Source organism: Coregonus clupeaformis, chromosome 35, assembly GCF_020615455.1.
Source record: "Coregonus clupeaformis isolate EN_2021a chromosome 35, ASM2061545v1, whole genome shotgun sequence".
Lineage (NCBI taxonomy): Eukaryota > Metazoa > Chordata > Actinopteri > Salmoniformes > Salmonidae > Coregonus > Coregonus clupeaformis.
This window is the reverse complement of record NC_059226.1, coordinates 42848026-42920114: the sequence shown is the minus strand read 5'-3', so window position 1 is coordinate 42920114 and position 72089 is coordinate 42848026.

Below are 72089 nucleotides of genomic sequence, written 5' to 3'. Positions count from 1 at the left end.
CTGGCTCCGGAGTGGAGCAGCTGACCGGAGCTGGATCAGGCACCGGTGGAGCGGACTGCTCTGGCTCCGGAGTGGAGCTGCTGACCGGAGCTGGACTTGATCCCGGTGGAGCGGATTGCTCTGGCTCCAGAGTGGAGCAGCTGACCGGAGCTGGATTAGGCACCGGTGGAACGGACTGCTCTGGCTCCTGAGTGGAGCCGCTGAATGGGCACGGGCCGTGCCGGACTGGACACACGCACCACTAGTCTGGTGCGAGGAGCAGGCACGGGCCGGACCGGACTAGGCACACGCACCACTGGCTTGGTGCGAGGAGCAGGAACGGGCCGGGCCAGACTGGCGACGCGCACCACTGGCTTGGTGCGGAGAGCAGGCACGGGCCGTACCGGACTGGCGACGCGCACCACTGGTTTGGTGCGAGGAGCAGGAACAGGCCGGGCCGGACTGGGACCACGTACCACTGGCTTGGTGCGAGGAGCAGGAACAGGCCGGGCCGGACTGGCGACGCGCACCACTGGCTTGGTGCGAGGAGCAGGACTGGGTTCCTTTATTGACCCCCGCTCCTTCTGCTGTCTAACCAGCTCCTCTCGCCGTGCCTCTACTTCCTCCTTCTCCCTACGCGCCTCCTGCAGTGCCTCCTCCTGAATGGCTCTCTCCCGCTCTATACTATCTAACAGCCCCCGTAATATGGTGGCCTCCTCTCTTACCCGGCACTCCTCCTCCTGTAAGGGCTCCTCCGGGAGCCCCCACGAGTTAGGGAACAGAAACTTGTCATCGTCGTCATCCTCCGACTCCTCAGTATAATACTGTTCCCACTCCTCTTCCCATGGTCGTAGGGACCCAATCTGGAAACCAACCGGGTGCAGTGGTCGGGGCTCTTCTCTCTCGCTCCCCGACCACCCCTTTAGCCCCCACAAAATGTTTTATTGGGGCTGCTTCTCAGGCTTCCTCCTCAGCCGGCTTCCGTGTTGCCGTTGCTCCTCTCCTGCCTGGGCTTCCTTCTTCGCCCAGGGTCCTTCTCTCGCAAATATCTCCTCCCATGACCAAATCTTCCCCACCTGTGTCCAGGGTGTACGGTCCTCCTGGGCACGCTGCCTGGTCCGTGTTTGGTGGGATCTTCTGTCACGTTCGTTGAAGGACGGGTCAGACCAAGGCGCAGCGTGAAATGCGACAAAACAACAAACCAAACGAAACGTGAAGTCCTCAGGCTAACAACAATACAAGCCTCCAACACGGAACAAGATCCCACAACTAAACAGTGCCAATCGGCTGCCTAAGCATGATCCCCAATCAGAGACAACGAGCGACAGCTGCCTCTGATTGGGAACCACAACATAGATCTATACATACTAGAAACACCACATAGAACATACACAACAACGAATATACACACCCTGACTCAACATATACGAGTCCCCTGAGTCAGGGCGTGACAGACTGGTGCTGTATGATTTTCTAGATATCAAAGTAAAAACATGTTAACTACTGTACATAGTATCAAAACTGTCTATTCACATTTGAGATGAATTCAAACTGAACATTGTAAGACTAGGCTACCCCTGAGATGGTCAAACTGAACTTTGTAAGACTACTCCTGTAGTCTATAAATCAATTTCTTAATTTCATTATGTCAATCGATATTTTTATTTATTTATTTTGTTAGAACAACTTTATTGATCCCCTCACGGTGCGCTATTATTGATGTTCCGATCCCTCACAGGAAATATACACTCTCTACTCTACACTTGGACATACTCTATACTCTAAATGCCTGAAGAATTCTACACTTTGCTTCTCATCATTTTAAAGAGCTCATAATCGTTTATTTTAAGTAATATCCTTAGCCTACTTGGTGTCAATTAAAGGAGAATTACTTTCATAAAAAAATAAATGTGGTGTTATTGTACTTCTTAACCACGGAGTTAGTCACGGCTGTCACATTTTCATATCCAGGTAATATATTCAAGAAGCAATGCTGGAGTCCAATCTTCCCTTCTTTCAAATGTAATAGAACATCTAAATGAATAGTTAAATTGATGCATTGGCATGGAGGCCCACACACTGCCAAATGAGGAAAAACCTAATTCACTTACTTGCGCTATCATTAATCTGACTATATAATACCCAAGTCACTCTCTTGGTGTAAACAATGTGTTCTTCTGAGCCAACATACCAGCTAAAATAAGGGTCGAATAAATATAATGAAACATCTATGTAACAACAAGGAGTATTGAGAGTAGACAAGTGGGTAACAATTTACTTGATAAAGGCTGCAAGTATACTGCTTGGTAGCTTGTTATAAGCATGTATGAGCCAGTATAATATATTATCATAAGGCCTATAATATGTTTCTCTAGCTCTATGTATAAGCATTTCAGCCGGCTCAAAATGGCTGTTATTCTGTCCAGATCGTTAAGAGATGATCATAAGACAACACAAAAGTGTCATACGTTTATGTCATTTAGCAGATGCTCTTATCCAGAGCAACTAATCAAATCAAATCAAATTGTATTTGCCACATGCGCCGAAAACAACAGGTGTAGACCTTACAGTGAAATGCTTACTTACAAGCCCTTAACCAACAATGCGGTTTTAAGAAAATAAAAAAAGAAATAGATAAGTAAAACATTTAAATAGCAAATAATTAAAGAGCAGCAGTCAAATAAAATAACAGTAGGGAGGCTATATACAGGGGGTACCGGAACAGAGTCAATGTGCGGGGGCACCGGTTAGTCGAGGTAATTGAGGTAATATGTACATGTGGGTAGAGTTAAAGTGACTATGCATAGATAATAAACAGAGTAGCAGCAGCGTAAAAGAGGGGGTGGGGGTGGGGTGGGGGGGCAAATAGTCCGGGTAGCCATGATTGGCTGTTCAGGAGTCTTATGGCTTGCGGGTAGAAGCTGTTAAGAAGCCTTTTGGACCTAGACTTGGCGCTCCGGTACCGCTTGCCGTGCGGTAGCAGAGAGAACAGTCTATGACTAGGGTGGCTGGAGTCTGACAATTATCCAGAGCAACTAGAGCTAACTGCCTTGCTCAAGAGCACATTGACAGAGTTCTCACTTAGTCGGCTCGGGTTCACCTAGTTGTTATTGGCCCAGTACTCTTAACCGCTAGGCTACCTGCCGCTACATTCTCATGACAAGTCTTACAATGTCTAACAATGCTTTATAACTGCACCCAATTGTATTATGCATGCAGGCTTTGAATAAAGTGTTACCTACAAGTGCTTTTGGCAAGCGATAGGAAACGTCCGTGTGAAAAGTGTGAGAACTGAAGTACTTCTTCTCCACATTGATCATATGAAGGCGGTGAGGGCAAACGGCTGCCGAACTGACCTCCAACATTTTGATCTCTCATTGCAAAGACGGAGTCGATTTTCAGCACTTCCCCTTGAGTTATGGGCTGTGACGGCAGCTAATCCATGGGCCTGACGCTGTCATCTCTAGTGGAGGCCCAGACACTGGAGTCTGCCGTAATTTATGGCGCCATTGCATTATGTGTGTGTTCCCTGGTGATGGATGAAGCACGGACTGTGACGAATGGAAGTCCATCAGTTAATTAATTTAGCCCGGGTGACGACGTCCTCCAATCAGAAGAGGACTGCCAAGGACCTGGTACTAGTGATCCTGCTGCACCATGGAAACCATCTGTTCTAATATATATACACTGCTCCAAAAAAATAAAGGGAACACTTAAACAACACAGTCAATCACACTTCTGTGAAATCAAACTGTCCACTTAGGAAGCAACACTGATTGACAATACATTTCACATGCTGTTGTGCAAATGGAATAGACAACAGGTGGAAATTATAGGCAATTAGCAAGACACCCCCCAATAAAGGACTGGTTTTGCAGGTGGTGACCACAGACCACTTCTCAGTTTTGGTCACTTTTGAATGCTGGCGGTGCTTTCAATCTAGTGGTAGCATGAGACGGAGTCTACAACCCACACACAAGTGGCTCAGGTAGTGCAGCTCATCCAGGATGGCACATCAATGCGAGCTGTGGCAAGAAGGTTTGCTGTGTCTGTCAGCGTAGTGTCCAGAGCATGGAGGCGCTACCAGGAGACAGGCCAGTACATCAGGAGACGTGGAGGAGGCCGTAGGAGGGCAACAACCCAGCAGCAGGACTGCTACCTCCGCCTTTGTGCAAGGAGGAGCAGGAGGAGCACTGCCAGAGCCCTGCAAAATGACCTCCAGCAGGCCACAAATGTGCATGTGTCTGCTCAAAAGGTCAGAAACAGACTCCATGAGGGTGGTATGAGTAACCCGACGTCCACAGGTGGGGGTTGTGCTTACAGCCCAACACCGTGCAGGACATTTGGCATTTGCCAGAGAACACCAATATTGGCAAATTCGCCACTGGCGCCCTGTGCTCTTCACAGATGAAAGCAGGTTCACACTGAGCACATGTGACAGACGTGACAGAGTCTGGAGACGCCGTGGAGAACGTTCTGCTGCCTGCAACATCCTCCAGCATGACCGGTTTGGCGGTGGGTCAGTCATGGTGTGGGGTGGCATTTCTTTGGGGGGCCAGAGGTGCTCGCCAGAGGTAGCCTGGCTGCCATTAGGTACCGAGATGAGATCCTCAGACCCCTTGTGAGACCATATGCTGGTGCGGTTGGCCCTGGGTTCCTCCTAATGCAAGACAATGCTAGACCTCATGTGGCTGGAGTGTGTCAGCAGTTCCTGCAAGAGGAAGGCATTGATGCTATGGACTGGCCCGCCCGTTCCCCAGACCTGAATCCATTTGAGCACATCTAGGACATCATGTCTCGCTCCATCCACCAACGCCATGTTGCACCACAGACTGTCCAGGAGTTGGCGGATGCTTTAGTCCGGGTCTGGGAGGAGATCCCTCAGGAGACCATCCGCCACCTCATCAGGAGCATGCCCAGGCGTTGTAGGGAGGTCATACAGGCACGTGGAGGCCACACACACTACTGAGCCTCATTTTGACTTGTTTTAAGGACATTACATCAAAGTTGGATCAGCCTGTAGTGTGGTTTTCCACTTTAATTTTGAGGGTGACTCCAAATCCAGACCTCCATGGGTTGATACATTTGATTTCCATTGATAATTTTTGTGTGATTTTGTTGTCAGCACATTCAACTATGTAAAGAAAAAAGCATTTAATAAGATTATTTCATTCATTCAGATCTAGGATGTGTTATTTTAGTGTTCCCTTTATTTTTTTGAGCAGTGTATATAGTAAAGGAAACCATCTGTTCCAATATATATATATAGTAAAGGTAACCATCTGCTCTAATATATATAGTGAAGGAAACCATCTCTTCTAATATACAGTACCAGTCAATAATTGTCAAATAGCCACCCTTAGCCTGGATGACAGCTTTGCACACTCTTGGCATTCTCTCAACCAACTTCACCTGGAATGCTTTTCCAACAGTCTTGAAGGAGTTCCCACTTATGCTGAGCACTTGTGGGCTGCTTTTCCTTCACTCTGCTGATCGACTCATCCCAAACCATCTCAATTGGGTTGAGGTTGGGGGATTGTGGAGGCCAGGTCATCTGATGCAGCACTCTATCACTCTCCTTCTTGTTAAAATAGCCCTTACCTAAAGCCCAAACCATATGGGATGGGGTATCGCTGTAGAATGCTGTGGTAGCCATGCTGGTTAAGTGTGCCTTGAATTCTAAATAAATCAGTGTCAACAGCAAAGCGGAGATCATATGTTCACCCACACCGCGTCTCACAAAGTCACAGCGGTTGGAACCAAAAATCTCCAATTTGGACTCCAGACAAATTTCCACTGGTCTAATGTTCATTGCTCGTGTTTCTTGGTCCAAGCAAGTCTCTTCTTCTTATTGGTCACCCTAGTCATAAAGACTTAAAGTCACCCTAGTCATAGACTGTTCTCTCTGCTACCGCACGGCAAGCGGTACCGGAGTGCCAAGTCTAGGTCCAAAAGACTTCTCAACAGCTTCTACCCCCAAGCCATAAGACTCCTGAACAGCTAATCATGGCTACCCGGACTATTTGCACTGCCCCCCCACCCCATACTTTTTACGCTGCTGCTACTCTGTTAAGTATTTATGCATAGTCACTTTAACTCTACCCACATGTACATATTACCTCAACTACCTCAACTAGCCGGTGCCCCCGCACATTGACTATGCAACGGTACCCCCCTGTATATATAGCCTCCCCTACTGTCACTTTATTCTATTGTATATATAGCCTCCCTACTGTCACTTTATTTTTACTTCTGCTCTTTTTTTCTCAACACTTTTTTGTTGTTGTTTTATTCTTACTTTTTTCTTTAAAATAAATGCACTGTTGGTTAAGGGCTGTAAGTAAGCATTTCACTGTAATGTCTGCACCTGTTGTATTCGGCGCATGTGACCAATAAAATTTGATTTGATTTGATTTGATTTGATTTGGTGTCCTTTAGTAGTGGTTTCTTTGCAGCAATTCGACCATGAAGGCCTGATTCACACAGTCCCCTCTGAACAGTTGATGTTGAGATGTGTCTGTGACTTGAACTCTGTGAAGCATTTATTTGGGCTGCAATTTCTGAGGCTGGTAACTCTAATGAACTTATCCTCTGCAGCAGAGGTAACTCTGGGTCTTCCATTCCTGTGGTGGTCCTCATGAGAGCCAGTTTCATCATAGTGCTTGATGGTTTTGCGACAGCACTTGAAGAAACTTTAAAAGTTCTTGGAATTTTCCATATTGACTGTCCATGTCTTAAAGTAATGATGGACTGTCATTTCTCTTTGCTTATTTGAACTGTTCTTGCCATACTTTGGACTTGGTCTTTACCAAATAGGGCTATCTTCCCCCTACCTTGTCACAACACAACTGATTGGCTCAAATGCATTACGAAGGAAAGAAATTCCACAAATTAACTTTTAAGAAGGCACACCTGTTAATTGAAATGCATTCCAGGTGACTACCTCATGAAGCTGGTTGAGAGAATGCCAAGAGTGTGCAAAGCTGTCACTATTTGAAGAATTTCAAATATAAAATATATTTTGATTTGTTTAACACTTTTTTGGTTACTACATGATTCCATATGTGTTATTTCAGAGTTTTGATGTCTTCACTATTATTCTACAATGTAGAAAATAGTAAAAATAAAGAAAAACCCTTGAATGAGTAGATGTTCTGAAACTTTTGACCGGTAGTGTATATATATATATAGTAAAGGTAATAATCTGTTCTAATATATATAGTAAAGGAAACCATCTGTTCTAATATATATAGTAAAGGAAACCATCTGTTCTAATATATATAGTAAAGGAAACCATCTGTTCTAATATATATAGTAAAGGTAATAATCTGTTCTAATATATATAGTAAAGGAAACCATCTGTTCTAATATATATAGTAAAGGAAACCATCTGTTCTAATATATATAGTAAAGGTAATAATCTGTTCTAATATATATAGTAAAGGAAACCATCTGTTCTAATATATATAGTAAAGGAAACCATCTGTTCTAATATATATAGTAAAGGTAATAATCTGTTCTAATATATATAGTAAAGGAAACCATCTGTTCTAATATATATAGTAAACACAGTATTGTACATTTAGTAGCAAATAGCAGCGTTTTTACCTCTTATAGTGTTCAGTGGATAGATTACATGTACACTGGCTAAAATGCATTAGATGTACCAGTTCACTTTCAGTTTTGTTTGCTGGCACTGGCAGTGGTTATTCCCTCAACATTATTTGGCAATCATTTTTATATAGTAAACTGATAAATGTACAGTTCACGTCCCTTTACAAGGGCTTAATAGCAATGCCAACACATGAGCCGCCAGTTGTACAACTGTAAGTATGCATATGTTGTAGGCTACAGTGAGCTTTATTTGGGAGCATTTCCTGTGCAGAAGCAGAGATAAGAAAAGGTTGATCTGCCAATGACATCAGAGATGAATCAGAATCCCTATACTACATTTGTGACATATTTTTTGTTTGCGATGGCGCAATACTGTTGCCATGGATTTGTATACATTATCTGTGTTCTATGGAGGGTAGTCACCCCCTCTACTGGTCAAGGAGAAAAAGTAACATCCCCCCCCATCCAAAATATACAGATGAATTAGAATAATCACGTTAATAATGTTTTTCTGTGATGAAAGGTGAAAAGCTTCATTTGGGCTCAGTATTTAGCCTGTGGTTTATTAGTAACTCAGTTTTCTATGTCTATAGCTTCCCATCACTCCAAAAGCCTGGTTATGCTTTCTGGATTCACCCTCTCTCTTATCTGGAGTCCCCTCATCTTTATGTGAGTTTAATTAAGCGCAAACATGAGACGTCTGTCTGCAGCTAAACTGTAATTATCATCCGTTTTACGCCAAAAGGGCGTTCGGCGTAATTACCATTCACTGCAGTCTTCAAGAAAAGAAAGGAGCATACACCGATTCGTCTTCGATGTACAGAGGGAGGAAAACTGAGCAGGCATCGGTACATGCAAAACTAACGTTAAGTTATGGCGAAGGAAAATGTTTTGTTGACATCTGAACTAGAGCCCCAATATGTATTACAGTGTTAATCTACAGACAGAACGTGTCACAGGCTCAGGTATGATGGCACTTTACTTGAAGAGCCCCAGTTGACTCTACACATCCCATAATAAGCAGAACGGTGTCATTCTAGGGAATTAAAGTACCTGCCTGACACTGTAAAATACTCTGATCAGTTCTTTGACAGCGTTTTATTTCACAGCTATCATCTGCTATAGCTTCACTACTCAGATATGACGTTAGACCGTATGGTATAGTAACAGCTAGAGATATTTAGCGTTCATTGGTCTTTCTACCATATTAGATGTTCATGTTCACAAACTCGCCAAATGTGTGTCCTAATCGTACAGTTTTTCCTGCTCATTTTCAGCATCCGCTAATTAATAGGGACAAATACATCACGTCAAATAAAAGAGGTGCCTAATTAGTGAACATGCATTCATGGCAACAATAAATCTTGACATCTTATTAATTTTGTTTCCAATCTGTATTTGCCACAGAAATGTTGTTTACAACCATTTAAAAAAACATACAAGGCACACAATATCACAGTGTCTACTGATGTCCATCACTAATGTAACAAAGGGACCATCCTAAATCCTGCATGACCCAACAATGATTTAATTTTCAATCGCATTTGTGATTTACACAAGCACCTCTGTTGTTCTCCCATAATACTGTTGGTGGTTTTCATGGCCCTGATCAACCAAACCCTGTTACACAATGCTTCTTAATCCTGGTCCTGAGGACCCAAATGGGCCCACGTTGTAGTTTTAGCCCTAGCACTACACACCTGATTCAAATCATCAACGTTTGATGATAAGCTGATCACTTGAATCAGCTGTTTAGTGATAGGGGAAAAAACTAAAATGTGCGCACCTTTGGGTCCCCGGGACCAGGATTAAGAAACATTGTGAATGTAACTGGGTTGAAATGGCAGTTGAAATGCATAGTGTGTTCTGTTGTAATGTAGCGTGTGTGAAAACCAGGGGACCCATTGACTCAGGAGGGACAGAGCCTCTGTCATTAGTATCAACACTAACAATCATGGCAGTAGGCTCCAGGGTGCAATATTTAGCCGTTACACCACTGAGGGTCACACGTTATTGAAGCTGCTCCCTGAGTTTAATAGAACATAAAAAAAATAGAACATAATTGATATATGACTGATGTATCTTCACTCCTGCAACCTTCAGTGAAAATGAAACACCATGATTCAACATGTCATTTAATCCCTCATGACAACGTGACACTGCTACAAGAAAATGGAGAGGGAAAATAAGGATGCCGTAGTTACTGCTACTGTTAGTTATCTCACTCGGTTAGTTATCTCACTCTGTTAGTTATCTCACTCGGTTAGTTATCTCACTCTGTTAGTTATCTCACTCTGTTAGTTATCTCACTCGGTTAGTTATCTCACTCTGTTAGTTATCTCACTCTGTTATCTCACTTGGTTAGTTATCTCACTCTGTTAGTTATCTCACTCTGTTATCTCACTCTGTTAGTTATCTCACTCGGTTAGTTATCTCACTCTGTTAGTTATCTCACTCTGTTAGTTATCTCACTCTGTTTGTTATCCCACTCTGTTAGTTATCTCACTCTGTTAGTTATCTCACTCTGTTAGTTATCTCACTCTGTTAGTTATCTCACTCGGTTAGTTATCTCACTCTGTTAGTTATCTCACTCTGTTATCTCACTCTGTTAGTTATCTCACTCGGTTAGTTATCTCACTCGGTTAGTTATCTCACTCTGTTAGTTATCTCACTCTGTTATCTCACTCGGTTAGTTATCTCACTCGGTTAGTTATCTCACTCTGTTATCTCACTCGGTTAGTTATCTCACTCTGTTAGTTATCTCACTCTGTTAGTTATCTCACTCTGTTAGTTATCTCACTCGGTTAGTTATCCCACTCTGTTATCTAACTCTGTTTGTTATCCCACTCTGTTATCTCACTCTGTTTGTTATCCCACTCTGTTATCTCACTCTGTTAGTTATCTCACTCGGTTAGTTATCTCACTCTGTTTGTTATCCCACTCTGTTATCTCACTCTGTTAGTTATCTCACTCTGTTAGTTATCTCACTCGGTTAGTTATCTCACTCGGTTAGTTATGTCACTCGGTTAGTTATCTCACTCGGTTAGTTATCTCACTCTGTTATACACAGTGGGTATACAAACATTAAGAACACCTGCTGTTTCCATGACATAGACTGTCCAGGTGAATCCAGGTTAAAGCGATGATCCCTTATTGATGTCACTTGTTAAATCCACTTTAATTATTGCAGATGAAGGTGAGGAGACAGGTTAAATAAGTATTTTTAAGCCTTGAGACAATTGAGACATGGTTGTGTATGTGTGCCATTCAGAGGTTGAACGGGCAAGACAAAATATTTATGTGCCTTTGAACGGGATATGGTAGTAGGTGCCAGGTGCACCTGTTTGTGCCAAGAAATGCAACTCTGCTGGGTTTTTCACGCTCAACAATTTCCCCGTGTGTTTCAAAAATGGTTCGTCACCCAAAGGACATCCAGCCAACTTGACACAACTGTGGGAAGCACTGGAGTCAACATGGGCCAGCATCCCTGTGGAACAGTTTCGACACCTTATAGAGGCCATGGCCCTGACAAATTGAGGCTGTTCTGAGGTCAAAGTGAGGGAAGGGGAGCTAATCAATATTAAGAAGGTGTTCCTGATGTCTGGTAAACTCAGTGTCCAGTATATGATTATTTCATTTTGCTGCCGCAAATCCAGTGTCTTATAAGCCCATGTGGGCTGGGCAGCCTTGAAGACAATAAAATAAATCAAATCAATCATATTTCTGTAATCTTGGCCTTGAACAGCGTCTTTTCTTGTTAGTTCACAAATCCGATTCTTAAACGGGTTTTTATGGTGACAACACCACATTCCTCTTCCCGAGCAAATGTTCCACATTTAGGTGATATTATTTCCTACACACCAGGTGTTGCTGAGGTATATATGGGTCGTGTAAGAGAGGCTGCAACTGCAATCTGTGGAGGCCGGGACACCTGCTGTTCCGCCAATGATTACTACAGAGCGCCGGCGTTACAGCCGTTTGAGAATGTCAGGTGTGAATATCATGTCGTTTATATTGCAATTTGTCTCTCCAATCGCCTCGTCTTCTTTTGTTAGGAGGAGAACTACAGTGAATTTTCCACCACAGTAAGTTGTCACCTGCGCCAAATGCAGGTGTAGACCTTACAGTGAAATGCTTACTTACAAGCCCTTAACCAACAATGCAGTTTTAAGAAAAATAAGTAAAAAATAGACAAGTAGTATTATTTTTTTAAAACTAATAATTAAAGAGCAGCAGTAAAATAACAGTAGGGAGGCTATATACAGGGGCTACCGGTACCGAGTCAATGTGCGGGGGCACATGTTAGTCGAGGTAATTGTATTTGTCACTAACAGTTAAATGCTTACTTACAGGCCTTTCCCAACAATGCAGAGAGAGGGTACCAGTACTGAGTCCATGATAACTTGGCTATATACACAGGATACCAGTACTGAGTCCATGATAACTTGGCTATATACACAGGGTACCAGTACTGAGTCCATGATAACTTGGCTATATACACAGGGTACCAGTACTGAGTCCATGATAACTTGGCTATATACACAGCGTACCAGTACTGAGTCCATGATAACTTGGCTATATACACAGGGTACCAGTACTGAGTCCATGATAACTTGGCTATATACACAGGGTACCAGTACTGAGTCCATGATAACTTGGCTATATACACAGGGTACCAGTACTGAGTCAATGATAACTTGGCTATATAAACACAGGGTACCAGCAGTGAGTCCATGTGCAGGGGTACGAGGTAATAAATTGGATATACTCATAGGGTACCAGTACTGAGTCCATGTGCAGGGGTACGATGTAATTGAGGTAGATACAGTGGGGAGAACAAGTATTTGATACACTGCCGATTTTGCAGGTTTTCCTACTTACAAAGCATGTAGAGGTCTGTAATTGTTATCCTAGGTACACTTCAACTGTGAGAGACGGAATCTAAAACAAAAATCCAGAAAATCACATTGTATGATTTTTAAGTAATTAATTTGCATTTTATTGCATGACATAAGTATTTGATCACCTACCAACCAGTAAGAATTCCGGCTCTCACAGACCTGTTAGTTTTTCTTTAAGAAGCCCTCCTGTTCTCCACTCATTACCTGTATTAGCTGCACCTGTTTGAACTCGTTACCTGTATAAAAGACACCTGTCCACACACTCAATCAAACAGACTCCAACCTCTCCACAATGGCCAAGACCAGAGAGCTGTGTAAGGACATCAGGGATAAAATTGTAGACCTGCACAAGGCTGGGATGGGCTACAGGACAATAGGCAAGCAGCTTGGTGAGAAGGCAACAACTGTTGGCGCAATTATTAGAAAATGGAAGAAGTTCAAGATGACGGTCAATCACCCTCGGTCTGGGGCTCCATGCAAGATCTCACCTCGTGGGGCATCAATGATCATGAGGAAGGTGAGGGATCAGCCCAGAACTACATGGCAGGACCTGGTCAATGACCTGAAGAGAGCTGGGACCACAGTCTCAAAGAAAACCATTAGTAACACACTACGCCATCATGGATTAAAATCCTGCAGCGCACGCAAGGTCCCCCTGCTCAAGCCAGCGCATGTCCAGGCCCGTCTGAAGTTTGCCAATGACCATCTGGATGATCCAGAGGAGGAAGGGGAGAAGGTCATGTGGTCTGATGAGACAAAAATAGAGCTTTTTGGTCTAAACTCCACTCGCCGTGTTTGGAGGAAGAAGAAGGATGAGTACAACCCCAAGAACACCATCCCAACCGTGAAGCATGGAGGTGGAAACATCATTCTTTGGGGATGCTTTTCTGCAAAGGGGACAGGACGACTGCACCGTATTGAGGGGAGGATGGATGGGGCCATGTATCACGAGATCTTGGCCAACAACCTCCTTCCCTCAGTAAGAACATTGAAGATGGGTCGTGGCTGGGTCTTCCAGCATGACAACGACTCAAAACACACAGCCAGGGCAACTAAGGAGTGGCTCTGTAAGAAGCATCTCAAGGTCCTGGAGTGGCCTGGCCAGTCTCCAGACCTGAACCCAATAGAAAATCTTTGGAGGGAGCTGAAAGTCCGTATTGCCCAGCGACAGCCCCGAAACCTGAAGGATCTGGAGAAGGTCTGTATGGAGGAGTGGGCCAAAATCCCTGCTGCAGTGTGTGCAAACCTGGTCAAGACCTACAGGAAACGTATGATCTCTGTAATTGCAAACAAAGGTTTCTGTACCAAATATTAAGTTCTGCTTTTCTGATGTATCAAATACTTATGTCATGCAATAAAATGCAAATGAATTACTTAAAAATCATACAATGTGATTTTCTGAATTTTTGTTTTAGATTCTGTCTCTCACAGTTGAAGTGTACCTATGATAAAAATTACAGACCTCTACATGCTTTGTAAGTAGGAAAACCTGCAAAATCGGCAGTGTATCAAATACTTGTTCTCCCCACTGCGCCTTGGTCTGACCCGTCCTTCAACGAACGTGACACAGTCAAAAGTTTGACACACCTACTCATTCAAGGGTTTTTCTTTATTTTTACTATTTTCTACATTGTAGAATAATAGTGAAGACATCAAAACTATGAAATAACACATATGGAATCATGTAGTAACCAAAAAAGTGTTAAACAAATCAAAATATATTTTATATTTGAGATTCTTCAAATAGCCACCAGCTTTGCACACTCTTAGCATTCTCTCAACCAGCTTCACCTGGAATGCTTTTCCAACAGTTTTGAAGGAGTTCCCACATATGCTTAGCACTTGTTGGCTGCTTTTCCTTCACTCTGCCGTCCAACTCATCCCAAACCATCTCAATTGGGTTGAGGTCAGGGGATTGTAGAGGCCAGGTCATCTGATGCAGCACTCCGTCACTCTCCTTCTTGGTAAAATAGCCCTTACACAGCCTGGAGGTGTGTTGGGTTATTGTCCTGATGAAAGACAAATGATATTCGCACTAAGCCAAAACCAGATGGGATGGCGTATTGCTGCAGAATGCTGTGGTAGCCATGCTGGTTAAGTGTGCCTTGAATTCTAAATAAATCACAGACAGTGTCACTAGCAAAGCACCCCACCCTCCATGCTTTATGGTGGGAACTCACTCTCTTCCCCACGGGCGGTTGGAACCAAAAATCTCCAATTTGGACTCCAGACCAAAGGAACAATTTCCACCGGTCTAATGTCCATTGCTCATGTTTCTTGGCCCAAGCAGCTCTCTTCTTCTTATTGGTGTCCTTTAGTAGTGATTTCTTTGCAGCAATTCGACCATGAAGGCCTGATTCACACAGTCCCCTCTGAACAGTTGATGTTGAGATGTGTCTGTGACTTGAACTCTGTGAAGCATTTATTTGGGCTGCAATTTCTGAGGCTGGTAACTCTAATGAACTTATCCTCTGCAGCAGAGGTAATGCTGGGTCTTCCATTCCTGTGGCAGTCTTCATGAGAGCCAGTTTCATCATAGCACTTGAGGGTTTTTGCGACTGCGCTTGAAGAAACTTTCAAAGTTCCTGAAATGTTCCGTATTGACTGACCTTCATGTCTTAAAGTAATGATGGACTGTCGTTTCTCTTTTGTTATTTGAGCTGGACTTGGTCTTTTACCAAATGGGCTATCTTCTGTATACCCCCACTGATTGGCTCAAACGGATTAAGAAGGAAAGACATTTCACAAATTAACTTTTACGAAGGCACACCTGTTAATTGAAATGCATTCCAGGTGACTACCTCATGAAGCTGGTTGAGAGAATGCCAAGCGTGTGCAAAGCTGTCATCAAGGCAAAGGGTGGCTATTTGAAGAATCTCAAATATCAAAATGTATTTTTTTGGTTACTACATGATTCCATATGTGTTATTTCATAGTTTTGATGTGTTCACAATTATTCTACAACGTAAAAAATTGTAAAAATAAAGAAAAACCCTGAGTAGGTGTGTCCAAACTTTTGACTGGTAGTGTAGTTAGGGATAAAGGGTAGGCTACATATTCTACTTCCCTAACCAGGGTTTAATCAGGTTATGCTCATGTTCTACTTCCCTAACCAGGGTTTAATCAGGGTGTGCTACATGTTCTACTTCCATAACCAGGGTTTAATCAGGGTATGTTATGTGTTCTACTTCCCTAACCAGGGTTTAATCAGGGTATGCTGCATGTTCTACTTCCCTAACCAGGGTTTAATCAGGGTATGCTCATGTTCTACTTCCCTAACCAGGGTTTAATCAGGGTATGCTCATGTTCTACTTCCCTAACCAGGGTTTAATCAGGGAATGCTACATGTTATACTTCCCTAACCAGGGTTTAATCAGGGTATGCTACATGTTCTACTTCCCTAACCAGGGTTTAATCAGGGTATGCTACATGTTCTACTTCCCTAACCAGGGTTTAATCAGGGTATGCTACATGTTCTACTTCCCTAACCAGGGTTTAATCAGGGTATGCTACATGTTCTACTTCCCTAACCAGGGTTTAATCAGGGTATGTTATGTGTTTTACTTCCCTAACCAGGGTTTAATCAGGGTATGCTACATGTTATACTTCCCTTAACAGGGTTTAATCAGGGTATGCTACATGTTCTACTTCCCTAACCAGGGTTTAATCAGGGTATGCTACATGTTCTACTTCCCTAACCAGGGTTTAATCAGGGTATGCTACATGTTCTACTTCCCTAACCAGGGTTTAATCAGGGTATGCTACATGTTATACTTCCCTAACCAGGGTTTAATCAGGGTGTGCTACATGTTCTACTTCCCTAACCAGGGTTTAATCAGGGTATGCTACATGTTCTACTTCCCTAACCAGGGTTTAATCAGGGTATGCTACATGTTCTACTTCCCTAACCAGGGTTTAAACAGGGTGTGCTACATGTTCTACTTCCCTAACCAGGGTTTAATCAGGGTATGCTACATGTTCTACTTCCCTAACCAGGGTTTAATCAGGGTATGCTCATGTTATACTTCCCTAACCAGGGTTTCAACCTCATCATTAAACTCAAAGACTGATATAGATGGACAGAAATGCCAAAGAGAGCAATAGATTACCACAGAGGTATAGATATTGACCTAAAGAAAACAAGTCATCTATCATTTAAGATTATCATGGATTATGATCACCTTAGTGTAGGTGAACAGTTGGACATCTATTGATAACTGAAAAAGGATTACTGATAAAGGAGTATATGATTGATGGTTTAGGAAGGGTTGATGAACAGTAGATGAACACAATGGAGTATTTTGTTAAGGCAAACACATAGGAACCGGAGTGTAGATGGATTGCCATGAAATTGGAACAATGTTTAATGGGGAACAAATCAAAATCAAATCAAATCAAATGTTATTTGTCACACGCTTTGTAAACAACAGGTGTAGACTAACAGTGAAATGCTTATTTATGGGCCCTTCCCAACAAAGCAGGAACGATGATCCTGTCATGTTTCATACATATTTCATACAACCTGAATGAAAACAAAGGCATTTATTTCCAGAGTTGTGAAAACAGGATATGAATTTATTTGACAGGTTTTTCCCTTTTCCCAGATGTTAGCAGTGTGCTTTGGCTTTCAAACGAGGATCTAATTATCAAGGCAAGAGATTATATAATGTTTCACCCCGGGCGTCTGATCGGGAAGCGTGCACCAGTCCAGGGAGCGCAGGCAGTTGTGTACACAACAAAAGAGCATGGAGATGTCAAGGAGATGTAGTGAGAGAGAGTGAATCATCCAAGGTATCCAGCTATGCTCTCTCACTACAGAATGCCACCCTATTCAAGGATGCTCTCCGTATCAGTTATTTTAGAGGGATACAAACAAATATTTTTTTTCTCAATTTTCTAAATAACAGATGTCATGTTCATGAAATACTGTTTAGGTCTATGGTCCTACCATGAAGGGATTTTGAATACATCCTTTAAAAATAACACAAACCTTGAAGCACTGCGCTATGGCAATGAACTGCACTGTGCCATATTGCACAAGACATAAAGGAAAGCAATGAACTGCACTGTGCCATATTGCACAAGACATAAAGGAAAGCAATGAACTGCACTGTGCCATATTGCACAAGACATAAAGGAAAGCAATGAACTGCACTGTGCCATATTGCACAAGACATAAAGGAAAGCAATGAACTGCACTGTGCCATATTGCACAAGACATAAAGGAAAGCAATGAACTGCACTGTGCCATATTGCACAAGACATAAAGGAAAGCAATGAACTGCACTGTGCCATATTGCACAAGACATAAAGGAAAGCAATGAACTGCACTGTGCCATATTGCACAAGACATAAAGGAAAGCAATGAACTGCACTGTGCCATATTGCACAAGACATAAAGGAAATTGGTCACACTGATAGGTACAATGACAGCTGTGTTATATTAGTGACAGTAGCCTTCCGTTTCCTGACAGGTTTCAGCCCAGAATGGCAATGAAGTGCAGTGACATCCAATTTGAAACGGGGAACATGCAAATACATCTTCCTCCAGACATTTCCCACAGGATAAAATGGATGTCCCCGACTGACACCCAATGACTGCTCTGTCACCGGAACATTCCTCGCCATTCATAGCTCAGGGGATTGACAGGGGGGGGTTGACACATGGCAGGGCTCTGATTTATAGACAGCCCTGGCCGGAGACATGCATCACTCCAATTCTGTCCCGTCATATTTAGATGGAGTTGGAGCTGTCTTGAAGTCCTTTCATTCATCAGCTGGGAAAACAATGTGGACGTCAGGTGAGGAGGAGAGTCAACGAAACACCACTGTCACCGCCCCTTTTGGACTGAACCAGTTGAGGGTTATGTCTTTTGTGCTCCAAAAGGCATCTGCAACATTTGGCCGTTTATTTTTGGAGAGCGCTTGATGATCTCTGAGGAGTCATTTGTTTTTTTCACATCAAGAAACTAGTTGTCTACTCTCCTGATGAAACAACACTATCTACAAGACTTGAATTATGTTTTAGCCAAACTCATGTGTCTAACCTGAAGATGTGTCACTTTTTCAAACTTTGCAATAAGTGTGACCGTTAATTTTTAATTTAGCAGACACTCTTATCCAGAGCAACTAGGGTTAAGTGCCTTGCTCAAGGGCACATCGAAAGATTTTCACCTAGTCGGCTCGGGGATTAGAACCAGCAACCTTTCGGTTACTGGCACAAAGCTCTTAACCACTAAGCTACCTGCCGCCACAGTCATTTGGCACATTGGTGTTCATTTGCTGTAAGGAATGTAGGATGCATTATGGGTTATGGGTAACTTGCCAGGTTATTTTTGTTTGAGCTTCTGTCATACAAACTAGGCAGTTAAACAAGAAGTGGCCATTTTTTAAAAACCAGTTGGACACCGCAGCTCGCCATTACTCCATGTAACGCTTTGTCATGCTCTTTACTTAATGTCTGCTTATAGGAACATTTTGAGACATCCCACTAGATGAGTATGTTCTTCTAGCACAGTTTGTGGCTGTTTTAAGAAGAACAACCTATAGCCCTGAGTGGTTGAATCTGTGACAGTGCTAAAATATGTTGATCTGTGGAATCCTAATGGTGCTCTTGTCAGTATTCAGGCCTCTTTCTCAAAATAACCAGTTTTAGCTGCTCTGGATGGCTATGCCCCCTCAGACAGGGGTGGAATGTTGGGAATGGCTGACTTCCAGAAGGCTAATGGCATAAACTCCCAGCCAGGAAATGTGATTTCATGGTGAGTGTGAAATGAGGGGAATGAGATTCAGCTTCAGTGACTTACTGAGGTCCCTGTCTCTCAGAAGACCACAGTGACTTACTGAGGTACCTGTCTCTCAGAAGACCACAGTGACTTACTGAGGTCCCTGTATCTCAGAAGACCACAGTGACTTACTGAGGTCCCTGTCTCTCAGAAGACCACAGTGACTTACTGAGGTACCTGTCTCTCAGAAGACCACAGTGACTTACTGAAGTCCCTGTCTATCAGAAGACCACAGTGACTTACTGAGGTCCCTGTCTATCAGAAGACCACAGTGACTTACTGAGGTCCCTGTCTCTCAGAAGACAACGGTGACATACTGAGGTCCTTGTCTCTCAGAAGACCACAGTGACTTACTGAGGTACACTATATATACAAAAGCATGTGGACACCCCTTCAAATTAGTGGATTCGGCTATTTCAGCTACACCCATTGCAGACAGGTGTATAAAATCGAGCACACAGCCATGCAGTCTCCATAGACAAACATTGGCAGTAGAATGGCCTTAATGAAGAGCTCAGTGACCGTCAATGTGGCACCGTCATAGGATGCCACCTTGCCAACAAGTCAGTTCATAAATCTTCTGCCCTGTTAGAGCTGCCCTGGTCAACTGTAAGTGCTGTTATTGTGAAGTGGAAACGTCTAGGAGTAACAACGACTCAGCCGCGAAGTGGTAGGCCACACAAGCTTACAGAACGGTACCGCCGAGGGCTGAAGCGCGTAGCGCGTAAATATCGTCTATTCTCAGTTGCAACACTCACTTTCGAGTTTCATATTGCCTCTGGAAGCAACGTCAGCACAATAACTGTTCATCGGGAGCTTCATGAAATGGGTTTCCATGGGCGAGCAGCCACACACAAGCCTAAGATCACCATGCGCAATGCCAAGCGTCGGCTGGAGTGGTGTAAAGCTCGCCGCCATTGGACTCTGGAGCAGTGGAAATGTGTTCTCTGGAGTGATGAATCACGCTTCACCATCTAGCGAATCTGGGTTTGGCGAAGGCCAGGAGAAGGATACCTGCCCCAATGAATAGTGCCAACTGTAAAGTTTGGTGGAGGAAGAATAATGGTCTGGGGCAGTTTTTCATGGTTTGGACTAGAACCCTTAGTTTCAGTGAAGGGAAATCTTCACGCTACAGCATACAATGACATTCTAGATGATTCTTTGCTTCCAACTTTGTGGCAACAGTTTGGGGAAGGCCCTTTCCTGTTTCAGCATGACAATGTCCCCGTGTACAAAGTGAGGTCCATACAGAAATGGTTTGTTGAGATTGGTGTGGAAGAACTTGACTGGCCTGCACAGAGCCCTGACCTCAACCCCATTGAACACCTTTGGGATGAATTGGAACGCCGACTGCGAGCCAGGCATAATCGCCCAACATCAGTGCTCTTGTGGCTGAATGGAAGTCCCTGCAGCAATGTTCCAACATCTAGTGGAAAGCCTTCCCAGAAGAGTGGAGGCTATTATAGCAGCAAAGGGGGGGACCAACTCCATATTAATGCCCATGATTTTGGAATGAGATGTTTGACGACCAAGTGTCCACATACTTTTGGTCATTTAGTGTATGTAACTTTCAAAATACAGAAATCATCCCTGTAGGATGCATTTTGCATCATATGACGCAAAACGCAGCACCATGTCATGACTTCCTCCTCTCCTTTGTTTTGTCTTGTTTATTACACACACCTGGTTCATATCCCCTCATCGGTACCTGCATAAGTGTTCCCTCTGCCCCCTTGTCTTTGTGTGTGATTATTTATTGTGAGGATAGTGAATCTCGGTGGAGCTCCTTGTATTTTGTATCGCCGGGTTATTTTCCCCCGTGTTGCCTTGTTGGTTCCAGTGTGCCTGTTTTGCGCACTGGACTGTTTTGACGCTTTACTGCGTAACTCTGTAGTCCGGAATAAATCCTGTTATTCTGTGATTTACCCTCCTGCGCCTGACTCCTTCAAATCACCCATCACACACCATAAGATGCATCATATGGGGATGATTTCTGTATTTTGAAAGTTACATATCTTGACAACTTGATTGCTGACATGCAAAACATTTTGGGACTATGTCAACAATGGACTAACGAAACTAACACCAAAATATCATTTTTGGGTGGAGTTTCCTTTAATCCTGGTTGACTTGTCAACAACTATCTGCAAGTTATGAGCAGTCATCAGTTAACACACCAAGTAGGCTCCTGGGAAGAAAGGCAGCACTTAAAGTATAAATAAATAAAACATGAACACATGCCCCATTCTCTTCCATTGATTGTAGACTACATTGACTAGTTTCAGGGTGAAGGAACAAGTTGTAAAATCCTGAACTGCTCTTTAAGACACATTTTTTTAGCCTCTTCTATGACTAAATATAGTCTTCTTTCATGGTAGGAAAATAACAAGGTTGTGTTCCTCTGCTCAGATGTTGCTGACGCATGCCAGATCTTACAATGCCTGGATAAGTATTTTACCTATCAGCAAACCACGTCATACTGTCTGTAATAGCAATCACAGTCAGTGGCATGGCACGCAACCATTGGTTTATGCATGCAATGTCTGAGCAGCGGAACAGGACCAATGAAGAGGGGCTGGTGTGATCTACAGTTGAAGTCGGAAGTTAGGTTGGAGTCATTAAAACTCGTTTTTCAACCACTCCACAAATTTCTTGTTAACAAACTATAGTTTTGTCAAGTCGGTTAGGACATCTACTTTATGCATGACACAAGTAATTTTTCCAACAATTGTTTACAGACAGATTATTTCACTTATAATTCACTGTATCACAATTCCAGTGGGTCAGAAGTTTACATACACTAAGTTGACTGTACTATTAAACAGTTTGGAAAATTCCAGAAAATGATGTCATGGCTTTAGAAGCTTCTGATAGGCTAATTGATATAATTTGAGTCAATTGGAGGTGTACCTGTGGATGTATTTTAAGACCTACCTTCAACCTCAGTGCCTCTTTGCTTGACATCATGGGAAATCAAAAGAAATCAGCCAAGACCTCAGAAAAAAATTGTAGACTTCCACAAGTCTGGTTCATCCTTAGGAGCAATTTCCAAACGCCTGAAGGTACCATGTTCATCTGTACAAACAATGGTACGCAAGTATAAACACCATGGGACCACGCAGCTGTCATACCGCTCAGGAAGGAGACGCGTTCTGTCTCCTAGAGATTAACGTACTTTGGTGCGAAAAGTGCAAATCAATCCCAGAACAACAGCAAAGAACCTTGTGAAGATGCTGGAGGAAACCGGTACAAAAGTATCTATATCCACAGTAAAACAAGTCCTATATCGACATAACCTGAATGGCCGCTCAGCAAGGAAGAAGCCACTGCTCCAAAACCGCCATAAAAAAGCCAGACTATGGTTTGCAACTGCACATGGGGACAAAAATCTTAATTTTTGGAGAAATGTCCTCTGGTCTGATGAAACAAAAATATAACTGTTTGGCCATAATGACCATCGTTATGTTTAGAGGAAAAAGGGGGTTGCTTGCAAGCCGAAGAACACCATCCCAACCGTGAAGGACGCGGGTGGCAGCATCATGCTGTGGGGGTGCTTTGCTGCAGGAGGGACTGTTGCACTTCACAAAATAGATGGCATCATGAAGAAGGAAAATTATGTGGATATATTGAAGCAACATCTCAAGACATCAGTCAGGAAGTTAAAGCTTGGTCGCAAATGGGTCTACCAAATGGACAATGACCCCAAGCATACTTCCAAAGTTGTGGCAAAATGGCTTAAGGACAACAAAGTCAAGGTATTGGAGTGGCCATCACAAAGCCCTGACCTCAAGCCTATAGAAAATGTGTGGGCAGAACTGAAAAAGCGTGTGTGAGCAAGGAGGCCTACAAACCTGGCTCAGTTACACCAGCTCTATCAGGAGGAATGGGCCAAAATTCAACCTACTTATTGTGGGAAGCTTGTGGAAGGCTACCCGAAACGTTTGACCCAAGTTAAACTATTTAAAGGCAATGCTACCAAATACTAATTGAGTGTATGTAAACTTCTGACCCACTGGGAATGTGATGAAAGAAATAAAAGCTGAAATAAATCATTCTCTCTACTATTATTCTGACGTTTCACATTCTTAAAATAACTGACCTAAGGACAGGGAATTTTTACTAGGATTAAATGTCAGGAATTGTGAGAAACTGAGTTGAAATGTATTTGGCTAAGGTGTAAGTAAACTTCAGACTTCAACTGTATGTTGTCTCGGCTCAAGTGACAGTCCCTGGTCTCATTGGTGGCATTCCTGCCTGACTACATTGCACACGTTGCATTGCATCAATCAAGGTTGTGGGCCACGTCATCGACTGCACAGTGGACCATCAGATTGCTCTATCATAAGATGTGGTTAGTTGATATGTTGAACACATATCCAAGCGAGATCTGACAGGCGTCTGCAATGTAGTCAGGCAGGAACGCCACCTTTTTTCAACCTGTCAGCTGGGAAGGGTCTGAGGAGTGCTACTTACAGGAGTGGATTGGTAGGAGCACAGCATTACATAGAACAGGAATTATTCATGAATAGTCAAATATAAGTATGTCTATGGATGGGAGCACCTTCCCAGTTGTGTCTCTGGACTGCCTCTGTTGCAATAGTCATGCTGCCATCATGGTTGGGGGTTGGAATACAAATAAAACATGGTTGATTGATTTGATTGATTGATGGGTTCTGACCTTTTGGCCATTTCCTTCAGGGTTCCGGAATGGACACAGCTGGTGTTGGTAATGATCCTTGGGTGCAGATGTAGGCAGGGTTGGGGATGAACTGATTACATGTCATCCGATTAAAAAAATAAACTGCAACTGTAATCAGTTACGTTACCGGCAAAAATATTGTAATCAGATTGCAGATACTTTAGACAAATTTGATGATTACGTCTTGGATTACTTTTAAATTAAGAAAGGATGTTTTCGAAAAAATTACATTATGACACCTTTCTGTTTCCTCAATGAAAAATTTGACTACATAATCTAATGATGCAAAACGCATCGTCATGATGTTAAGGCAAGTTGCAATTTGCTTTTTGAAAGTCCTATATCTTGAAAACTTGATTGCTCACATGCAATACATTTTTGGGACTGTATCAGCAGTTTTGATCTGAAATCACCATCCACTCATTAATTTGTAATTTTAGCAGATTAAAAGTGTTAGCGCTAGTTATGTATCAATATGTATCTTTAGAAAATAGCTATGACATAGCCAATTAATATATAGCACAACTTTGTACTTCACCCTGTCTCATAACCTAATGGTTTAAAGGCTCTACGTGATAAATCCGATATCTGCAGTGGCCGTACAGCGTTTACTGCGCTGTGGACTCCGCAGAAGTCAGAGAAAACATACTTTTTACACTTCGCGGAGCAGAGCAGAGATGTTGTGAAGGAAGTTGTCAAGGAAGTGAGTTTGTGTTTATATACAGGACCTTCTGCCCCCACCTACCATCAACCAATCATGTCACTGCGGAGCTAAACGGAGCCCTCCACATTGTTAAATAATTTGAGAGATGCACAGCCATGCGATATGGAGCTTGATTGATTTGGCTTCTGCATGCCTCCAGAGGCTCCGTATGGAGCGTGTGAAGCAATTACGGAGCCTCCGGAGGCATGCAGTGTCCAAATCAATCAAGCTCCATACCGCATCGCTGTGCATCTCTCAAATTATTTAACAATGCGGAGGACTCCGTATAGCTCTGTATTGACATGATTGGTTGATGGTAGGTGGGGGCGGGAGGTCCTGTATACAGTGGTGAAAAAAAGTATTTAGTCAGCCACCAATTGTGCAAGTTCTCCCACTTAAAAAGATGAGAGAGGCCTGTAATTTTCATCATAGGTACACGTCAACTATGACAGACAACTTGAGAAAAACATTTCCAGGAAATTCCTTTGTAGGATTTTTTATGAATTTATTTGCAAATTATGGTGGAAAATAAGTATTTGGTCACCTACAAACAAGCAAGATTTCTGGCTCTCACAGACCTGTAAGTTCTTCTTTAAGAGGCCCCTCTGTCCTCCACTCGTTACCTGTATTAATGGCACCTGTTTGAACTTGTTATCAGTATAAAAGACACCTGTCCACAACCTCAAACAGTCACACTCCAAACTCCACTATGGCCAAGACCAAAGAGCTGTCAAAGGACACCAGAAACAAAATTGTAGACCTGCACCAGGCTGGGAAGACTGAATCTGCAATAGGTAAGCAGCTTGGTTTGAAGAAATCAACTGTGGGAGCAATTATTAGGAAATGGAAGACATACAAACCACTGATAATCTCCCTCGATCTGGGGCTCCACGCAAGATCTCACCCCGTGGGGTCAAAATGATCACAAGAACGGTGAGCAAAAATCCCAGAACCACACGGGGGGACCTAGTGAATGACCTGCAGAGAGCTGGGACCAAAGTAACAAAGCCTACCATCAGTAGCACACTACGCCGCCAGGGACTCAAATCCTGCAGTGCCAGACGTGTCCCCTGCTTAAGCCAGTACATGTCCAGGCCCGTCTGAAGTTTGCTAGAGTGCATTTGGATGATCCAGAAGAGGATTGGGAGAATGTCATATGGTCAGATGAAACCAAAATATAACTTTTTGGTAAAAACTCAACTCGTCGTGTTTGGAGGACAAAGAATGCTGAGTTGCATCCAAAGAACACCATACCTACTGTGAAGCATGGGGGTGGAAACATCATGCTTTGGGGCTGTTTTTCTGCAAAGGGACCAGGACGACTGATCCGTGTAAAGGAAAGAATGAATGGGGCCATGTATCGTGAGATTTTGAGTGAAAACCTCCTTCCATCAGCAAGGGCATTGAAGATGAAACGTGGCTGGGTCTTTCAGCATGACAATGATCCCAAACACACCGCCCGGGCAACGAAGGAGTGGCTTCGTAAGAAGCATTTCAAGGTCCTGGAGTGGCCTAGCCAGTCTCCAGATCTCAACCCCATAGAAAATCTTTGGAGGGAGTTGAAAGTCTGTGTTGCCCAGCGACAGCCCCAAAACATCACTGCTCTAGAGGAGATCTGCATGGAGGAATGGGCCAAAAAACCAGCAACAGTGTGTGAAAACCTTGTGAAGACTTACAGAAAACATTTGACCTGTGTCATTGCCAACAAAGGGTATATAACAAAGTATTGAGAAACTTTTGTTATTGACCAAATACTTATTTTCCACCATAATTTGCAAATTAATTCATTAAAAATCCTACAATGTGATTTTCTGGAATTTTTTTTCTCATTTTGTCTGATAGTTGACGTGTACCTATGATGAAAATTACAGGCCTCTCTCATCTTTTTAAGTGGGAGAACTTGCACAATTGGTGGCTGACTAAACACTTTTTCCCCCACTGTAAACACAAACTCACTTCCTTGACAACTTCCTTCACAACAGCTCTGCTCAACAGCTCTGCGCTGCTTCACGAAGTGCAAGGCCGAATTTTCGGAATCAAGCAAAAATGGGCTTTTAGATTATTTGGAAGTTCTGACAGACTCTGAGCGAGGTTAACTTCTTCTCTCCTGAAAGGCGCTGCACACTCAATCTGTCTCTTAAAAGGCGCTGCACGGTCAATCCGTCTCCTAAAAGGCGCTGCATGGTCAATCCGTCTCCTAAAAGGCGCTGCACGGTCAATCCGTCTCCTAAAAGGCGCTGCATTGTCAATCCGTCTCCTAAAAGGCGCTGCATGGTCAATCCGTCTCCTAAAAGGCGCTGCATGGTCAATCCTTCTCCTAAAAGGCGCTGCATGGTCAATCCGTCTCCTAAAAGGCGCTGCATGGTCAATCCGTCTCCTAAAAGGCGCTGCACGGTCAATCCGTCTCCTAAAAGGCGCTGCATGGTCAATCCGTCTCCTAAAAGGCGCTGCACGGTCAATCCGTCTCCTAAAAGGCGCTGCATGGTCAATCCGTCTCCTAAAAGGCGCTGCACGGTCAATCCGTCTCCTAAAAGGTGCTGCACGGTCAATCCGTCTCCTAAAGTGTGCTGCACGGTCAATCCGTCTCCTAAAAGGCGCTGCATGGTCAATCCGTCTCCTAAAAGGCGCTGCATGGTCAATCCATCTCCTAAAAGGCGCTGCATGGTCAACCCGTCTCCTAAAGTGTGCTGCATGGTCAATCCGTCTCCTAAAAGGTGCTGCACGGTCAATCTGCCTCCTAAAAGGCGCTGCACGGTCAATCCGTCTTCTAAAGGAGCTGCATGGTCAATCCGTCTCTTAAAAGGAGCTGCACGGTCAATCCGGAATCTGCATTTGCCATACAGCATTTATACAGCCTCTGCAGAAGTCAGGGCTCTGGTCACACTCACGTTTCCCATAGTTAGGATCACCTCAGCTGAAACAGAGGAAAGGTGAATAGTTAGGATCACCACAGCTCTGTAGATTTTATTTATTTATTTTGTTAGGGGGTAGATCAGCTTTAATATTGCAGATAGATTGTGGCTTCCATCAACGTAATTGTCTGCATCATTTCCAATCCCACATATATTTTTGTAAATATACTGTATATATAAATTATATATATTTTTAAATATATTTTCCTTGATTATTTTCCCCTAACCCTACCATCCATCCTCTAATTGGAGTAAACTAATGGACAGCAAAACTTAAGATTCTACTTCCAGCTTATACATATACATTTTACGGACATGGTATATTTTACAATAGTTATCTTTTGTTTGTTTTCAGTCCCAGCTCTGTAGACTTTGAGAGGCAGCCTTATGATGTCGATGTGCACATTGGCATTGTGGCCTTAGAAATTCTAGCCCCCATAGGAACTCACGTAAAGGTAGTCTGGTGTGGCTGTGGGCTTGACTGTGAGTGTTTTTACAGGCATCTTGACGGGGACACTGGAGTAGGTGACCTCCAGGTATTTAAATGTTTTGAAGCAAGGATCAGTGAACACAGAGCAGCGGCACGCACAGAGCGATTCTTCTACCCATCACTCCTGCAGAGAGAGAGAGAGAGAGAGAGAGAGAGAGAGAGAGAGAGAGAGAGAGAGAGAGAGAGAGAGAGAGAGAGAGAGAGAGAGAGAGAGAGAGAGAGAGAGGAAACAGAGAGAGAGAGAGAGAGAGAGAGAGAGAGAGAGAGAGAGAGAGAGAGAGAGAGAGAGAGAGAGAGAGAGAGAGAGAGAGACAGAGAGAGAGAGAGAGAGAGAGAGAGAGAGAGAGAGAGAGAGAGAGAGAGAGAGAGAGAGAGAGAGAGAGGGAGGGAGAGAGAGAGAGAGAGAGAGAGAGAGAGAGAGAGAGAGAGAGAGAGACAGACAGACAGAGAGAGAGAGAGAGAGAGAGAGAGAGAGAGAGAGAGAGAGAGAGAGAGAGTTGTTTTTTCCCCACTGTACTTGATGGCAATCCACTATAAAAGCTAATCAGACTGGGCAACATTTTCCTCTGGCAAACCCACACGTGCTATGGGTAACCTCACCGTAACATTTTAAATAAACAGGAGGCCTGATACTGCAGCTCAAGATTGCATTGTGTGTACAGCACTTGTCTGTGTGTATAGTAAAACTCTGGTTAAACTAAACCTCATCCTCACGGAAATGATCAAAGAAAATTAAGAACATAGATTATGCCGCATATGATCATTTCAGTCGACCTTCGCCTCCTGAGCCCGTTGGGGAGTTGCAGCGATGAGACAAGATCGAAATTGGGGAGAAAATACAACAACAACAAAAAAGAGAGAGGGGTGAAAGGAGAGGAGAGAGGGGTGAGAGAGATGGGGGGGTGAAAGGAGAGGAGAGAGGGGTGAGAGAGATGGGGGGGTGAAAGGAGAGGAGAGAGGGGTGAGAGAGCGCGAGGGGTGAAAGAAGAGGAGAGAGAGAGATGAAAGAGAGTGAGGGGTGAAAGGAGAGAGGGGTGAGAGAGTGAGGGGTGATTGATTGGGAAAAAATCCCCACTGTAAAGCGTCTGGCAGCTACTGGCTTTATGTGGCTCTGCACCACAGTGATTTCATGATTGGATCCCCCTGCTCCAATTACGCTGTTGGTTGCGTCCAGTCCGCACAGGCAGCGGGCCCATTACTGGTAAAGCAAAAAAGAATTGAGCACAGCTTCTCCTCTCTTTCTCTTTTCATTGGTCTGCGATGTATTGCTTTGGTCTGCAGTAACAGTTCAGCAGCTTGCACTTTGCTCTCTCTCGTTCCCTTTTCATTGGTCTGCGATGTATTGCTTTGGTCTGCAGTAACAGTTCAGCAGCTTGCACTTTGCTCTCTCTCTTTCTCTTTTCATTGGTCTGCGATGTATTGCTTTGGTCTGCAGTAACAGTTCAGCAGCTTGCACTTTGCTCTCTCTCTTTCTCTTTTAATTGGTCTGCGATGTATTGCTTTGGTCTGCAGTAACAGTTCAGCAGCTTGCACTTTGCTCTCTCTCTTTCTCTTTTCATTGGTCTGCGATGTATTGCTTTGGTCTGCAGTAACAGTTCAGCAGCTTGCACTTTGCTCTCTCTCTTTCTCTTTTAATTGGTCTGCGATGTATTGCTTTGGTCTGCAGTAACAGTTCAGCAGCTTGCACTTTGCTCTCTCTCTTTCTCTTTTCATTGGTCTGCGATGTATTGCTTTGGTCTGCAGTAACAGTTCAGCAGCTTGCACTTTGCTCTCTCTCGTTCCCTTTTCATTGGTCTGCGATGTATTGCTTTGGTCTGCAGTAACAGTTCAGCAGCTTGCACTTTGCTCTCTCTCGTTCCCTTTTCATTGGTCTGCGATGTATTGCTTTGGTCTGCAGTAACAGTTCAGCAGCTTGCACTTTGCTCTCTCTCTTTCTCTTTTCATTGGTCTGCGATGTATTGCTTTGGTCTGCAGTAACAGTTCAGCAGCTTGCACTTTGCTCTCTCTCTTTCTCTTTTAATTGGTCTGCGATGTATTGCTTTGGTCTGCAGTAACAGTTCAGCAGCTTGCACTTTGCTCTCTCTCTTTCTCTTTTCATTGGTCTGCGATGTATTGCTTTGGTCTGCAGTAACAGTTCAGCAGCTTGCACTTTGCTCTCTCTCGTTCCCTTTTCATTGGTCTGCGATGTATTGCTTTGGTCTGCAGTAACAGTTCAGCAGCTTGCACTTTGCTCTCTCTCGTTCCCTTTTCATTGGTCTGCGATGTATTGCTTTGGTCTGCAGTAACAGTTCAGCAGCTTGCACTTTGCTCTCTCTCTTTCTCTTTGTGGTGTTTGCTGAGGAGAGGTAGCTACTTTCAGAAGCTATTTAACCTTTATTTTGACAGGGAGTCAATGCTGAGACCAAAGTCTCTTTTCCAGATGTGCCCTGTATAGCACCACAATACACATACAAATACAACAAACACATTAAACTACACATTATTGTACACATTAAAATACACATAATGTTACACAACAATACACAAAAAGCTAAACACAATTTTTAAAAAACAGACACATTCTTCATTAAAAATATCCCTTAATAACTGTCTGAAATGCCCTAGAGGCACCAATTCCTCACATTTTAAAGTGTATTGTAGAGCATTCCACCCATAAGGTGCAAATAAACTAGAAGCAGATCTACCCAACTCAGTGGAGATTGTAGGGATCTCCAGAGTTAACCATTTCTGAGCCTGGGTCCGGTAACCCATACATCTATAGGTTAACAAGGAGGTAAGGTAATGAAATTATTTGTATTCTGCTATTTAAGGAAAGACAGGACGGTCAATGAGGGCACCATCCAAAGTATGTATGCATCACAGTAGGTTGGTGGCACCTTAATTGGGGAGAACCGGCTCGTGGTAATGGCTGGATCGGAATTGGCGGAATGGTACCAAATACATCAAACACATGGTTTCCATGTGTTTGATGCCATTCCATTTGCTCCGTTCTGACCATTATTATGAGCCGTCCTCCCCTCAGCAGCCTCCACTGGTATGCATAAATCATCAGATACATTTTTATGTGATTTGGAAAATAACATATACTTGGTTTTACCTGCATTACCATACACCACAGTGTAATCTGCACCCAGCAAACAAAACTTAGTCATTAGGACGTCCCTGGAACGTCACAAAATGGTTGTGTAAAGTGGTCAGGACTTTGTGTTATGGTCCCCTGGAGGGGTTTTGTCTAGTTCCCTGTTTGTCCCGGGGACATCCCGGAGACGTTTTTAGAACGTTCTTGGGATGTTGTGTCATGGACAGGGGACCTTCAGGGGACCATGACACAACGTCCCAATAATGTTCTAAAAACGTCCCCGGGACAAACCGGGAACTATAAAAAGGTCCAGAGAACGTACCCTTTGGAGCATCACGTGACATTCTTAGAACGTTCTCAGAACGTCAGTGGGATAACGTTGCCTCAAGGGACCTAATGGGAACGTCGCCGAATGTCCTCTGGACGTCCCCTGTTTGCTCAGCATACAGGTGAAAGTTAGTTTTTTTTTGTTACAGAAAAACCTATATTGTTAATGTAAATAGTGAAAAGAACAGGATCAAGAATTGATCCCTGTGGGACACCCCTTTGTTATGTCCAGAAAACCTGATTTAAACCATCAGTAAACACACACTGTGTTCTGTCCTTTAAAATAGTTTCAAACCAGCTACATGCAGCCTGGTCCAGGCCAATTGAAAGCCTCTGAATAAGTAGTGAGTGATCCACAGTGTTGAAGGCTTTAGACAGGTCAATAAAAAGGACCGCACCGTGTTTCTTCTTATCCAAACAATTAAGAACATCCTTTAAAACCAAAAAAATTGAACCTGACTGGTGTACATTTAGAATACAATTCATAGTTAAAAAGGATCTAAGTTGAGTATTTACTAAGGATTCTAGAATTTTTGCTAGGCAAGAGAGTTTGGAAATGGGCCGATTGATTATTTAGGTCACATGGGTCAGCACTTCTGTGAAGGAGGAGTATATGAGCCACCTTCCAGACCCTGTGGATGGTTCCAGAAATAAATGTAGGGTTAAAAATATGTGTTGAAGATTCTGCAATCATCCCCAGTGGATTTCTTTACATCAATCTTGCACAAAGCGTCACCAGTAGAAAGTTGTTGAAATCAAAACAAAGATTCACTAGAAGTTGACGGGACTTCCATCGAGCTAACTAGAGGTTGGGAGAGGGGCAGGCAGTTAACTGGATGACCAGGGTCAGTTAAACCACAATTCCTTTCAAATAAAAAGCCTGCCATGATAAATGTTTTATTAAAAGCATTACTTATCTAATATTTCTCAGTAATGATACCAGAGTCTGAAACAATTTGCTTAGGCAGGAAAGGAGTGGAATTTCCACCTTTTCAGTGCATTAACTGTTTTCCTCAATTTAAACGGATCACCAGCAGAGTCTGAGCTAGAACTTAGAAAGTAGCGCAAGACATCACAAGTTGAATGTTGTTGAAATTAAAACAAAGATTCACTAGAATACATCAACTGCAGGCCACGTGTAACCACGCCAGCCCAGGACCTCCACATCCGGCTTCTTCACCTGCAGTATTTTTGGAGAAATGTCCTCTGGTCTGATGAAACAATAATAGAACTGTTTGGCCATAATGACCATCGTTATGTTCAGAGGAAAAAGGGGGTTGCTTGCAAGCCGAAGAACACCATCCCAACCGTGAAGGACGCGGGTGGCAGCATCATGCTGTGGGGGTGCTTTGCTGCAGGAGGGACTGTTGCACTTCACAAAATAGATGGCATCATGAAGAAGGAAAATTATGTGGATATATTGAAGCAACATCTCAAGACATCAGTCAGGAAGTTAAAGCTTGGTCGCAAATGGGTCTACCAAATGGACAATGACCCCAAGCATACTTCCAAAGTTGTGGCAAAATGGCTTAAGGACAACAAAGTCAAGGTATTGGAGTGGCCATCACAAAGCCCTGACCTCAATCCTATAGAAAATGTGTGGGCAGAACTGAAAAAGCGTGTGTGAGCAAGGAGGCCTACAAACCTGGCTCAGTTACACCAGCTCTATCAGGAGGAATGGGCCAAAATTCAACCTACTTATTGTGGGAAGCTTGTGGAAGGCTACCCGAAACGTTTGACCCAAGTTAAACTATTTAAAGGCAATGCTACCAAATACTAATTGAGTGTATGTAAACTTCTGACCCACTGGGAATGTGATGAAAGAAATAAAAGCTGAAATAAATCATTCTCTCTACTAATATTCTGACGTTTCACATTCTTAAAATAACTGACCTAAGGACAGGGAATTTTTATTAGGATTAAATGTCAGGAATTGTGAGAAACTGAGTTTAAATGTATTTGGCTAAGGTGTAAGTAAACTTCCGACTTCAACTGTATGTTGTCTCAGCTCAAGTGACAGTCCCTGGTCTCATTGGTGGCATTCCTGCCTGACTACATTGCACACGTTGCATTGCATCAATCAAGGTTGTGGGCCACGTCATCGACTGCACAGTGGACCATCAGATTGCTCTATCATAAGATGTGGTTAGTTGATATGTTGAACACATATCCAAGCGAGATCTGACAGGTGTCTGCAATGTAGTCAGGCAGGAACGCCACCTTTTTTCAACCTGTCAGCTGGGAAGGGTCTGAGGAGTGCTACTTACAGGAGTGGATTGGTAGGAGCACAGCATTACATAGAACAGGAATTATTCATGAATAGTCAAATATAAGTATGTCTATGGATGGGAGCACAGCATGCAATAGTCATGCTGCCATCATGGTTGGGGGTTGGAATACAAATAAAACATGGTTGATTGATTTGATTGATTGATGGGTTCTGACCTTTTGGCCATTTCCTTCAGGGTTCCGGAATGGACACAGCTGGTGTTGGTGATGATCCTTGGGTGCAGATGTAGGCAGGGTTGTGGATGAACTGATTACATGTCATCCGATTTTTTTTAAAACTGCAACTGTAATCAGTTACGTTACCGGCAAAAATATTGTAATCAGATTGCAGATACTTTAGACAAATTTGATGATTACGTCTTGGATTACTTTTAAATTAAGAAAGGATGTTTTCGAAAAAAATAACATTATGACACCTTTCTGTTTCCTCAATGAAAAATTAGACTACATCATCTAATGATGCAAAACGCATCATCATGATGATGTGGCAAGTTGCAATTTGCTTTTTGAAAGTCCTATATCTTGAAAACTTGATTGCTCACATGCAATACATTTTGGGACTGTATCAGCAGTGGACTAATGAAAAAGTAGCAAAATATAGTTTTTGAGGGGATTATTCCTTTAAAGGGACAGGGTAGTAGAACACACATTCTAACTATAAACTATGTTCTATACTACGTCATATAAACAATTTTTCTTACCCCATCAAACCACCAAATCCTTTTCTAGGGTTCCAAACTTCGAAAATAATAACAAGCGTGTGTGTGTGTGTGTGTGTGTGTGCGTGTGTGTGTGTAAAATATGTATATGTCTATGGTGTATGTAGGTACCTTAGCTGAGCCATTCACTTTTGATCTGAAATCACCATCCACTCATTAATTTGTAATTTTAGCAGATTAAAAGTGTTAGCGCTAGTTATGTATCAATATGTATCTTTAGAAAATAGCTATGACATAGCCAATTAATATATAGCACAACTTTGTACTTCACCCTGTCTCATAATCTAATGGTTTAAAGGCTCTACGTGATCAATCCGATATCTGCAGTGGCCGTACAGCGTTTACTGCGCTGTGGACTCCGCAGAAGTCAGAGAAAACATACTTTTTACACTTCGCGGAGCAGAGCAGAGATGTTGTGAAGGAAGTTGTCAAGGAAGTGAGTTTGTGTTTATATTCAGGACCTTCCACCCCCACCTACCATCAACCAATCATGTCACTGCGGAGCTAAACAGAGCCCTCCACATTGTTAAATAATTTGAGAGATGCACAGCCATGCGATATGGAGCTTGATTGATTTGGCTTCTGCATGCCTCCAGATGCTCCGTATGGAGCGTGTGAAGCAATTACGGAGCCTCCGGAGGCATGCAGTGTCCAAATCAATCAAGCTCCATACCGCATCGCTGTGCATCTCTCAAATTATTTAACAATGCGGAGGGCTCCGTATAGCTCTGCATTGACATGATTGGTTGATGGTAGGTGGGGGCGGGAGGTCCTGTATACAGTGGTGAAAAAAAGTATTTAGTCAGCCACCAATTGTTCAAGTTCTCCCACTTAAAAAGATGAGAGAGGCCTGTAATTTTCATCATAGGTACACGTCAACTATGACAGACAACTTGAGAAAAACATTTCCAGGAAATTCCATTGTAGGATTTTTAATGAATGTATTTGCAAATTATGGTGGAAAATCAGTATTTGGTCACCTACAAACAAACAAGATTTCTGGCTCTCACAGACCTGTAACTTCTTCTTTAAGAGGCTCCTCTGTCCTCCACTCGTTTCCTGTATTAATGGCACCTGTTTGAACTTGTTATCAGTATAAAAGACACCTGTCCACAACCTCAAACAGTCACACTCCAAACTCCACTATGGCCAAGACCAAAGAGCTGTCAAAGGACACCAGAAACAAAATTGTAGACCTGCACCAGGCTGGGAAGACTGAATCTGCAATAGGTAAGCAGCTTGGTTTGAAGAAATCAACTGTGGGAGCAATTATTAGGAAATGGAAGACATACAAGACCACTGATAATCTCCCTCGATCTGGGGCTCCACGCAAGATCTCACCCCGTGGGGTCAAAATGATCACAAGAACGGTGAGCAAAAATCCCAGAACCACACGGGGGGACCTAGTGAATGACCTGCAGAGAGCTGGGACCAAAGTAACAAAGCCTACCATCAGTAACACACTACGCCGCAACTTCCTTCACAACAGCTCTGCTCAACAGCTCTGCGCTGCTTCACGAAGTGCAAGGCCGAATTTTCGGAATCAAGCAAAAATGGGCTTTTAGACCGTTTGGAAGTTCTGACAGACTCTGAGCGAGGTTATCTTCTTCTCTCCTAAAAGGCGCTGCATGGTCAATCCGTCTCCTAAAAGGCGCTGCATTGTCAATCCGTCTCTTAAAAGGCGCTGCATGGTCAATCTGTCTCCTAAAGTGTGCTGCACGGTCAAACCGTCTCCTAAAAGTCGCTGCACGGTCAAACCGTCTCCTAAAAGTCGCTGCACGGTCAATCCGTCTCCTAAAAGGCTCTGCATGGTCAATCCGTCTCCTAAAAGGTGCTGCACGGTCAATCCCTCTCCTAAAAGGCGCTGCATGGTCAATCTGCCTCCTAAAAGGTGCTGCATGGTCAATCCATCTCCTAAAAGGCGCTGCACAGTCAATCCGGCATCTGCATTTGCCATGCAGCATTTATACAGCCTCTGCAGAAGTCAGGGCTCTGGTCACACTCACGTTTCCCATAGTTAGGATGACCACAGCTGAGACAGAGGAAAGGTGAATAGTTAGGATCACCTCAGCTGAGACAGAGGAAAAAATATTATATCTACAAGAAAGGTGAATAGTTAGATCACCTCAGCTGAAATGAATAGTTAGGATGACCACAGCTGAAACAGAGGAAAGGTGAATAGTTAGGATCACCTCAGCTGAGACAGAGGAAATGTGAATAGTTAGGATCACCTCAGCTGAGACAGAGGAAAGGTGAATAGTTAGGATCACCACAGCTCTGTAGATTTTATTTATTTATTTTGTTAGGGGGTAGATCAGCTTTAATATTGCAGATAGATTGTGGCTTCCATCAACGTAATTGTCTGCATCATTTCCAATCCCACATATATTTTTGTAAATATACTGTATATATAAATTATATATTTTTTAAAATATATTTTCCTTTATTATTTTCCCCTAGCCCTACCATCCATCCTCTAATTGGAGTAAACTAATGGACAGCAAAACTTAAGATTCTACTTCCAGCTTATACATATACATTTTACAGACATGGTATATTTTACAATAGTTATCTTTTGTTTGTTTTCAGCCCCAGCTCTGTAGACTTTGAGAGGCAGCCTTATGATGTCGATGTGCACATTGGCATTGTGGCCTTAGAAATTCTAGCCCCCATAGGAACTCACGTAAAGGTAGTCTGGTGTGGCTGTGGGCTTGACTGTGAGTGTTTTTACAGGCATCTTGACGGGGACACTGGAGTAGGTGACCTCCAGGTATTTAAATGTTTTGAAGCAAGGATCAGTGAACACAGAGCAGCTGCACGCACAGAGCAATTCTTCTACCCATCACTCTGCAGAGAGAGAGAGAGAGAGAGAGAGAGAGAGAGAGAGAGAGAGAGAGAGAGAGAGAGAGAGAGAGAGAGAGAGAGAGAGAGAGAGAGAGAGAGAGAGAGAGAGAGAGAGAGAGAGAGAGAGAGAGAGAGAGAGAGAGAGAGAGAGACGAGACAGAGACAGAGACAGCAGAGCAGAGCAGACAGAGAGAAGACGAGACAGACAGACAGAGAGACAGACAGACAGACAGACAGACAGACAGACAGACAGACAGACAGAGAGTTGTTTTTTCCCCACTGTACTTGATGGCAATCCACTATAGAAGCTAATCAGACTGGGCAACCTTTTCATCTGGCAAACCCACACGTGCTATGGGTAACCTCACCGTAACATTTTAAATAAACAGGAGGCCTGATACTGCAGCTCAAGATTGCATTGTGTGTACAGCATGTGTCTGTGTGTATAGTAAAACTCTGGTTAAACTAAACCTCTTTCTCACGGAAATGATCAAAGAAAATTAAGAACATAGATTATGCCGCATATGATCATTTCAGTCGACCTTCGCCTCCTGAGCCCGTTGGGGAGTTGCAGCGATGAGACAAGATCGAAACTGGGGAGAAAATACAACAACAACAACAAAAAAGAGAGAGGGGTGATGAGAGAGAGGGGTGAAAGGAGAGGAGAGAGGGGTTGAGAGAGATGGGGGGTGAAAGAAGAGGAGAGAGAGAGATGAAAGAGAGTGAGGGGTGAAAGGAGAGAGGGGTGAGAGAGTGAGGGGTGATTGATTGGGAAAAAATCCCCATTGTAAAGCGTCTGGCAGCTACTGGCTTTATGTGGCTTTGCACCACAGTGATTTCATGATTGGATCCCCCTGCTCCAATTACGCTGTTGGTTGCGTCCGGTCCGCACAGGCCCATTACTGGTAAAGCAAAAAAGAATTGAGCACAGCTTCTCCTCTCTTTCTCTTTTCATTGGTCTGCGATTATTGCTGGTCTGCAGTACAGCACTCTCTCTCTCGTTCCCTTTTCATTGGTCTGCGATGTATTGCTTTGGTCTGCAGTAACAGTTCAGCAGCTTGCACTTTGCTCTCTCTCTTTCTCTTTTCATTGGTCTGCGATGTATTGCTTTGGTCTGCAGTAACAGTTCAGCAGCTTGCACTTTCCTCTCTCTCTTTCTCTTTGTGGTGTTTGCTGAGGAGAGGTAGCTACTTTCAGAAGCTATTGAACCTTTATTTTGACAGGGAGTCAATGCTGAGACCAAAGTCTCTTTTCCAGGTGAGCCCTGTACAGCATCACAATACACATACAAATACAACAAACACATTAAACTACACATTATTGTACACATTAAAATACACATAATGTTACACAACAATACACAAAAAGCTAAACACAATTTTTTTTTAAACAGACACATTCTTCATTAAAAAATATCCCTTAATAACTGTCTGAAATGCCCTAGAGGCACCAATTCCTCACATTTTAAAGTGTATTGTAGATCATTCCACTCATAAGGTGCAAATAAACTAGAAGCAGATCTACCCAACTCAGTGGAGATTTTAGGGATCTCCAGAGTTAACCATTTCTGAGCCTGGGTCCGGTAACCCATACATCTATAGGTTAACAAGGAGGTAAGGTAATGAAGTTATTTGTATTCTGCTATTTAAGGAAAGACAGGACGGTCAATGAGGGCACCATCCAAAGTATGTATGCATCACAGGAGGTTGGTGGCACCTTAATTGGGGAGAACCGGCTCGTGGTAATGGCTGGATCGGAATTGGTGGAATGGTACCAAATACATCAAACACATGGTTTCCATGTGTTTGATGCCATTCCATGTGCTCCGTTCTGACCATTATTATGAGCCGTCCTCCCCTCAGCAGCCTCCACTGGTATGCATAAATCATCAGATACATTTTTATGTGATTTGGAAAATAACATATACTTGGTTTTACCTGCATTACCATACACCACAGTGTCATCTGCACCCAGCAAACAAAACTTAGTCATTAGGACATCCCTGGAACGTCACAAAATGGTTGTGTAAAGTGGTCAGGACTTTGTGTTATGGTCCCCTGGAGGGGTTTTGTCTAGTTCCCTGTTTGTCCCGGGGACATCCCGGGGACGTTTTTAGAACGTTCTTGGGATGTTGTGTCATGGACAGGGGACCTTCAGGGGACCATGACACAACGTCCCAATAACGTTCTAAAAACGTCCCCGGGACAAACCGGGAACTATAAAAAGGTCCAGAGAACGTACCCTTTGGAGCATCACGTGACATTCTTAGAACGTTCTCAGAACGTCAGTGGGATAACGTTGCCTCAAGGGACCTAATGGGAACGTCGTCGAATGTCCTCTGGACATCCCCTGTTTGCTCAGCATACAGGTGAAAGTTAGTTTTTTTTGTTACAGAAAAACCAATATTGTTAATGTAAATAGTGAAAAGAACAGGATCAAGAATTGATCCCTGTGGGACACCCTTTGTTATGTCCAGAAAACCTGATTTAAACCAAATCAGTAAACACACACTGTGTTCTGTCCTTTAAAATAGTTTCAAACCAGCTACATGCAGCCTGGTCCAGGCCAATTGAAAGCCTCTGAATAAGTAGTGAGTGATCCACAGTGTTGAAGGCTTTAGACAGGTCAATAAAAAGGGAAGCACAGTGTTTCTTCTTATCCCAACAATTAAGAACATCCTTTAAAACCAAAAAAATTGAACCTGACTGGTATACATTTAGAATACAATTCATAGTTAAAAAGGATCTAAGTTGAGTATTTACTAAGGATTCAATAATTTTTGCTAGGCAAGAGAGTTTGGAAATGGGCCGATTGATTATTTAGGTCACATGGGTCAGCACTTCTGTGAAGGAGGAGTATATGAGCCACCTTCCAGACCCTGTGGATGGTTCCAGAAATAAATGTAGGGTTAAAAATATGTGTTGAAGATTCTGCAATCATCCCCAGTGGATTTCTTTACATCAATCTTGCACAAAGCGTCACCAGTAGAAAGTTGTTGAAATCAAAACAAAGATTCACTAGAAGTTGACGGGACTTCCATCGAGCTAACTAGAGGTTGGGAGAGGGGCAGGCAGTTAACTGGATGACCAGGGTCAGTTAAACCACAATTCCTTTCAAATAAAAAGCCTGCCATGATAAATGTTTTATTAAAAGCATTACTTATCTAATATTTCTCAGTAATGATGCCAGAGTCTGAAACAATTTTGCTTAGGCAGGAAAGGAGTGGAATTTCCACCTTTTCAGTGCATTAACTGTTTTCCTCAATTTAAACGGATCACCAGCAGAGTCTGAGCTAGAACTTAGAAAGTAGCGCAAGACATCACAAGTTGAATGTTGTTGAAATTAAAACAAAGATTCACTAGAATACATCAATGTATTCCTATGTTGTTGTGTAACTAGCTAACTATTGGTGATGAGATAATATTGTGTAAAAAATAGTTTTATACCAAGTGATGAATGCTAGGTTGGCTATTTTAGCTAAGCTAATGTTAGATAGATAGATAGGATAGATAGCTAAGCTAGCACCAAAGCTAGCACAGTATCTGGATATTTTCTTTTTCCACTGCAGTTTCAGATGAGCAGCACTCAGTTAGTCAGTGGTCACCCTGGTAACAGTAGCTAATGCCCTTAATGTAGGTGCCAACGCCAAAGAGGAGAAAAGTGCAGGACATAAGATTTGTGCACAAATTTGTTTACATCCCTGTTAGCGAGCATTTCTCTTTTGCCAAGATAATCCATCCACCTGATAGGCGTGGCATATCAAGAAGCTGATTGAGCAGTATGATCATTACACAGGTGCACCTTGTGCTGGGGACAATAAAAGGCCACTCTAAAATGTGCAGTTTCATCACACAACACAATGCCACAGATGTCTCAAGTTTTGAGGGAGCATACAATTGGCATGCTGACTGCAGGAACGTCCAACAGAGCAGTTGCCAGAGAATTGACTGTTAATTTCTCTACCATAAGCCGCCTCCAACGTCATTTTAGAGAATTTGGCAGTACACCGGCCTCACAACTGCAGGCCATGTGTAACCACGCCAGCCCAGGACCTCCACATCCGGCTTCTTCACCTGCAGGATCGTCTGAGGAGGGGGAGGGGGGATGCTGAGGAGTATTTCTGTCTGTCATAAAGCCCTTTTGTGGTAGGCCTATGCCCTCCCAGGCCTACCATGGCTGTGCCCCTGCCCAGTCATGTGAAATCCATAGATTAGGGCCTAATGAATGTATTTCAATTGACTGATTTCCTTCTATGAACTGTAACTCAGTAAAATCCTTGAAATTGTTGCATGTTGCATTTATATTTTTGTTCAGTATATATGATGACACACTTATTCATAAAATAAAACAGGTAAATATAATAACAAGATGCAATCATTTGCCATTAGTGAGAAGAGGGAGGATCAATGTTTTGTGCATCTTTGCATTCTAAAATAGTTAGAAATCGGCATATATTTTCTATTTCATTTCCATGATCATTGCAGAATAAATTCCTCACCTTTTCTGACTGTGATGGTTTCATACTCGCGAAGTAGACTATAGGCCTACAACCTCCCGTCTATCATTTCATTTCACCCACTTTACAGTAGTAAATAGATCAACTATTTCCAGTATTTTGCTCTCTGCGATCTGATCCGGAGCGCAGTCCAAAGGTAGAAGAGACGGTTCACCTTTTCCATGGAAGTTTTTCTAGGCTACTGTACGTCTGAATAGCCTACTGTAATTTCTAATGTCAGAAGTAAACAATATTTCATTTATAAACATATTACATAATACATATTTTCATAACCATTGCAGAATAAATTCCTCACCACTTTTTCTGGCCATTATGGGTTCATATTCCCGAAGAAGCGTAGCCTACACAAATTACAAAACGCATCTCTCATTCAATTGGGCCTATTAGATATACTTTTATTCCAAGTATTTTGCTCTATGCATCTGAAAGGGGGTTTATAATATACAGTAGAATTTAACAGATTAAGAGCCAGGTTATATTTTGCTTTGAAGTGTGTAGGATACCACTGTAAGGCCTACCTTCGTTTTTTTCTTTTTTTTTGAGTAGATATACTAGTCAATGTTTCAGAATTCGCAGGCAGTGCAGCATATTTAGGTTCGGGAAAAAGTAAACACAAAATAATTCTGATAACTGAATCTGTTTACAGAGCCACAACAATTTGCACAAAAAAACTATAGTCAGAAATTGTCAGATACAGCAAATGTCACTGTAAAAGTTTTAAACATTCTGCCAACACCTCCAGAGACATTTGATCTAGTTCGCCATTGCTATTTCCTTTAGAATCTGCCTTGGCCTAATTCCAATACTTTCAAAGTATACAGCAAATAAGGGTGTTATTGTCACCATAAAAGGTTTTTCAGGGCAGAGTTTTAATTCTCGTTCACATGCGCACAGTTTCAGGATGGCTCTGCTTTATAACGGAAACATGCGTATATGTATGGCATGCGCCAAGTATATAAATCTCAATATTTTTGTACGCGCGCAGTCTTTTCAGAAATGGCGTAGCAGATAGTTAGTGTTAAATGTAGGCAACGGTTATAAATGAGGCCCCAGGTGCTGTGCCAGGCTTGATAAGTGATGATTGTGCACAGGTGTGGGTTACGGGGAGTGAGTGACAGATTGCTGTAGTCACTTGGACCACGCAGTTCTTCCTGGCTTCCCACATCCAAAACAATATTGATAAAACACACATCATCTACCAACAACATGACTCACACACATCATCTTCATCACCATCATCAGTGATGTACAGTAGTAATACAAAAAAAAACAGGTGGGTAAACACTGATCGCCGGTCGCTGTGAAAAATAGTAACGTTCTGTATACTTTCATTGCATTTACCGGGTAAGCGCTCGCGCAAAATAAAAAATAGTGAGTTAACAGCATTTACACACGTTAACCCTCCACTACACCACTGATCATCATCATCATCATCAAGTGAGGAGTAGTGTACACTCCTTAGCAGTAGGCGATTTTAGCATGTAAATCTTGGTGGGGCAAAAATAAAAAATGTAGATGCATGCCAGCAAAGCCACTATACAAAAAAAAAAAAACACAACACTAAACAATACATTAATTGCACTATAACAGTGACAAACTGTTAGGGCTTACATAAAGCTGTCCCAACAGCAGTCCCAGCACCTTACCACTGCTACACCTGACTCATTAACTGCCTTTTTTACCAAACATAGCTGATATGGCTGACTTGCTTAAACAAATGTGGTTTCTACTGACAATTGAGATGTACAAACTATGGCATAAGGGCATGATTAGCGGATAATAGGCAATCCGTAATTTAGATTAAGACATTAATGAGCGAGCTAGGACGGACGTAGTCAATATAACTATTTGTTCAGCGCTTTTGAAATGTACAGCTACAGAATTCAGAGCATGGGCCGTTCTTACAGTATTCTCCCTGTTCACCAAGTCAGAACTGTAGGATAAATGAAGGGGGCATATAAGCAGACAATGAAAGCTCTTACAATATTTGATGATGACATTTCTCTGAAACAGGCTATAGGCCTACATGTGCACCACCAAGTCAGAATAGTAGGCTAACTTATGACCAAATTATTATTAGGGTGAGGCACATGGGCTACTAACAGCTTACTACACAACATACACTTAGTATTACTTTCTTAGCTACAGTATACATATCTCCCTGGCATATTACATAATTTCTGCAGCAGCATACAAGACATTTTTGGACTCAACTTGTTGTGCTGTGCTCACTTGAACAGGAACGTGGGCAAATTTTGTCAACAAACTTTGTCTTCAAAGTCTGGAATTCTCTGGATTTATGGCGCTTTCAAGACAACTGGGAACTCTGAAAAAAAACAAGGTCGAATCCCGACGTCAGTGATCTTCAGGTCAGAGCTCTAGTAAGAGGGTTGAGTTCCCGACTTGGAATTCCGAGTTGGATGACCTTTCAAAACGTATTTTCCCAGTCGGAGTTCCCAGTTGTCTTGAACTCACTGAAATCTGAGATTTTCCAGTTCCGAGTTTCCAGTTGTTTTGAACACAGCAGAAGTCATGCTGGATTGACAGCATGGCCAATGTTGAATGTGTATCCTTTTAAGCTTGGAAAATAAACCTTTAAACCCAGACTTGGACCACACACCCACTCCACTGAATAGCAGGCTAGTGATTGCTTTGCAATGCTTGCAGTTAGCCACTGATTCCTTCCAAACCACTCATTGTTGAATTTGCGACTTCCAACTTGTTGTGTAATGTTTATGTCCGATGGCCGATTGTTTTATCTATCATTTCTCTTCATAACTTTCTCTTCATATGACAAGGATTGAAAAGGATTTGCCAGTAGATTGTTGACTTGATTCATGATGATGAAGATTTTGAAAGTATGATGTTGACATGATCAGTCCAATCAAAGCTGGTAGATATAACGTGATTTTATGTCATTTTATCTGTGGCCAATGACCTTGAGCCTTCTTGGATGGGCACTTCTAATATAACTCTATGACAGCACCCAAGGGGCTTGAATTTTCGAGCTCTACCCCATAGATTTTGCGGGGACGTAGTGTCCCCATGAGATCCCTACGCAACTAGAAAACATTACCAACCCCTACGCTCCGTATTTTCCACTGGCTGCCCCACCACCACAGAAAGCACTGAGCTTGGCTGAAACACCTGCATTTTGGAGCTGCCTTACTCAAGAAAACAAAAAATACACCTTTTTTTATTTACATTGTTTGCAAACTGATGTGTGGCACGTATTAATGCCAAAATAACATGCAAAACACCTGCCCTGAATGACGGGTCGCCACTGCTCCTTAGTACACTCCAGGGCAGGCGCCAGAACGAATCATTTGATTTCTATAGGCGGGCCCGTTATTTTCACAGGACCTCCGAATTTTGTTTGTTTTGAGTTCCATGTAGAACCCTCGTGTAAAGTTTTCTACATGGAACTAAAAAGGAACCTAAAAGAGTTCTAACTATAACCAAAAAGGGTTCTACCTGGAATCACAAAGGGTTCTCCTATGGGGACAGCCGAAGAACCCTTTTTTCTAAGAGTGTACAGAGGAGCCTTGAAAACATTTTTCAACCGTCACATTTCCATTGCTCAGGTCATATCCAGGCACCCGCTTGTCTTCAATGTTGGGAAAAGGAATAGAATACATTTGGCCCTGGACACTGATCTGAGGTAAGTTTTAGCATTTATCCCTGGACACTGATCTGAGGTAAGCTTTTAGCATTTATCCCTGGACACTGATCTGAGGTAAGTTTGAGCATTTATCCCTGGACACTGATCTGAGGTAAGTTTTAGCATTTATCCCACTAATGTTTGAGGTTAGGATTCTGAGAGGGTAACTGCTAGGTCTGATGTTTGAGGTTAGGATTCTGAGAGGGTAACTGCTAGGTCTGTGCCTTAACGTAAGTTCTATGCGGAGAGTGGCAGAAGGGAAAAACTAAGGGTACGTGGCTAAAGTGCAACATTTAATTTTAGATTAATTATAGATTTTGGCTAGTCGGGCTGTCAATGGGATGCTTAGTCTCTCCCATGGGGGAAGGTCAGGGTGGCAAAGAAGTCATGCTGCTCAGCTGATTGGTTGATACTGTAAACAGGCATTGGAGTCCCGTGTAGCTCAGTTGGTAGAGCATGGTGTTTGCAATGCCAGGGTTGTTGGTTCGTTTTCCACGGGGGGCCAGTATGAAAAATATATATACGTATATGTATGCACTCACTAACTGTAAGTCGCTCTGGATAAGAGCGTCTGCTAAATGACGTAAATGTAAACTGAGACATTTTGTGACGAAACTTAACAGAATAAAATAAGAAATCAAATCAAATCAAATTTTATTTGTCACATATACGTGTTTAGCAGATGTTATAGCGGGTGTAGCGAAATGCTTGTGCTTCTAGCTCCGACAGTGCAGTAATATCTAACAATTTCACAACATATACCCAATACACACAAAAAAAGTAAGGAATGAGATTTAAGAATATATACATACACTGCTCAAAAAAATTAAAGGGAACACTAAAATAACACATCCTAGATCTGAATGAATAAAATAATCTTATTAAATACTTTTTTCTTTACATAGTTGAATGTGCTGACAACAAAATCACACAAAAATTATCAATGGAAATCAAATTTATCAACCCATGGAGGTCTGGATTTGGAGTCACCCTCAAAAAAGTGGAAAACCACACTACAGGCTGATCCAACTTTGATGTAATGTCCTTAAAACAAGTCAAAATGAGGCTCAGTAGTGCGTGTGGCCTCCATGTGCCTGTATGACCTCCCTACAACGCCTGGGCATACTCCTGATGAGGTGGCGGATGGTCTCCTGAGGGATCTCCTCCCAGACCTGGACTAAAGCATCCGCCAACTCCTGGACAGTCTGTGGTGCAACGTGGTGTTGGTGGATGGAGCGAGACATGATGTCCCAGATGTACTCAATTGGATTCAGGTCTGGGGAACGGGCGGGCCAGTCCGTAGCATCAATGCCTTCCTCTTGCAGGAACTGCTGACACACTCCAGCCACATGAGGTCTAGCATTGTCTTGCATTAGGAGGAACCCAGGGCCAACCGCACCAGCATATGGTCTCACAAGGGGTCTGAGGATCTCATCTCGGTACCTAATGGCAGTCAGGCTACCTCTGGCGAGCACATGGAGGGCTGTGCGGCCCTCCAAAGAAATGCCACCCCACACCATGACTGACCCACCGCCAAACCGGTCATGCTGGAGGATGTTGCAGGCAGCAGAACGTTCTCCACGGCGTCTCCAGACTCTGTCATGTCTGTCACATGTGCTCAGTGTGAACCTGCTTTCATCTGTGAAGAGCACAGGGCGCCAGTGGCGAATTTGCCAATCTTGGTGTTCTCTGGCAAATGCCAAACGTCCTGCACGGTGTTGGGCTGTAAGCACAACCCCCACCTGTGGACGTCGGGCCCTCATACCACCCTCATGGAGTCTGTTTCTGACCATTTGAGCAGACACATGCACATTTGTGGCCTGCTGGAGGTCATTTTGCAGGGCTCTGGCAGTGCTCCTCCTGCTCCTCCTTGCACAAAGGCGGAGGTAGCAGTCCTGCTGCTGGGTTGTTGCCCTCCTACGGCCTCCTCCACGTCTCCTGATGTACTGGCCTGTCTCCTGGTAGCGCCTCCATGCTCTGGACACTACGCTGACAGACACAGCTACCTCTTGCCACAGCTCGCATTGATGTGCCATCCTGATGAGCTGCACCCTAGCCACTTGTTGGGTTGTAGACTCCGTCTCATGCTACCACTAGAGTGAAAGCACCGCCAGCATTCAAAAGTGACCAAAACATCAGCCAGGAAGCATAGGAACTGAGAAGTGGTCTGTGGTCACCACCTGCAAAACCAGACCTTTATTGAGGGTGTCTTGCTAATTGCCTATAATTTCCACCTGTTGTCTATTCCATTTGCACAACAGCATGTGACATTTATTGTCAATCAGTGTTGCTTCCTAAGTGGACAGTTTGATTTCACAGAAGTGTGATTGACTTGGAGTTACATTGTGTTGTTTAAGTGTTCCATATATTTTTTTGAGCAGTGTATATGGACAAGCAATGACAGAGTGGCATGGACTAAGATACAGAAGCATATTATAGAATAGAATACAGTATATACATATGAGATGAGTAGTGCTAATGAGTAGTGCTACCTCCTGAGTGGCGCAGTGGTCTAAGGCACTGCATCGCAGTGCTAGCCGTGCCACTAGAGATCCTGGTTCAAATCCAGGCTCTCCTGGCCGTGACCGGGAGACCCATGGGGCGGCGCACAATTGGCCCAGGGTAGGGGAGGGAATGGCCGGCAGGGATGTAGCTCAGTTGGTAGAGCATGGTGTCTGCAACGCCAGGGTTGTGGGTTTGATTCCCATGGGGGGCCAGTATGAAAATAAAAAAATAATGTATGCACTAACTCTGGATAAGAGTGTCTGCTAAATGTAGTGCAAGATATGTAAACATTATTAAAGTGACTAGTGTTCCATTTATTAGTGGCCTCAGCAGCCTCTAATGTGCTAGTGATGCCTATTTAACAGTCTGATGGCCTTGAGATAGAAGCTGTTTTTCATTCTCTCGGTCCCAGCTTTGATGCACCTGTACTGACCTCACCTTCTGGATGATAGTGGGGTGAACAGGCAGTGGCTCGGGTGGTTGATGTCCTTGATGATCTTTTTGGCCTTCCTGTGACATCGGGTGCTGTATGTGTCTTGGAGGGCGGGTAGTTTGCCCCCGGTAATGCGTTTGGCAGACCGCACCATCCGCCGTACCAGGCGGTAATACAGCCCGACTGGATGCTCTCAATTGTGCATCTGTAAAAGTTTGTGAGGGTTTTAGGTGATAAGCCAAATTTCTTCAGCCTCCTGAGGTTGAAGAGGCTCTGTTGCGCCTTCTTCACTACACTGTCTGCGTGGGTGGACCATTTCAGTTTGTCGGTGATGTGTACGCCAAGGAACTTGAAGCTTTCCACCTTCTCCACTGCGGTCCCGTTGATGTGGATAGGGGGGTGCACCCTCTGCTGTTTCCTGAAGTCCACGATCATCTCCTTTGTTTTGTTGATGTTGAGTGAGAGGTTATTTTCCTGGCACCACACTCCCAGAGCCCTCACCTCCTCCCTGTAGGCGGTCTCGTCATTGTTGGTAATCAAGCCTACTACTGTTGTGTCGTCTGCAAACTTGATGATTGAGTTGGAGGCGTGCTTGGCCACGCAGTCATGGGTGAACAGGGAGTACAGGAGGGGGCTGAGCACGCACCCTTTGTGGGGCCCCAGTGTTGAGGATCAGCGAAGTGGAGATGTTGTTTCCTACCTTCACCACCTGGGGCCGGCCCGTCAGGAAGTCCAGGAAGAAGTTGAACTACTAGGAGTAATCATGGTCAAGTCATATTGACAAAGTTGTTGTGAAGATGGGGAGGGGTATGTCTGTTATTAAAAGATGTTCTGCGTTTTTGACACAAAGATCAACTGTACTAGTTGTTCAGGATCTGATCTTGTCCCATCTTGATTACTGTCCGGTAATATGGTGCAGCAAAGAAAGACCTAGCAAAGCTACAGCTGGCTCTAAAAGCAGCACGCCTAGCCCTTAACTGCACACACAGAACTAACATCAACAACATGCATGATAGTCTTTCATGGTTGAGGGTTGAGGAGAAATGGACTACTTCTCTTCTAGCCTTTTTAAGAAACATGTGTGTGTTGAAAATGCCTAACTACTTGTATAATCTATTTGCATACACTTCAAACAGGCATACATACTCCACCAGACACGCCACTATGGATTTCTTCACTGTACCCAAACCAAAAACAGATTTAATGCGTCGCTCAGTTATGTATAGAGCCATGTCATGGTGGAATGCTCTGCCCCAGAGGTTACTCAGGCAAAAAGCAAGTTTAGCTTCATTGTGCCTCTCCTCTTTCTAACCATTTAATTTAACTGTATATAAGAATATGAATATGTATATATGAATAGTGTGTAAATAGTATTTTTGTTGTCTCTTGGTGTCTTTCCTGTACATAACTATTAAAAAATATATATATATTTTATATAATGTCCTTGTCTACAGTTTGACTGTTCTGTACTTTGTCATATACAGTATTTCTACATTTTATGTGGACCCCAGGAAGAGTAGCTGCTGGGGATCCGAATAAACTAAACTATGTCACAGCGTCCCCTACTGGTGACCGAAGAGAGATCCCCTATATAACTCCTTCCAGCCGCCCCACCCACCTTCCCAGCCACACAGCAAAAATAACCTCATTGTCTCTACAATCACCCTGAGCACATATTCAGGAGGAAGGAATTGCTTTCTCCTGAGCCGATTACCCATGTGGACATATTCCGATAAATGTTTGTGGAATAATACAGAGCTGTTTCTACAATAGCAGCTGTGCTGGGTGGCAGGGGGACAGTACAGGCACCCTGTGCTGCAGCTCTCTAAAATAATTACTGTTTACTCCTCACTCGTATCTCCACTCTCTCTTCAGTCGCATTTTCACTACATACCACTCGCTGAGTTTCCCATATTAGCTCTCTGCTTCAACTCTTAGGGAAGATCTCCTTAGGAAGGGGGAAGGAAGGGGGGGGTGTGGGTAGGAGGGATACTCAGCCCTGTGGGACCTGACAGTTTACTGTAATAGAATTGTGTGTGGTGAAAGTGAGGGGAGACAGAGGGATGAGCTGAGCAAACCCCCTGGGTAGCATTTTCCTGTTCACTCAGCTCTGTGAAGGCGATGAAACTGGGCAGTGGATACTGAGACGGTGCGCGTTCCTCACACACATGCAGTAGATAAATGTGATTCCCTCCCACCCCCCAGGGAACGTTAATGAGCTATGGTGATTAAAATGAATGGGGAAAGAATTTATGCTCCTGAGAAATTGTAAATTTTTCAGGTTCAATGTCTTGAGCATCTGCTTAACGTATGAACACTTAATAATCATTATATTTACATTTACATTTTAGTGATTTAGCAGACGCTCTTATCCAGAGCGACTTACAGTAGTGAGTGCATTCATTTTTATACTGTCTTGTCATTAGTCTTGTTTGACTATTCTACACTGTAATTACACTGAACCTGCATCAGTACGTTGTACTGCATGTGCATAACAACCAACTGCATAAGTATTAGGGGTCCTTATTGTAAAGCGAGACTGAAGGAACACTTTGTAGGTCTGTAATGTGGTAGTATGCTTTTATTTTGAAAGTCATACTTTTATTCTGACATACCCTGCCGACTACGCCAGTTATAAGATGGGTAAAAAAAAAAACGATGCTTTCACGGTCAACAGTCATATTCCTTCATGATAATATGCCATTTAGCAGACGCTTTTATCCAAAGCGACTTACAGTCATGTGTGCATACATTTTTACGTATGGGTGGTCCCGGGGATCGAACCCACTACCCTGGCGTTACAGGCGCCATGCTCTACCAATTGAGCTCTACCAATTACCCATCTTCTAATGGAAGATGGGTAAAAACCCTATGCTTTCACAGCCAACAGTCATATTCCTTCATAATGGAAGATGGGTAAAAACCCTATGCTTTCACAGCCAACAGTCATATTCCTTCATAATGGAAGATGGGTAAAAACCCTATGCTTTCACAGCCAACAGTCATATTCCTTCATAATGGAAGATGGGTAAAAACCCTATGCTTTCACAGCCAACAGTCATATTCCTTCATAATGGAAGATGGGTAAAAACCCTATGTCATGAGCCCTCTCACTCCACCGGGTTACCACCTTAATTGGTTTCCACTATCTTCCACTCTGCTCACCTCCCTCTCTCTACTCAGCCTAACTAGCTCCACCTGTCCCTGCTCTGCTCGGCTCTAATTACTCTGCCAGCTGCGCTGCATTACCCACTAACCTCTCCCAGTATTTAAGGCCCTGTCTTTCAGCTCTCCGGTGTCAGATCGTCTGCAAAGCTCACACCCGGAACCTGTTTGCTCGCGCTTCTGGCTCACCCTGGTTTTGTGACCCCGGACCTGCCTGTTTATTGGATACTCTTCTGCCTTAGGAGATCCAGACCTGCTTCTGCCATTACGACTCCTGACTACTCTTCAATCCCGGTAACTCTGACCAGCCTTCTGCCTTGCTACTACGTATTTTGGATTCCCTTGAACTGTACTGCTGCCTGGTTTCATTCCGCCCTGTTGTGTCTGTGTCTCCCCCCAGGACTTCTGGACCACCCACCACCGGCTTCATAGGACGCATCGCTGCCACTGGGGGGCACAGACCCAGCGCATTGGACGGGATCCCTGTTACCCCTGGAGCCTTCATTCACTCCCTACTTCCCTTTTCCCTTAAGTTTAATAAACTTTCTGGTGTGACGCAATTGTGGTCCTCTGGTCGTCTGTCTGAATCGTGACAGTACGATCTGACCATTATGGACTCAGCGCACACTTTCCCCGACATGGAAACCGATGAGCATGAGCAGCAGTTCCAGCAGCAGCAACAACAACTCGCCATGCTCATTCAACTCCTCACCAACCTTACCCCAGCCAGTCTGCCCACCAGCCCAGCCCCCGAGTTACCTGCCCCGGTCATTGCAGCCGCTGCTCGGAACCCAAGATTGGAAACCCCGAGCGGTTCAACGGCGATTCAACCCAGGTCCGGCCATTCCTGACTAGCTGCCGACTTCAGTTCTCCTTGCAGCCAAGGACCTTCGCCACGGAGGGGCTAAAGTTGGGTATGCCATCACTCACCTGACGGGCCGAGCTCGACTCTGGGGAACAGCAGAGTTCGAACGTCAAACCCCCGCATGTGCAACCTTCGACCTGTTTGCTGAGGAGATGCTGAAGGTGTTTGACCTGGATTCACCCACCGCAGAGGCGTCTCGTGAACTGTTCAGTATTCGACAAGGCAGACGTACAGTCGCAGACCATTCCATCGACTTCCGAACCCTGGCTAGACGAAGTTCTTGGAACACACCACCGTTGGTGGACGCGTTCTTCCATAGTTTGGCTGACTATATCAGGGACGAGTTGGTCTCCCATGAACTGCCTTCCACTCTTGATGAAGCCATCGCACTGACTGTCAGGATCGACAGAAGGATACAGACCCGTCGTCGTGAGAGGGGGGCGCCAAGGTCCACCTACTACCGGCATTCGGAGAGATCCGACTGGGCTCCTGTCATCTACTGCCACTCACCCAGGTCAGCTTGATCAGTCTGAGCCTATGGAGATTGGGCGAGCCTCCCTCACTCCTGCAGAGCGCCAGCGCCGCTTCACCTCAAACCTCTGCCTCTATTGTGGAGGTGATGGACATCGTGTGGTAACCTGCCCTTTAAAGGGCCGAAGCTCACCGGGCGTAGGGGGAGTCCGGTCGAGTTCAATGACCATCCAGTCCTCCGACCGCAAACCCCTGCTGCAAGTTCACCTCCGCCTCTCTGACTCAACTCACACCCTGGCTGCTCTGGTGGATTCTGGCGCCGAAGCCAACATAATGGACGTCAAGCTGGCACGCCAACTGGGACTGGAGAACCTCCGTTTGACACCTCCTATTCCTGCCCGGGCACTGGACGGACACTTACTCGGATCGGTCACTCATGTCACGGCCCCGGTCTCGATGGGTCTGTCCGGGAAACCATCAAGAAACTATCCAGTTTCACCTGCTCCCCTCTCCAGGCCAACCCCTCATCCTGGGTTACCCATGGCTCCGCCCGGCACAACCCTCAGCTCGACTGGGTGACCGGGGTGATCAGGGAGTGGGGAGAGGACTGCCACCGAACCTGCCTGCTTGCTGCCGCACTACCCCCTCGGCCAGTACCTACTAACTCCGCTCCGGACCTCTCCAATGTCCCAGAATGCTACCATGGTCTCAGAGAGGTGTTTAACAAAGCAAGAGCCACATCTCTGCCCCCTCACCGACCGTACGACTGTGCCATCGACCTCCTCCCTGGAACAGCTCCTCCAAGGGGTCGTCTTTATTCGTTGTCTGCTCCTGAAAGAAAGTCCATGGAGGACTACATCAATGGCTCTCTGTCCGCAGGATTAATCCGTTCATCTTCATCTCCTGCTGGTGCTGGCTTCTTCTTTGTGGGGAAGAAGGACGGATCTCTTCGCCCCTGCATCGACTACAGGGGACTCAACGACATCACAGTGAAAAACCGTTACCCTCTGCCTCTGCTCACCTCTGCTTTTGAGTTGCTCCAGGGAGCCACTGTTTTTACCAAGTTGGATCTCAGAAACGCTTACCACCTAGTGCGGATCCGGGAGGGAGATGAATGGAAAACCGCATTCAATACACCAACAGGCCACTACGAGTATCTGGTTATGCCTTTTGGCCTCACCAATGCTCCTGCTGTGTTCCAGGCTCTAGTGAATGATGTACTGCGGGACATGTTAAACAAGTTTGTCTTCGTTTACCTGGATGACATCTTAATTTACTCCAGAAACCTGTCTGAACACACCCGCCATGTCCAGCAAGTCCTTCATCGTCTTCTGGAGAATTCCCTCTACGCCAAGGCAGAGAAATGTGAGTTTCACGTCAAGACAGTGGCCTTCCTGGGGTACATAGTGGCAGAAGGAAGTATCCAAATGGATCCTGCCAAAGTATCAGCAGTCACTTCGTGGCCAGTTCCGGAGAACAGAAAGAAGCTGCAACAGTTTCTGGGGTTTGCTAACTTCTATAGGAAGTTTATCCGGAACTACAGTACCGTTGCTGCCCCTCTCACTGCTCTAACCAGCACCAAGCAACCCTTCACCTGGACCCCAGCAGCCGACAAAGCCTTCAGTACCCTCAAGGTGAGGTTCACCTCCGCTCCCATCCTCCAGATGCCTGATGTGGACCGGCAATTCATTGTGGAGGTGGACGCCTCGGATGTGGGAGTTGGTGCTGTGATTTCTCAGTGGGCTGCGGAGGATAGGAAGCTCCATCCCTGTGCCTTTTTCTCACGTCGGTTGTCCCCCTCTGAGTGCAATTACGACATAGGGAACCGTGAGCTGCTGGCTGTGAAGCTTGCCTTGGAGGAGTGGCGTCACTGGCTGGAGGGGTCCACCATTCCATTTCTCGTTTGGACCGATCATAAGAACTTGGAGTACATCCGCACGGCCAAACGGTTGAACTCCAGGCAGTCCCGCTGGGCCCTGTTCTTCACCAGGTTTAATTTCACTCTGTCATACCGGCCTGGATCACGCAACACCAAGCCAGACGCCCTCTCCCGTCAATTCCAGAAGGATGACACCCCCTCCAAGGACCCTGTGTCGATTCTGCCAAGTCCCTGCATCGTTGCAGCTCTGACCTGGGCTGTTGAGGAACAGGTGCTGGAGGCTCTCCGTAACCAGCCAGGTCCCAGCACTTGCCCAGCTGACCGCCTTTTTGTCCCCGAAGACCTGAGGTCCCAGGTCATTCAGTGGGGACATGACTCCCGCCTAGCTTGTCACCCTGGCTCCACCCGCACTTACAACCTGCTCGCCCAGAGGTTCTGGTGGCCCTCTCTGAGGAAGGATGTACGGGAATTCGTCCAAGCCTGCCCCATCTGCAACCAACACAAGTCGTCCTGCCAGCCCCCAGCCGGATTGCTGCAGCCCCTGCCTGTGCCCAGACGTCCCTGGTCTCACATCGCCCTTGACTTTGTCACGGGGCTGCCCCCCTTCAAGTGGCATGACCGTCATTCTCACCATCGTTGACCGTTTCAGCAAGATGGCACACTTCATTCCCCTCCCCAAGCTCCCAACCGCCAAGGAGACCGCCCAGGTGGTCCTGGAACACGTCTTCCGGATCCACGGACTGCCAAGGGATGTTGTTTCTGACCGTGGTCCACAATTCTCCTCCGCTTTTTGGAAGGAGTTCTGTCACCTGCTGGGAGCCACAGTCAGTCTGACTTCCGGATTCCATCCCCAATCCAATGGGCAGTCAGAGCGGGCTAATCAGGAGCTCGAGAAGGCACTGCGATGCATGACTTCACGCAACCCCCACTCCTGGTCGCAGCAATTGACATGGGTGGAGTACGCACACAATTCTCTGACCTGCTCTGCCATCAGTATGTCCCCTTTCCAATGTGTTTATGGATACCAGCCTCCTCTATTTGCCAGCCAGGAGGAGGAGGTTACTTGCCCATCTGCACTTGCTTTTGCCCGTCGATGTCGCCGCACCTGGTCACAAGCCCGAGCCACACTCCTCAGGTCCGTTGCCAGCTACACTACCGGGGCCAACCGTCGGAGAATTCCTGCTCCCACCTACCATGTTGGTCAAAGGGTGTGGTTGTCATCGAAGAACCTGCCACTCAGGGTGGAGTCGCAGAAGCTGGCACCTCGGTTCATTGGCCCATTCCCTATCATAAGAGTGATTAGCCCAACTGCTGTCCGGCTCCAACTGCCTAATTCCCTGAGGGTGCACCCCACTTTCCATGTGTCTAAGATTAAGCCCATCCATGAGAGTCCGCTGGTCCCTGCTGCGCCTGGTCCTCCTCCTCCACGGCTCGTCGATGGTGGTCTGGTTTACACCGTCCGCCGCCTGCTTCGGTCCAGACGGAGGGGTAGGGGTCTCCAGTACCTCATTGACTGGGAGGGCTATGGACCTGAGGAAAGGACCTGGGTGCCAGCTAGTCGGATTGTGGATAGGACTCTCATCACCGCTTTCCACCAACGGCATCCTGATCAACCTGCAATCCGTAGGGGCCGCCCCAGAGGGGTCCCTAACCGTCCGGCCCGCTCGGCTTCCTGTCCTGTGCCTGATCCTGTCTCGGGACCTGTCCCATCTCCCGACCACGGCCCTCCGGCTTCCTCCGAGGATGAGGACGTTCACTCGGACCGTTCGGAGGAGTTCTAGCCCTCCTCCGGCTCCCCTCCTCCCGCCCGGCGTGGTGTTGCTCTTGGGACTTCTGGGGCCGTCCCTTGGGGGGGTTCTGTCATGAGCCCTCTCACTCCACCGGGTTACCACCTTAATTGGTTTCCACTATCTTCCACTCTGCTCACCTCCCTCTCTCTACTCAGCCTAACTAGCTCCACCTGTCCCTGCTCTGCTCGGCTCTAATTACTCTGCCAGCTGCGCTGCATTACCCACTAACCTCTCCCAGTATTTAAGGCCCTGTCTTTCAGCTCTCCGGTGTCAGATCGTCTGCAAAGCTCACACCCGGAACCTGTTTGCTCGCGCTTCTGGCTCACCCTGGTTTTGTGACCCCGGACCTGCCTGTTTATTGGATACTCTTCTGCCTTAGGAGATCCAGACCTGCTTCTGCCATTACGACTCCTGACTACTCTTCAATCCCGGTAACTCTGACCAGCCTTCTGCCTTGCTACTACGTATTTTGGATTCCCTTGAACTGTACTGCTGCCTGGTTTCATTCCGCCCTGTTGTGTCTGTGTCTCCCCCCCAGGACTTCTGGACCACCCACCACCGGCTTCATAGGACGCATCGCTGCCACTGGGGGGCACACACCCAGCGCATTGGACGGGATCCCTGTTACCCCTGGAGCCTTCATTCACTCCCTACTTCCCTTTTCCCTTAAGTTTAATAAACTTTCTGGTGTGACGCAATTGTGGTCCTCTGGTCGTCTGTCTGAATCGTGACACCCTATGCTTTCACAGCCAACAGTCATATTCCTTCATAATGGAAGATGGGTAAAAACCCTATGCTTTCACAGCCAACAGTCATATTCCTTCATAATGGAAGATGGGTAAAAACCCTATGCTTTCACAGCCAACAGTCATATTCCTTCATAATGGAAGATGGATAAAAACCCTATGCTTTCACAGCCAACAGTCATATTCCTTCATAATGGAAGATGGCTAAAAACCATATGCTTTCACGGCCAACAGTCATATTCCTTCATAATGGAAGATATCTGTGAGAAATATATGAAAAACCAAACAAATTAACATGAAGCAGATGATGTATTATACGTGTTACACGTAGCATAAAGGGCCCCGTTTGAACCACGGAAGGACAATTAGTCTCAACAAAGGCAACAGTAAAGCCACACAAACACAGACAATGAACAGCAACACAGTGCTACACGTCCACTGACCTTTCAGACTCAACCCATTATTATGGGCAGCTGCAACCCTTTGATATTCATGGTTATGTTTTGTTTGCCTTTTTCACGACCGCCAAAAATGTTGCGGAACAAACATGATTATCTGTTTTCTTTCAGGGCAACTTAACCACACTCACTATGTTAATTACTGCAATGTACTTCTGATGATATCTCGTGAATTTACATGATGTGGATTTTAAAGGTCAAACAAATGATCAAACAAGTCTTGTCTAATTCCCCCAAAATGACGTGTAGCCCACAGAAATATAATAACTAGTAGAATAACTAGTTGAATGACTAGAAGAATGACTAGTAGAATGACTAGTAGAATGACTAGTAGTATGACTAGTAGAATGACTAGTAGTATGACTAGTAGAATGACTAGTAGTATGACTAGTTGAATGACTAGAAGAATGACTAGTAGTATGACTAGTTGAATGACTAGAAGAATGACTAGTAGAATGACTAGTAGAATGACTAGTAGTATGACTAGTAGAATGACTAGTAGTATGACTAGTAGAATGACTAGTAGTATGACTAGTTGAATGACTAGAAGAATGACTAGTAGAATGACTAGTAGTATGACTAGTAGAATGACTAGTAGTATGACTAGTAGAATGACTAGTAGTATGACTAGTTGAATGACTAGAAGAATGACTAGTAGAATGACTAGTTGAATGACTAGAAGAATGACTAGTAGTATGACTAGTTGAATGACTAGAAGAATGACTAGTAATTCTGCTTCTATGGTGTTGCCTACAAGATGCAGTATGTCCGGAAACATAGCTAAAAAGCATATCTATAACATGTAAATGTATTTACATTCTCCATCTGGTATTCAAGAAAACGCACAACAATGAACACCCGGTCATGAGTGATAAGTGCATTAAATGTAACCATTCCTGCTTAAGTAATTACATCTCTCTCAAATTCAGAGTCATTCTAAATGCCTATGTTTAAAGCTGTACTATGCAGAAATCGCTCCAACATTTCCTGATTGCAAAATGTCGAATAGTTCGCCTAATTTCAGATTATGTGACAAAACAAGCAAGTTTAGTGTAGAGAATCATTGTACCATCTAAACCGCTGTGAAATATATTTTCCATAATCAAAAATATTGTATTTTCAGCTGTTTGAAGCTGGTGTTCAAAACCAAAAGTTAAAGATGCAAAAATGAAACTTAGGAATGGGAAGCATAGAAATAGCACACATAGAACATATCTACCGCTTCTTAGACTTGCTTTCAATGAGAATGGCAGATCTATAACTTACATTTCTATGTGAATTTGAATGAGTCCCCCAAAAAGTGACATATTGCAGCTTTAATAAGAGCTGTAAAAGAAAAATAATTCATATGAGTGATGGTCTCCCTCCCATTCTAAATGCGTTGCAGTTGTTTCCATTCATGCCCCTCTCTCAATCTTTTCTCTTGGTGTTTTCCCCTCTGCACTTGTTGCCATAGGAACATGAAGACATGCTGTCATGCTGTGTTCTACAAGTAACAATGTTGTTGTCTTCAAACTGAAGAGTTCATTTATAGTTTTCTACTGAAGGTCTCAAGTCACAAGGGTAAGGTTGTAAACCAGCAGACAATGCAGCACTCTTAAGACCTGGGTTGCATCCATAGACGTGCAAGCTGCAGTAATGTGGTTGGTTTTAATCCATAGAAAGCAGTAGGGGAAATGTAGATTATAAATACAACTAGACAGAGCAGCAGTAGGTGTGGGTAGAAACAGTAGAAAATCCATAAACCAGATAATGTGAAGCCAACACACAGACATTTTAAATTACCGCAACCCATAATTATATTATACCAGCATTATTGTCAGAACTCTGTAACTCAACCTGTAATAAAGGCTATGAACCTTCCACAGGGACTGAGATTTCCCACGACAGGCTAACTGTTACAGCTCCCAGATCTCTTTCAATCCATTTACTGCGTGTGACTCCCTGGCACACCTACCTCTGTGTCATGATGTTTGCACAAAGAGATGGAAATGGACTTCAAAGAGATGAGCTGACTTCTGATGTTTGTTGGTTTCTCTATGGTGGTGTGTGTTCAGCAGAATTTTATTATATTTTTTTATTTTTTTTCACCTTTATTTAACCAGGTAAACCAGTTGAGAACAAGTTCTCATTTACAACTGCGACCTGGCCAAGATAAAGCAAAGCAGTGCGATAAAAACAACAACAACACAGAGTTACACATGGAATAAACAAAACGTACAGTCAATAACACAATAGAAAATCTATATACAGTGGGTGCAAATGTAGTAAGTTATGGAGGTAAGGCAATAAATAGGCCATAGTGCAAAATAATTACAATTTAGTATTAACACTGGAATGATATATGTGCAAGAGATGATGTGCAAATAGAGATACTGGGGTGCAAATGAGCAAAATAAATAACAATATGGGGATGAGGTAGTTGGGTGGGCTAATTTCAGATGGGCTGTGTACAGGTGCAGTGATCGGTAAGGTGCTCTGACAACTGATGCTTAAAGTTAGTGAGGGAGATAAGAGTCTCCAGCTTCAGAGATTTTTGCAGTTCGTTCCAGTCATTGGCAGCAGAGAACTGGAAGGAATGGCGGCCAAAGGAGGTGTTGGCTTTGGGGATGACTAGTGAGATATACCTGCTGGAGCGCATACTACGGGTGGGTGTTGCTATGGTGACCAATGAGCTAAGATAAGGTGGGGATTTGCCTAGCAGTGATTTATAGATGACCTGGAGCCAGTGGGTTTGGCAACGAATATGTAGTGAGGACCAGCCAACAAGAGCGTACAGGTCACAGTGGTGGGTAGTATATGGGGCTTTGGTGACAAAACGGATGGCACTGTGATAGACTACATCCAATTTGCTGAGTAGAGTGTTGGAAGCTATTTTGTAAATGACATCGCCAAAGTCAAGGATCGGTAGGATAGTCAGTTTTACGAGGGCGTGTTTGGCAGCATGAGTGAAGGAGGCTTTGTTGCAAAATAGGAAGCCGATTCTAGATTTAACTTTGGATTGGAGATGCTTAATGTGAGTCTGGAAGGATAGTTTACAGTCTAACCAGACACCTAGGTATTTGTAGTTGTCCACATACTCTAGGTCAGACCTGCCGAGAGTAGTGATTCTAGTAAGGTGGGCCGGGTGCCAGCAGCGTTCGATTGAAGAGCATGCATTTAGTTTTACTAGTGTTTAAGAGCAGTTGGAGGCTACGGAAGGAGTGTTGTATGGCGTTGAAGCACGTTTGGAGGTTTGTTAACACAGTGTCCAATGAAGGGCCTGGAAGTAGCTCCCCTGAGCCTTTAGCTGCTGGGTTGTGTCTCCTTCTGCAGTCATGGTGCTGGGGCATTGGGGTTCTCCTTAGACCGGAGGGGGAACTATTGCCCTCCTACTGGCCCTCCAACTCCACTTCCAGCTCTTTCTGGTCTCCCATCCAAGGCCTAACCAGGTTCAACCCTGCCTAGCATCAGAAGCAAGCCAAACCAAACAGGTTGAGATCTTCAAGTTCCTTGGTGTCCACATCACCAACGAACTATCATGGTCCAAACACACCAAGACAGTCGTGAAGAGGGCACGACAAAGCCTATTCCCCCTCAGGAGACTGAAAAGATTTGGCATGGGTCCTCAGATCCTCAAAATATTCTACAGCTGCACCATCGAGAGCATCCTGACTGGTTGCATCACCGCCTGGTATGGCAACTGCTTGGCCTCCGACCGCAAGGCACTACAGAGGGTAGTGCGTACGGCCCAGTACATCACTGGGGCCAAGCTTCCTGCCATCCAGGACCTCTATACCAGGCGGTGTCAGAGGAAGGCCCTCAAAATTGTCAAAGACTCCAGCCACCCTAGTCATAGACTGTTCTCTCTGCTACCGCACGGCAAGCGGTACCGGAGTGCCAAGTCTAGGTCCAAAAGACTTCTCAACAGCTTCTACCCCCAAGCCATAAGACTCCTGAACAGCTAATCATGGCTACCCGGACTATTTGCACTGCCCCCCCCACCCCATCCTTTTACGCTGCTGCTACTCTGTTAATTATTTATGCATAGTCACTTTAACTCTACCCACATGTACATATTACTTCAACTACCTCAACTAGCCGGTGCCCCCGCACATTGACTCTGCACCGGTACCCCCCTGTATATATAGCCTCCCTACTGTTATTTTATTTTACTTCTGCTCTTTTTTTCTCAACACTTTTTTTGTTGTTGTTTTATTTTTACTTTTTTGTTAAAAATAAATGCACTGTTGGTTAAGGGCTGTAAGTAAGCATTTCACTGTAATGTCTGCACCTGTTGTATTCGGCGCATGTGGCCAATAAAATTTGATTTGATTTGATTTGATTTTAAACCGGCAGTGGGAATGCAGGGTGGTATATTAGCTACTGGTGAGAATAAGGCACAGCGTCTTTAACTGTTTATTCTACCAATGCTAGTAAAGTACCACGCTGCCTCAGCAGCGATTAACACACTTCCTGTGATGATGATGACATTGAGTGATCCAAGAACAGAAGGATCTTTATTCATTAGGGTCTGGATGTCAGTTTGATGCCCGCTGCTCTCCTGCACAGTCTTGGGGACTCCATCATGACTCCTTAGTCCTTCCCTTATCTGCTACTGCGGGGCCTGTCTGGTTTCCAATTACCAGGGCTACGAAAGGTCAGTGTGCAAGTAAATTACCGGCTTCGTATTTCATTATCACGTCTTCATGGTTGGAGTGTCAGGAAGCCATAGACACTTCATTTGATGAAGCACAAGATGAAAGCAACAACTTACTTGATTTCTCTGTAGATCACTCAAATTAGGTTGTCTTGGTCAAAGTCGGCCAGGTAGCGTTGAGTAGCGTCCCAGTTTCACATCTTGAATGAAACGTTTCCCCCAGGTGTCTTTTATTGTCCTCGACTGCAGAATCAAGCACAGATCATTGCACATTCTGCTCTTCCATTTGCAAATGCATTGAGTTTCTATTCACATGTTTGTTTGCGCTTTCCCTGAGGAAATGAAAGCATAAGATTTAATAAAGAAACCATTCAGTTGAGCTGGGTTCATTACAAAGTAATTGCCATTTCGAGCAACTTTGTTTTTTCCATCGTTGTGCAAATGCTACACTGTACAACTCCAAGCCTATCACGGCTCTGTGTGTCTCAACAGGAAGAAGTACTGGATTGGGATCAAAAACGAATCACATTGTCAGAATGAATAAACGATTTATTGGTTCAAGTGGAAAGATCCTCAACTGAGATTCAACAATATAAATGCAACCAATACACATCTGAAACATTGTCATATTTCCTGTCCATATACAGCTGGCTCCTGATATAGGATATTTATATACACTGAACAAAAATATAAACGCAACATGTAAAGTGTTGGTCCCATGTTTCATGCCTGTTAGTAAGAATTTATCCTTTGCCAAGATAATCCATCCACCTGACAGGTGTGGCATATCAAGGATCTGATTAAACAGCATGATCATTACACAGGTGCACCTTGTGCTGGGGACAATAAAAGGCCACTTTAAAATGTGCAGTTTTGTCACACAACACAATGCAACCGATGTCTCAAGTTGAGGGAGCGTGCAATTGGCATGCTGACTGCAGGAATGTCCACCAGAGCTGTAGCCAGAAAATTGTGTTTTCATTTCTCTACCATAAGCTGCCTCCAACATTGTTTTAGAGAATTTGGCAGTACGTCTAACCGGCCTCACAAGCGCAGACCACATGTAACCATGCCAGCCCAGGACCTCCACATATGGCTTCTTCACCTGCGGGATCATCTGAAGGGGTGGGGGGGGCAATAATTCTGATTGGCTGGTCCTAGCTCCCCATTGGGTGGGACTGGCTGCCAGGTGGGTGGGCCTTTGCTCTCCCAGGCCCACCCATGGCTGCACCCAGTCATGTGAAATCCATAGATTAGGGCCTAATTAATTTTTTGCAATTATCTTATTTCCTTATATGAACTGTAACTCAGTATCATGTGTAAAACTCTTCCAAGGGAAGTAGTCAGAACACATGATATCAACAGAGACTTACAGTCAGAACACATGATATCATCAGAGACTTACAGTCAGAACACATGATATCATCAGAGACTTACAGTCAGAACACATGATATCATCAGAGACTTACAGTCAGAACACATGATATCATCAGAGACTTACAGTCAGAACACATGATAACATCAGAGACTTACAGTCAGAACACATGATATCATCAGAGACTTACAGTCAGAACACATGATAACATCAGAGACTTACAGTCAGAACACATGATATCATCAGAGACTTACAGTCAGAACACATGATAACATCAGAGACTTACAGTCAGAACACATGATATCAACAGAGACTTACAGTCAGAACACATGATATAATCAGAGATTTACAGTCAGAACACATGATATCATCAGAGACTTACAGTCAGAACACATGATAACATCAGAGACTTACAGTCAGAACACATGATAACATCAGAGACTTACAGTCAGAACACATGATAACGTCAGAGACTTACATTCAGTGGTCACATGTTTATGAAAGCAGATTTGCTCGTTGGGGTGTTTCTCTCTGATGAAGATAATGGGACGCGTGGTAATTAAAAGACTCATTCATCTCATCGTACTCCAGGAGGAAATGGAGATCCAAGATACTCCATCACCAGCTAAGCCCCTCTCAAGTCATGTGACAGACAGAAGGTGAGTCAGAGGGCCTCTGTCATTGACTCTTAATGTTCTAATAGAGTCGACTCCTGAAGAGGACACATCAGATAAGTAAGAACTGAAGTTTAAGTCACAACACTCGTAATGCATATCCTTTTTATTTGCTTAGAATACCTGCAAAATCTGCTTAATGACGTTTGAAATGTGATTTGAAATCCAACTGGTAAACAACAGACTTGAGCTAATTCCATTTCTATTCTATTTTAAGACACATGAGTTTTCCCCCTAAGTTTATTTGCGCACATATTCCAGTAAATCTAATCCTCTAAGTGGATATATTCTGGATGTCAGCGGCAGAGTTCGCCGAGCAGCACACAACTGAATTGCATTGATATCGTCACTACCTGGATCAGGTTGAAGTGAGTTTACGTTGAAATTACATTCACTCTCATTAGCTCGAGCCCTAGTCTGTGCATTGCCATGAGAGTAATGGTGTTTTCCTTTTATTCAGGCACCAAAAAAATATAATGGATTTAGCATCCATTAGCTGATTAGGCGTGAAATGACATTATCTCCCTCAATGTGAATTTAATAGCGGCCATTTTAGGATAGATTACGCCTGAGTAACACCCCATGGATCTGTCAATCAATCCTCTTATTACTCTGTGGCTGTGTGGCTCTCCTGGCGGGTCGATAATCAGACTGTTATTGTGTGAGTCTGATGAATGCTCTTAGCACACACCATAGTGATGAACAGAGCACCTCCCCAAATGGAGAACCAAGAAGAGAGGGGAAGTACTGGACACCGTACAGAAAAGACTTTCTTGTAAAATAATTGAAGGGGAGGAAATTGAAAGGGAGAGTGAGTAAGGAAAGATAATGTTTCATCTGACTAGTTTGTGCAGGACACTACTTCCAACAATGCACTTGCACACACAGACAGGCACATGCGCTCGCAAATGCACACACACACACACACACACACACACACACACACACACACACAGTCTTACCTAATTCCTTTCCCTTTACGTCAAGGCAGGCCACTAAGTACATTACAATTACCCCTTTCAAATAATGTGCCTCTTTCCCTTCAAATGACTTTCATGACTTCAGTCATTAAAGTTCAGTGCATTATCTCAACAAAAGACAGGCAATATGGAAGGCCTAGGCTTTCTTAGTGAATAGCAGAGTTTCTTCATGTTATAGTTGCCTTCAGCTTGCTTTCTCCTGTGATTTTAGGTTGAATCCTGTGATAGGTGACCTTTGCAAAAAGTGCTTTACCTATTTCATTTACGTTGAGATGTAAGTATCTCAAAATGGTTGAATATGGTTCCATTTCCTGCTACCGGTGAAGGATCTTAATTTGATCACTCTTTTGTTGCTGAGAATTTTCCTGCACCGCAGGAAATGCAGATGAGCTTTGTGATTTGCATAAATTCACTGAAAACCCACACTAAAACAGGGTTATATTAACAGTATTGCACTTTTCATGTAGCCTACTTTTGGCCAGCTAATAGCCTAACCACCGATCAAGCAACATTATGGACTAAATGTTCAAATCCTGTTGCTGCAGGATTATTTTGCTGTGACAATATGGGTCAAATTAAGATCCTACAGCTGTACTTTAAATGTTCATGTCAAAATAATCATATCTTCCTTTTGCTAGTTCTAAATGGAGAGGATTTTTATATTCACCAGGCAAGGTAATGGCATCAATCAAGACCTCTATTCTTCTGTAGATGTCTTCTCTCAGAGCTGATTTATTCCACAATCAAATCTTTGGCCAGGGTTTAGCGCTGTCAGCACTGGATGTTTAGTCATCCAACCAGGTCATGAATTTCAGAGCCTTGGCCGCCATTTGATTAGCATGTAGATGAACACGCGTGCCGTCTCACTCTATTCCCCTCTGCACCATCACAGTCTCAGACGTGATAAAAACCTCATCATGCCAAAAGCCCGGCGAGTCCATTTCGCAATCTCCTAGCGGTAAGCGCCTGGCTCGATAATTAAAGGGGCTTAGAGAGAGAGCGAGATATGGGGGCCAGAGAGAGAGAAAGAGAGAGAGAGGGGGGACAGAGAGAGAGAGAGAGAGAGGGGGAGAGGGGGGACAGAGAGAGAGAGAGAGAGAGAGGGAGAGGGGGGACAGAGAGGGTCCCTGAGCATCCAGACGTAGCCTATCGTGCCAGACAAGGAGAGACAATGGCCACCATAGTGTTGATTTGACAGAAGAAGAAAAATACATTTCCATTTCCGAGTGAAGTGTCCATAGAGTAAAAGGGGATTATTTATCGCCATGGGAGAGACAAGGAGAGAGAGGGCCTTTGACAATGGCAGGATTTTCTGTCCTTCATCGCATGTATCCCCTCTTCAGATAGACAGAGGGAGGGTTCAGGGTTTGAATATATTTTTGAGTTTGTTTCCTGTGAGGGGGGGTATTCATAAATATGTATATAGATTCACTGTAGATTTGTGTTTTCCTTTCCACGCATATGTAATTAATAAATAAAAAATGCAATACTGTGAAGAAATTGAAATATATTGTGAGAGAAATGTTCCATACTGCTCAGTGATGTGTTCTAAAGCGTTATCTTTTTTTTAAATGTTGTATTTGTTGACCACCATTCTCCACCTCCCACTCTCATTCTCTACATGTTCACACACAAAAATCCCCAACAATGATACATTTTTCACTTTATTACAATATTAGCCATTGTGGAGATTAGGTGGAGAGAGTCCTGAAGATACATGCTAAACGCTAAACGGTTCCTTTGTGAGTAGCCTAGTAGATAGCAGGAAGGAAATGAATAGCTTCCGTGTAATTTCCTGCCAAGTATTGGAAATATGTAGATATGATTCATATCATTTGCCTGGTGCACAGGTCTTTTCAACAGCAACAGCATGTTTTTATTCAGTATCACACCCACACCCACATGTAGATTAACTATGCACCAAGCATATTAATAGTTTAATTCCAAAACGCTATATCCACCAGTTTTTCACATTTGTGTTTTTACACCAGAAGTTATTGCTCATGGGTACCTTCATGTGTGTGTGTAAAATATTACTGTTCTCAGATTTTTTATTCATTGATTGTAGGTGCATACTGTATATTTGACAAAGTCTGTGCTTGTCTCACCTTGCTATCTTAAGATGAATGCACTACCTAAAAGTGCATTAAAACTGTTTAATAAAAGTCAAATGTCAATTTTGTACATACAGATCTCAAATCACTGTATTGATTCATAAAAAAAAAATCTATTATATTGACGTCACAAATCTATCATTTGTACAGTTCTTTATTAAACGTTTAGTTATTTGTTACATTTGACTGTAAAACCTAGCAGTACTACTTATTTATCTGAGAGTGAGGTGGATATATAGCGTTTTGCAAAAAAGCATGATTATTTGTCTCTCTGAAATGAAACCATCAAGTGAAACATTTCAAACAAATACATGTCTGTCACTGAACATCCCCATGTCATCATTAGATAGTGAAAAAACACAAATCTCATTCAGAAATTCTTTAAACAATAAAAGCTAATTTACCAACGTTTCTGAAAATGGATATATAGCGTTTTGGAAAGACACTCTTCATGTTGCAACCCAGTATCACAGATTATTGTGACACAAATTGCTTATTGGAAATTTGTGACAGGCACACGAAAAAGTATGTTTTTTTTGTGTGCAGTACATTTACATTACATTTACATTTAGCAGACGCTCTTATCCAGAGCGACTTACAGTTAGTGAGTGCATACATTATATTTTTCATACTGGCCCCCCGTGGGAATCGAACCCACAACCCTGGCGTTGCAAACGCCATGCTCTACCAACTGAGCTACATCCCTGCCGGCCATTCCCTCCCCTACCCTGGACGACTTGTGCACCGCCCCATGGGTCTCCCGGTCACAGCCGGCTACGACAGAGGCTGGATTCGAACCAGGATCTCTAGTGGCACAGCTAACACTGCGATGCAGTGCCTTAGACCACTGCGCCACTCATTTTTATACAGTCCATTTCACAGATAAAGACAGTAGGTTACTTAAGACAGAAACGATAGGAGGGAGATTGGTCGGGGAGGATAGGACAGGTGGGTGTATAACATGAACATCTAGCAACCCGAAAGTTGTGTGTTCGAATCTCATCATCAACTTTAGCCGTTTCGCTAATTAGCTACTTTGCAACTACTTACTACGTTTGAACTACTTAGCATGTTAGCTATCACTTCCCCTTAACCCTAACCTTAACCCTTTAACCTAACCCTTTAACTACCAAGCTAATGTTAACTAGCCCTAACCTTAACCCCTAGCCTAGCTAACTTTAGCCACCTAGCTAGCCTAGCTAACATTAGCCACAACAAATTGGAATTTGCGTAATGAAGACAAATGCGTTATGAAGACAGAAAATCTTATAAAACACACGAAAAGCGTTGTGATGAAAATCGTGTAATACACACAAATCAGTTGACTTTTTCGTGTGCCTGTCATGAATTTCGAATAAGTAATTTGTGTCTATTTCACAATAAGCTGTGATAGTGGTGCATATATGCATGTATGATTACACACTTAGGCCTACATTGCATACAAACACACACACACACAAAACCTGTTTGTATAAATCACTTTGATGTATACCTAAATAATATATTGCCAAAGTTAACAAAATGAACATATTTTATGAATAGAGTGTTAGATTCATGTTCAAACACCATTGCTGTATCTTCTCCTCCATGAGTTAAAGCAGGTTTGTTCAGTCTTCTGACTTGAACCACACAACAAACCAACCCAAAAGCAGGGCAATCGATGAACAGGGGACGTATCAACGGGGACTAAGTCTATGGTCAGGGGACATATCAACGGGGACAAAGTCTATGGTCAGAGGACGTATCAACGGGGACAAAGTCTATGGTCAGAGGACGTATCAACGGGGACAAAGTCTATGGTCAGAGGACGTATCAACGGGGACAAAGTCTATGGTCAGAGGACGTATCAACGGGGACAAAGTCTATGGTCAGAGGACGTATCAACGGGGACAAAGTCTATGGTCAGGGGACATATCAACGGGGACCAAGTCTATGGGGTTAGCGCGCTATGCTCTAGTTAGCGACTCAACATTTTAGTGAGGGTTGAGGGGAGGTACTGGGGGATCTCTCTTTGTATTAGAGATTGCCTGCCTCTCTTCTCCTGGAACAAAAAACGAACTGATTGCTCGGAGGCAGACCAATTCCCTGAGAGGAACTCAATTATTGACTTTGCTAAGTCAACCTTTAATGTACAAATCACCGTACAAACTCTGTCCTTGTCGCGGCCCGCAGCCAATGACAGAAGGCATTCGGCTCACAGTCAAGCACACATTAATTCCTCTCAATCTTCACACTCAATTTAGTCGTGAATGTTCCTGCCAATGTGGCTGAGCCTCAACATTAGGAGCAGTAAATTATACAAACAGCCACTTAATAGTGTGCTGTGCTTCGATGAAGTGAACCCAGGAATGTTGCAGCTATGGGAGGAGTTGGGGGGGAATGAGAACCCAGGAATGTGGCAGCTGTTGGAGGAGTTGGGGAGAAATGAGAGGGCAAAGGCAATCGTGTCCTTACATACAGTGGGGAGAACAAGTATTTGATACACTGCTGATTTTGCAGGTTTTCCTACTTACAAAGCATGTAGAGGTCTGTAATTTGTATCATAGGTACACTTCAACTGTGAGAGACGGAATCTAAAACAAAAATCCAGAAAATCACATTGTATGGTTTTTAAGTAATTAATTTGCATTTACAATGTGATTTTCTGGATTTTTGTTTTAGATTCCGTCTCTCACAGTTGAAGTGTACCTATGATAAAAATTACAGACCTCTACATGCTTTGTAAGTAGGGAAACCTGCAAAATCGGCAGTGTATCAAATCCTTGTTCTCCCCAATGTGTGTGTTCAGTGGAGAATGTGAAACTTGGCTAATGAAGATTGGCATTAAGATTGGCCGTCAATACTAATGTTTGACCCCTCACTGCCTGTCTGTCTGAAGGATGGCCAGCTCTCCTGAAAACTAGCGGGAAGAGGGCGGTGTGTTCAGATCAGAACAAGGGGCAGACCGTGACATTACATGGTGGAGATCTCACCCGACTCATAGTGAATCTATCAGTAGCCAATTCCGGACAGTGTCAAATCTAGGTGGTTAATCAGTTCTACATTAAACCCAGCAACATAGTGTGACACAGTTGAACTTCACTCATAAACGCACCAATCACCCAGAGATGTTGTGGATGTATGCAAATATTAATCAAATATGATATACTGTACAACCCCTCCAATGTGCTCAACTTTTCTCTATTATTTTAGTAGCAGGCATTTTGATGTCCAGTATTCAACATCAGTGTAGATGAAGGAAAGATGTAGGAGCCACTTTAGACTCTGTTTAACTTATGTCTTTGTTTAAACTGGTTTGAAGTGACTAAAATCTGTTTTTTTCGTATCTCCAATACATATCTGATATTTTTCCTGAGGTCTGAACAGCCAAAAAGCAAATGGAATCGGATATTTCATTCATAGGTGATTTGAAATAATATTCTAATCTGATACCTTGCTGTGCGACTTGCATTCAACAGCGCTCATGTGTTGCACATAATTCATGCTGCAAAAAGAGGGACCTGGAGCTTTCTGATAGGGTCTAGAACAGTGCAGCAACAGTGCCACCACATGGAGATACTAGGAACCTCCTGTAAAATGGAGAACCACCCGTAGATACAGTGGGGAGAACAAGTATTTGATACACTGCCGATCTTGCAGGTTTTCCTACTTACAAAGCATGTAGAGGTCTGTAATTGTTATCATAGGTACACTTCAACTGTGAGAGACGGAATCTAAAACAAAAATCCAGAAAATCACATTGTATGATTTTTAAGTAATTAATTTGCATTTTATTGCATGACATAAGTATCTGATCACCTACCAACCAGTAAGAATTCCGGCTCTAACAGACCTGTTAGTTTTTCTTTAAGAAGCCCTGCTGTTCTCCACTCATTACCTGTATTAACTGCACCTGTTTGAACTCGTTACCTGTATAAAGGACACCTGTCCACACACTCAATCAAACAGACTCCAACCTCTCCACAATGGCCAAGACCAGAGAACTGTGTAAGGACATCAGGGATAAAATTGTAGACCTGCACAAGGCTGGGATGGGCTACAGGACAATAGGCAAGCAGCTTGGTGAGAAGGCAACTACTGTTGGCGCAATTATTAGAAAATGGAAGAAGTTCAAGATGACGGTCAATCTCCCTCGGTCTGGGGCTCCATGCAAGATCTCACCTCGTGGGGCATCAATGATCATGAGGAAGGTGAGGGATCAGGCCAGAACTACACGGCAGGACCTGGTCAATGACCTGAAGAGAGCTGGGACCACAGTCTCAAAGAAAACCATTAGTAACACACTACGCCGTCATGGATTAAAATCCTGCAGCGCACGCATGGTGCCCCTGCTCAAGCCAGCGCATATCCAGGCCCGTCTGAAGTTTGCCAATGACCATCTGGATGATCCAGAGGAGGAATGGGAGAAGGTCATGTGGTTGATGAGACAAAAATAGAGCTTTTTGGTCTAAACTCCACTAGCCGTGTTTGGAGGAAG